Source organism: Herpailurus yagouaroundi, unplaced genomic scaffold (assembly GCF_014898765.1).
Source record: "Herpailurus yagouaroundi ecotype Mexico unplaced genomic scaffold, PumYag 184, whole genome shotgun sequence".
NCBI classification, from domain to species: Eukaryota; Metazoa; Chordata; class Mammalia; order Carnivora; family Felidae; genus Herpailurus; species Herpailurus yagouaroundi.
The window spans coordinates 39069180-39139083 of NW_024412415.1; the positions used below are offsets into that span (position 1 = coordinate 39069180).

General features: G+C 48.8%; 2 protein-coding genes across 9 annotated transcripts; both read left to right on the forward strand.

Annotated features, from left to right (window-relative positions):
- The first annotated feature begins 2588 nt into the window (after window positions 1-2588).
- On the forward strand, window positions 2589-23939 carry SCAMP5 (secretory carrier membrane protein 5). The gene is made up of 7 exons (XM_040493290.1): window positions 2589-2730; window positions 14782-14845; window positions 15661-15789; window positions 19048-19204; window positions 20353-20454; window positions 20882-20999; window positions 21264-23939. The coding sequence occupies exons 2-7, from the start codon at window positions 14839-14841 to the stop codon at window positions 21456-21458; spliced, it is 708 nt and encodes a 235-aa protein (XP_040349224.1). The 5' UTR covers window positions 2589-2730; window positions 14782-14838; the 3' UTR covers window positions 21459-23939.
- Window positions 23940-24753: 814 nt separating this feature from the next.
- On the forward strand, window positions 24754-49724 carry PPCDC (phosphopantothenoylcysteine decarboxylase). 8 transcript variants are annotated; one of them, XM_040493291.1, is made up of 6 exons: window positions 24861-24985; window positions 29510-29721; window positions 43780-43875; window positions 44752-44880; window positions 48566-48734; window positions 49151-49724. In XM_040493291.1, exons 2-6 carry the CDS (start codon window positions 29584-29586, stop codon window positions 49234-49236), a joined length of 618 nt encoding a protein of 205 aa, XP_040349225.1. In that variant the 5' UTR covers window positions 24861-24985; window positions 29510-29583; the 3' UTR covers window positions 49237-49724. The 8 variants fall into 8 exon arrangements, with proteins under 8 accessions (XP_040349232.1, XP_040349230.1, XP_040349225.1 ...); XM_040493292.1 differs by having other exon boundaries at window positions 24927-24995; XM_040493293.1 differs by lacking the exon at window positions 24861-24985 and adding an exon at window positions 25078-25098.
- The last annotated feature ends 20180 nt before the right edge of the window (window positions 49725-69904 follow it).

The window sequence follows — 69904 nt, forward strand, 5'->3', positions numbered from 1 at the left end:
TGTTTCTTAGATACATCCATTTTGTTTCCTTGGGCATATCACTTTACCTTTCTGAACCTCACTTTCCTCATATACAGATTGGGGATAATAGCACAACTTTATGGAATAGTCATGAGGCTTAGCATCTCATTTGGACATATTAAATGCTATTTATTTAGTAAAATGCATTTATTTAGTAAATTCTAGAGAAGTCCTCTTGTATTTTCAGATGTTTACTGGCCTGTAACGTATATATTATCCTATATTATCCCAGAGACCCTTTGTTGGACATGCCTCAGCAGCCATAGATGGGCAAGAAAAGACAAGCAGCCTGGAGCTGACCCTATGAGAGATTGGATTATTGCTCCCAGTTACTTTCCCCCTCCCTGCAATAGAATTAGACATCCTCACTGTTTTTCATGCCTTGCATCCTTTAGAGAGAGCATGTCTTTCTGTCTATCATGCATTAGCCATATGACAAGGTTTGGTGAGTGGCATGTGGCATTCACCATATTTGAGAAGAAGCTTTGTATATATTATTGCATGATTTGGCCCAGGCTTTCTCATTCCTGCCCTCAACCATCAGAAAGACATATTCCCAGTGTACACAGTATAAACAAACACTGTAACAGGCACTGTCCGTGTGTTACATGTGTCTACAGGTGTTAATTCATTTCATCATCACAGGAAACCTAAGATACAGGTCCTATTATCACCTGATAATATCACTGAACTAAGTTTCAGTAAGAATGAGTACCTTGATCAAACTAACACAGCTGGGAAAAGCCAGGTAGTCTGCTTTCTACGTCCATATTGTGAACCACTGCACTATGCTGTTTCTCATAGTAGGTGATCAACAAATAATTGTTGAATAAAAGTTTGTTTAAATGATTGTCATTACTGACAGCATTATTCCCTTCCATTTACCCACATTCTAAAGGTGCAATCTATTGGGACAAAAATGCGCTTATGACTTTAGACATGGATACTTTTCTTTCCTTAGTTGTTGGAGAAATTAAATGCCCTTCTGATTCTCCTGACTGGGAAAAAGTCATCTGTGGTCATCAGATGGGAACCCAAACATTTCTCCTGTAGGACCCACATGAACCACAAATATCTCCTGTAAATTCCATATGCGTCCCAGACATGTACTCTGTGAGCTCCAATGTGGACCTCAGACCTCTCTCCTAAAGGCTCATGGGAATCCCTATATCTTCCCTGAGGCTCACGTGGACTCCCAGAATCTCTCCTGTAGGAGGTTTGACAACCTCCTCAGGTTTCCATTCATCATCTTATTGGGTCCTCCCCACAGCTCTGTAAGTCAGTTAAAGCTTGCATTAAGCAGGGACAGAGAGCAGTGACCATGTGAGTGAACCAGGCACAGGACTAACAGCAGAACCCAGGGTCCTGCCCTGTAGCACATGACTTTTTCCTCCTTATTGGCCTGGTGGCTAGATTATGGTTCCTGCTCAACCCTGCATAGCCCCTGAGTCTCCCTCCCTTCTCTTTCCTCTCCCTCACTATTTCTTGTGTGCTTTTCTTCACTCCTACCCCCTTTCCATCCCAGCTGTGGGAGTGAGGCCCCACTCCCAGCAGGCTAGAGCTAGACAATGGGCCCTTATTCTGGGCAAAGAATCCCCGCAGTGTCTCCCACCCACTGAGGCCCCCTTCCAGGCCTAGGATAGTGTTAGTGGAGGGCACTGTGGAGGGCAGGAGCCATTTTCTGGCAGGACAGAGGGTGGCTCTGGCAGTAGAGATCCCACAGGAGGTTTACAATGTAAACACCATTTACAATAAAAGCTTATCTTTCACTCCCAGCCCCACCCCGTCTCTCCAAGTGGGTCTCTCAACTGTCATTAGTTCTGGGTTGTTAAATATTAACCCTGGTCTCTACTCTCTTTAGGTGTTCATCTCTGCCTATCACAGTCTCTTTGATTCTTTATTCTGTGTCTCTCTTTCTAAAGTTCTGTCTTTCTATTCCCTTGTGTAGCTTGCCTGTCCCTATTTCTTTCTCATTTCTTTCTCACTTCGTGTTCTCTCTTTCTCCTATCTTTCCATGTCTCATGTCTTTCCATGTTTCTATGTCTTTATGCTCGTGACTCTCCTCGTCTATGTCCATCTTTCCATGGATCTATGTGTTCATTCTCCTTATGTCTTGTCTCTGTCTCTTCATGTCTCATCTAAGATTTTCCATCCTCTGTCTTCTCTCTGTCACTTTGGGCCTGCGGATCTGAAGGACCGTCATCAGTTATCCTGCTCGCAAAGCTCTTTCTCTCTCCTCTTTTCTGGTACGTCCCAGCAGCCCCTGGGGTCAGCATGGGAGGTTATTCTTCCCAATTTACAGACTTGTAAGCTGAGGCTCTGGCTGCTGGTACCAGGCTCCCATCTTTGGTTCTTTTTCTCTACGTTCTAGTTCTCCATGTATTCTTGTTCTCTTTGTACCCACCAACCACCTGATCGGCCGTGCCTGGGAACTTAGCACCTCGGACAGTTCCTGTAAGGTGCGGGGGTGGCCAGGCCTTCCTTCTCGCGAGCGCGGGAGGAGCGGCCCTAGAGGTGCCGCGGGAGTCTCGCGAGAGCGGCTGCTGCTTCGGGCGAGGGTGGCGCGGGCGCGTGAGGAGCCGGCAGGAGGAGCGCGCGCGCGCTCCCCGCCCCCAGCCCCGGAGCGGCTCGCGGCAGGCTCCGCGCCGCATCGCTGGGTGAAGCGCAGAGCAGGGCGACGGCCTTTCGGCAGCCGAACGGCAGCGGCGGGTGAGTCCTGGGCCTGAAGGCCGGGAGACGGGATTTCCAGGGAAGCTGGGCGCAGGGCGAGATGCGGTCACCCACTATCCAGCTTTGTACCCCCTACCCTTCACCTTTGCATGCAGGGGCAGGCAGGCCGAGCTGCTAGAGAGGTGGGGAGTCGAGGTGACCTTCCCTGATTGGGGCAGGAGGAGAGCGCCCCAGGTGCTTCCAGGTCCCTCTAACCCCCACCATCCCCATTCCCAGCTCCCGCAGAGGGAACCTGGGTCTTGGGTGACGTCAGACCCCTGGATTCTGGAGCCTGGGCCTTGGGCCCTCCTTTCCCCCAGCCCCACCTGGTGTTCCCTGGAAACCGGCCTCTTCCCCCTGTCGGGGGGTGGGGGAGATGTTGCACATGGCCAAGGATGGGGGCGACTGGAGACGGGGTGACAGTGGCCTCCTTTGGGTCCTTTCTCACAAGAGGTCCCTGCAGATGGACCCAGGCTGTGTCCCCTGTCCCTCTCCCGACCTTTAGTCGGCGGGTCCGAACCGCCTAAGGGTTATGGGGGATGGGTACACTGGCTTGATTGAGCCTGGGCTCCACCAGGGTTTTGGGGTAGTGAGTTGGGGACGCAGGACGTAGCTCATTCCAATATTGGCAGGAGTTGGCTATGAGGGTGGGGGTGAGGCGTTTGGGAACCCATCCCAGCCCCTACCTCAGGGAGCTCCTGCTCTGGGGGTTGGGGAAACCAAGTAGAGATTTCTACTGAGAATTCATCACAATCTCTGGCGGTTCAAACCGGTAATGCCCCAGCTCCGGGATGGGGAAATCAGCTAGGGCCTGGCAGACTTTCCCAGGGACATAAGGAGAAAGGGAGGCGAGAGCCAGTGAATAGACTTCTGGGGGGAGGGGAGATTTGGATGGGGGAGAGTGAAGAAAGAGCATTCCCTGGGAGTGGTATGGGCAAAGCGGTAGGAACTAAGCACAGCTGTTGGGGAGGCCCCCCTGGGACCCCAGCCATGTGAAGGTGCCCACGGGGTGGCGGAAGTCTGGAGAATTTTGCAGCCTGTGCCCTACCTGTTCTACCTGCACAGGGGCAGGGCTCTGAAAGAGAAATGGTTCTTGTAGGAGCATGACTGACAGATTTTGTTTGGGGCTATACAAATCTTGTTAGTTTAAATTTAACCTGGGCTCACTTGGAGAGCCTGAAGGCAAAGTCCCTAGAGCTGAGAAAGGATGTCTCTGGTAATAGGTCACAGAAAGAGTTTTTGGTGTAGCAAACCTGTGGAGAGTTAGTGGGATCCTGGGAGGAGAGCTCTGGATAGGGGCCTTGGGCTCTGTAGCTGTTTCTTTCACTTTTTCCCTGGCTAATTGGCTACCTCTGAACAAGTTGGTTCCCCTCTTGGGTAGCTCTTAGCCAGCACTTTTCTCTGGGGAAGAAGTAATAGGACTAAATACTGTCCTCCCTTGAGGAAGGGACTTGTTTTAGTTTAGAGTGTCCCTCCCAGTTCTTCTAACTTTTCCTTTCCTGCTCCCTCCCTCCCCCCACCTCTTCCCCCTCCCCACAGCATTTCCTCTACTGACTCCACTTTGTTCCCTGCTGACAGCCTGGAATCTCTGAAAGTTTCCAGGAGGAAGTGTGGTAGAGCAGGGTTGACAGAGGTTGTGGGCTTAGCCTGACTGGGGGGAGGGCAGCAGGCACTCCACTCTCACCCCTTGGGAGGGTACTCAAATCTTAAGCAAGAACAGGGATTGACTGTGCTCTGTGCCCTGCCCTGTGCTGCATCCCTGTGCTGTGCTGTGCCGCATCCCTCCTGGAATACTCATCCATGAGGGAGTGAGGAAGAGATTGGATGAGAATGAGTGAGCACTTGCTGCCCAATATCAGATTCAGAATTTAAGCAGTGGATGTGCAGCAGGGATGTCTGGAAAGTCTTCCCAGAAGAGGTGGGATGTGAAAAAATAGTAGGACTTAGAGGAGGTGACAGGGTATGGGGCACTGGAGGCCAAGGAGGTGGCTGGACATGATCTTCTGCGTGAAACTAGGTTGTGTCAGAGGCAGGTCAGCCTATGGTGGAGAGGCAGAGGTGGTGGTTTGGGAAGTTTGTAGCTGATTGACACGAGGCCTTGAATGTCAGGCTCGGGATCAGCACGGGTACTGAAGAGTAATCACACGACAGTGATAGCAATGCCAGATGAGTGCTGTTTTCTGAGGATGATTCATAGTTCTGGGACTTCAGGGCTGGGGATGTGGGGTCTGGGGTGGGATAAGGGGACCAGAGGTAGAGCAAGAGGGGGGAACTGCCATCTTAGCAGATAGGCTCTGGACAGACGGGAAGAAAATGACCATTACTAAGCCAAGGATGAGAGACTCATGCTAGAGAGGAGGGAAGGCTGGTAAGCAGGAAGCCCTCGAACTAGCCCCAGGTCTCTAGCCTGATCTGAGGCCAGGCTTAACTCCCTTCTCTCTGCCATGGACCTCACTCTCTCCACTTCAAGATTTTCTGTCCTCCCAGCTTCATAGTAAGAAATGGAATAAATGACAGTCTGGGTTCTTTGGAACAAAATTCAGGTAGTGTTTGCTATCTTATTAATAACTAAGGAGGTGCTTCCTTAGACCTACATTTTTAGGAGGTATGTAGCACCCCTCTAGCTCTCTATCCAATATTATGAAAACCTCAGTTGAACAACAGATTGTTCCTTCTCCCATTTTGCAGTCTAAGAATTTTGGTTTGCAGAGACCAGTGACTGCAGGCTTTCTCTCTCTCTCTCTCTCTCTCTCTCTCTCTCTCTCTCTCTCTCACACACACACACACACACACACACACACACACATACACACATACAGGCTAGCCCTGAAATAAGGGCAGAGTAGCTTAGAGCCCTCCATTACTGTGACCCTAACCTTCCACAGCCCTCCCAATCCTAAATTCTCTGGATTAACAAAGGAAACAGTCTTGCTCTCTCCTCTGGCTTCTCCTGCACCGAGTCATCCAGAGTCTGCTACACTGACTTCTCTGTAACCATGGGCACACCTTTGGGTGACAGCCTGGGAGCAGGATGGGAGTCAGGCTGGAGCAGGGTTAGAGTCTCCTCCTTTGAGTCTCCCACAATCTGAGTTATTACCTGCCCCCTATGCACACACACCTCTCTTCTTTGTTTTCGTGGAGGACTTTAGTGCTGGACCACCGTCATTCACTCCATTGCCTCCTTCTACTACCCTTTCTACCAGCCACATTTGAGTCTGGTCATCATTGGCATGTGACTATCTCTGAAATCTTAAGCTTCAGTCTTCTTGAAGCACAGTTTAACTTCTATTTTATCTGCTTTGTGACCTCGAGGAGACCTCTAGTTTTCTGACATCTCCATTTTCTCTGTCCCACACCTTCCATGTCCTTCCAAGACCCCATGGCCCACTGGCCCGCGCTCTCAACGGCCATACAACTTTGCTAGTATGTCCCACTCTAACAGCAGACCCCTCAAATCTGGATTCTACACTCAGAATGTGGAAGTTTCTGGGGGCTGTCACATACCAGAGCAGTGTGGTTCTACTTCAGAGCATAGTCTACAGCCTCAGCTGTCCCTCCGTTACTTGTAGAAACCCTTCCCCTCTTCCCATCAGCTCCCCATTCCATTTCATGGGAGGAGTTTTCCAAACTGGACTACTCTCCTAAAACTCTACTCACAGAGAGGGTGGTTGGTTAGGTATGTGGGAGGTGAAGCCGCAACCATGTTTCCCCATTTCTTGAATTGGATTTCTCAAATCCTAGGGGAAGGAGGGCTCCTAGTCTAATGCTCCTACTCTATGCTATGGATGCTGGCCCTTTCTGTCTTCTGAGGTCCCACTGGCCATCCGCTATTTTTCCTTCTCTTGTATCTTCAGCCTCTCCACTGTTTTCCATAATGCCTTCCTCCCGCTTCTAAATATATATGCTCAAGTATTCTTTTTTTTTATATAAAATTTTTTTTCCAACGTTTATTTATTTTTAGGACAGAGAGAGACAGAGCATGAACGGGGGAGGGGCAGAGAGAGAGGGAGACACAGAATCGGAAACAGGCTCCAGGCTCTGAGCCATCAGCTCAGGGCCTGACGCGGGGCTCGAACTCCCGGACCGTGGGATCGTGACCTGGCTGAAGTCGGACGCTTAACCGACTGCGCCACCCAGGCGCCCCGCCCCATATGCTCAAGTATTCTATCTGGATAAACCTTTCTAACCCTATGTCCTCCTCCAGCTGCTGCTGTTGTAAACCTGTTGCTTTGTCCTCTACAAAAGTGATATGAGACCATTGTGGAAATTTTAGAAAATAAAGATAAAAAGAAAGAAAACCAACAACTTCAATTTCACTACCCAGAGATGACGGCTGTTCGTTCTTTGCTTTATGGTGTTTCAGTGTTGTCACTGATATTCTGTGTGTGTGTGTGTGTGTGTGTGTGTGTGTGTGTATTTAAAATTTCAGCCAAGGGTACCTGGGTGGCTCAGTTGGTTAAGTGCCTGACTTCGGCTCAGGTCATGATCTCACAGTTTGTGAGTTCAAGCCCTGCGTCGGGCTCTCTGCTGACCACTCAGAGCCTGGAGCCTGCTTCGGATTCTGTGTCTCCCTCTCTCTCTGCCCCTCCCAGCACTCACTCACTCTCTCTCTCTCTCTCTCAAAAATAAATAAAAAACATATATATATATATTTTAATTTCAGCTAAAAGTTTGGAAAAACTAGTCTGCTAGACTTGTTCCTTTCTCTTCCTCCTGTTTTCATTTCTTGGCAGCTGGCCTCTACCCCACCCACCACTTCCTGAAACTGTGGCCTCTGAATTGCCAAATCAGCCCATGTCACACCTGCTTCATGGCCGTGATAGCGTCAACCCAGTTGATCAGTCATTAAAAATATTGAGATAACCTGTATTCATTGATATGAAACATTTTCAAGAGATATTGTTGAGTGGAAAAAAACAGGTTATAAAACAGCATGTATAAAATGATCTCGTTTTGGTCATGTATGCTAATATATACATTAAAAACAAAACCCTAAAGGTCAAACTGTTAAAGGGGTGGCCTCTGAGAAGGTGGGTTTAGAAGAACTTTTATTTTCAACTTTATGCACTTTGTTTTTTTAAGATTAAAAACATTTCTTTTAGAGAGAGAGACAGAGAAAGAGAGAGAGAGTGAGAGAGCACGAGCAGGGGAGAGGGGTAGAGGGAAAGAGAGAGAATCTTGAGCAGGCTCCATGCTCAGTGCGGAGCCCAGCATGGGGCTCAATCCCACATCATGACCTGAGCCAGAGTCAAGAGCCAGATGCTCAACTGATTGAGCCACCCTGGCGCCGTGTGCACTTTGTTTTTTATAACTTGCAAATATTTTTATACATAGCTAAAAAGCAACATATTTTCATTTTATAAAAAAAAAAAAACAAAACAGTGAGGCTATACAAATATATTTTTACTTTTTATTTAAATTACAATTAGTTAACAATGAGACTTTCTCTCTCTCTCTCTCTCTGTCTCTAGTTCTCTGACACTAAGATTTTGTTTTTAAGTAATCACTGCACCCAACATGGGGTGGAACTGACAACTGTGAGATCAAGAGTTGCATGCTCTGCTGACTGAGCCAGCCAGGTGACCCCCCACCCCTATTTTTCTTTCTTTCTTTCTTTCTTTCTTTCTTTCTTTCTTTCTTTCTTTCTTTCTTTCTCTCTCTCTCTCTCTCTCTCTCTCTCTCTCTCTTTCTTTCTTTCTTTCTTTCTTTCTTTCTTTCTTTCTTTCTTAGTTTTATGCCCAATGTGGGGCTTGAACTCACAACCCTGAGATCAGGAGTCACATGCTGTACTGACTGAGCCAGCCAGGTGCCCCATCAGGCTATATACATATATATATATTTTACTATATATATATATTTTTTTTTTTAAATTTTTTTTTTAAATTTTTTTTTTTCTTCAACGTTTTTATTTTTATTTTTGGGACAGAGAGAGACAGAGCATGAACGGGGGAGGGGCAGAGAGAGAGGGAGACACAGAATCGGAAACAGGCTCCAGGCTTTGAGCCATCAGCCCAGAGCCCGACGCGGGGCTTGAACTCACGGACTGCGAGATCGTGACCTGGCTGAAGTCGGACGCTTAACCGACTGCGCCACCCAGGCGCCCCTACTATATATTTTTTAAGTTAATTTATTTTTGAGAGAGAGAGAGCTCCAGTGAGTGAGAGGCAGAGACACAGGGAGAGAGAGAGAATTCCATGTAGGCTCCACACTGTCCACGTAGAGCCTGAAGTGGGACCTGAGCTCACCTGAAGCGGGGCTCAAACTCATGAGCCATGAGATTGCAACCTGAGCCGAATTCGGACACTCAACTGACTGAACCTATTTATTTATTTTTGAGAGAGTCTCTATTTATTTATTTTTGAGAGAGAGAGAGAGAGAGAGAGAGAGAGAGAGAGAGAGAGAGAGAACATGAGTGGGGGAGGGCAGAGAGAGAGGGAGACAGAGGATCTGAAGTGGACTCAGTGCTGAGAACCCCCAGTGTGGGATTCAAATTCACGAATCATGACCTGAGATCATGACCTGAGCCAAAGTTGGACACTTAACCGACTGAACCACCAAGGTGCCCCAAGGCTATATATTTTAAAAGAAGAAGAGGAATGTAATATTTCAGTGGCTCACAAGGCTCCTGAGAATAAAGCCCAAATTCTGCCGGTGGTCTTCAAGGCCAGGATGACCTGGCCCCTCCTACCTTTCAGCACTATTTTTGCCTTTCCTTCCCTCCCTTCACTTTGAGCTTCATTCTTGCTCTACCCTTTCAATCCCTTGAATATGCATGCTGTTGCTCTCCTGACCTTCACCTGCTTTCCTATCCTCTCCTGGCCGACTCCTATTCATCCTTCAGGATTCAGCTCTGATATTGCTTCTTCTATGAAGCCCTCTGTGGCTCCTCCAGGACAGACCAGGGAGGTGCTCCTCTGTTCCCACAGCTTTTTGTACTTGTTCTTCCAGGGCATCTCTCAGGCTGTGTTGTAGTTGTCCATTGACTTAACTGGGTTCTCCAGCCTTACCTCTTCCTTCTCAACCCCATCCTGTCTCCTATACAATAAACAAAATTGAGGCAGATACAAGGAGGGGACTCTTACTGTCCTCTCCAGGGTCTCAAGCCTGTATGTGCTTGCATCATGTTCTCCTTCCCATCTGCTAGCTTTGGGGCTTGTCCCACCTCCTTGACCCCGTGCTTCTCCCCTTTTTAGGGGCTTGTTTTTCCGGTTAACCTCTGTGTCTGTTGTAAATGCAACCTTTCCCTTGATCTTTCACATCCCTAGCTTATTTCCATCTTGAACAATCATCAGCTGCAGCCCTCTCTGGATCCCATATCTCACCTATCTCTATTCTCTTCCTAGGCAGGCTTCTTCAAAGAGCTGTCTGTGTCTACTCTCAGTTTGCTAGTTTGTTCAGCTAGCTGTAATTTGGCTTCTACTGCCCACCCCACACATCTCCATGGCCATCAAAACAATTCTTGCAGGGTCACAGATGACTTGATGTTTTTGAGTGTTCTATGCACCTCAGTGTTCAGCTCTTTTCATGCCAGACTTCGCAGTGGCATCTGTCATATTTGTCCACTGTCTACTCTTGGCTTTGGAGACCCCATGCTCTCCTGGTTTTCCTCCTGCCTCAGTGGCTGCTCCTTCTCATTCTTTGCCAGCTCATCCTCTTCTGCCTTTTTTTGTTTTTTCCATTTATATTTTTGAACAGATAATACATTTACGTGATTTTTAATTCAGAAAGATGTCCCGGGGTCACTTGGGTGGCTCAATGGGTTAAGCGTCTGACTCTTGATTTTGGCTCAGATCATCATCACACAGTTTGTGAGTTCGAGCCCCATGTCGGGCCCTGTGCTGACGGCCTGGAGCCTGCTTTGGGATTCTTTCTTCCTGCCCTCCCCTGCTTGCACTCGCACACTCTCTCTCTCTCTTTAAATAAATAAATAAATAAAACTTAAAAAAAACTATTTCCATAATAATACTAAGATGTAATGATACCGAAACATGTATAAAAAACTTGTTTTTCCTGGGCTCTTACTTTCCCACATTACATATTCTCTCTCCAAACTCTTAACAGTGAGAACCCAGGTTCCAATGACATCAACCCCGGACATCATATGTCCTCTCTTAGGGTACACGTGACAAGGTTTCAGCATTGCTACACTATACCAACAGTAACAGTAAAGTTGCTTATACTTCAGGTTTCTTTCCAGTTATTTTTGTCCTTGAGATGTCTCCTTTTAAGAGAACACAGAGTGCTCTGATAAAGTTACTTGGCCAGTTCTTTTTTCTATGTGGTTGTTATCAATTTCCTGTACAGTTAGCTTCATTTGATTTTATTTCACTTTTAGAATTGCTTTTCTTTCTGGTGTACATTTTTGAATATGTAAGATATTATATGTACAAAGTATGTATAAATTTTTGCCCAGGGAAGTCTCACTACTCATCCTAGCTCTTCTATCACATTTTTTGGTGACCACTTTTTTTTTTTTTTTTTTTTTTTAGTGTCTGGTTTACTTTTCCTGTGCTTCTTTTGCAAAAATAAGCAAATTTGTATGTATATTCTTTCCCCTTCCCCCCCTTTTTGCACAAAAGATAGCATAGTATTTATACCTGTTTGTATTTTGCTTTTTTCATTTAACAGTATATCCTGGAAGTCATTCCACAGCAATTAATAGAGATCATCTCCATTCTTTTTACATCTATGTAGTACTCCATTGAATGATATACCATAGTTTATTCAAACAGTTGCATTTAGGTTACTTCCAACATTTTGCTATTGCAAAATAGTGTCACATTGAATGACATATGTATTTATTGTTTCTTATTTGTGGGTAAATAACCAGAGTAGGATTATTGGGTAAAAAGGAAAAAACATTTTTATTGTCCTCTCCCCTGCTTTTTTTTTTCTACTATGAAAGGTAGCATATTGTTTTGACTATGTCTATGTCTTTTGTTGTCTATTGTCTAGACTGTTTTATGTCTGTCATTTTTTCAATGACTAGTAATCCTGAAGATCTTCATGTTTTGTTTTGTTTTTTTAAATAGGTGTGGAGCCCATTGCAGAGCTTAAACTCACTAGCTTGACATCAAGACCTGAGCTGAGATCAAGAGTTGGATGCTTAACTGACTGAGCCACCCAGACACCCCTACATCACTATTTTTTTTTTAATAGCTGCAGAGAGGGGTTGCCTGGGTGGCTCAGTCTGCTGAGCATCTCTGACTTCAGCTCACATCATGATCTCAGTTTGTGAGTTCGAGCCCTGCATCGGGCTCTCTTCAGTCAGCGCAGAGCCCGCTTCAGATCCTCTCTCCCCCTCTCTTTCTGTCCTTCCCCCACTCACACTCTCTCTCTCTCAAAAATAAATAAACATTAGGAGCACGTGGGTGGCTCAGTCGGTTAGGTGTCTGACTTCGGCTCAGGTCATGATCTTGTGGCTCCTGAGTTCAAGCCCTGCGTTGGGCTCTGTGCTAACAGCTCAGAGCCTGGAGCCTGAGCTCCCCCACCCCCACCCCGCCCCGCCTCTGCTCCTCCCCAGCTCGTACTCTATCTCTCTCTCCCCAAAATAAATGAACATTAAAAAAAAAATAAAAAAAAAATAGCTGCAGAGGACTGCAGAACAGTCCATTGTATGACTGTACCATTTATTTAATCAGTCCTCTATTGATGTGTAGATTGTTTCCAATCTTTTGGTGTTACAAACAATGCTACAATGAATGCATCTGTATAAGGGTGTCATTTCTTGTGGCCTTCTATCATGCCTATCTTTTTCCCTTTTATAGTAGGTGTTGTTGGGTTTCTATATAGGTATTTGATTTAATATCACAAAGGGGCCATTAAAGATTATAACTGCCTGGGGCGCCTGGGTGGCTCAGTCAGTTGAGCTTCTGACTTTAGCTCAGGTCATGAACTTACAGTTCATGAGTTTGAGCCCTGCATCAGCCTCTGTTGACAGCCTGGAGCCTGCTTCAGATTCTGTGTCTCCCTCTCTCTCTGCCCCTACCCCACTCGCACTCTGTCTCTCTCTTATAAAAAAAAAAAAAAAAAAAAAAAGCATTAAATAAAAGATTATGGGGCGCCTAGGTACACAGTTGGTTAAGTGTCTGACTTCAGCTCAGGTCATGATCTCACCACTGGTGAGTTGGAGCCCCGCATTGGGCTTTGTGCTGACAACTCAGAGCCTGGAGCCTGCTTAGGATTCTGTGTCTCCCTCTCTCTCTGCCTCCACTCCCCCCGCCCCCCCATGCTCTTTCTCTGTCTCTCAAAAATAATAAATAAAAACATTTAAGAAAAAAAAAAGATTATAACTGCCCAAACCTTTAGTTGGATCCAGAGGAATTTGACTGGAACTCTACGAGGGTTTTGTTTTTTGTTTTTGTTCTTGTTTTTTATGCAAACTTTTAATTTCCTAACACATAGGAAAGTGCACAAATTGTAATCTCATGCTTGATGAATTTGCACAAAGTCAACACTATGTAACCGGCTCCCAGACCCAGTAGCAGACCATTACCAATACTTCAGCTTATGCTCCCTGCTCCCTCAATGGTAACACTATCTTGACTTTATTTATTTATTTATTTTTTGTTTCCCTGCCTCTTGACTTTTAACACCATAGATTCGTTTTGCTTATATATATATGTATATATATATGTATATATATATGTGTATATATATATATACATATATATATATATATATATATATATATATATATATATAATTGTTTATGTATTTTGAGAGAGAGAGAGTGCATGAGAGCAGGAGAATGAGAGCACGGGAAGGGCAGAGAGAGAGGGCGGGGGGAGAGAGAATCCCAAGCAGGCTCCGTGCTGCCAGCACAGAGCCCTACACGGGGCTTGATCCCATGAACCATGAGATCATGACCTGAGCTGAAATTAAGAGTCTAACATTCAACCAACTGAGACACCCAGCCTCCCCTTGTTTTGCCTATTTTTAAGCTTTATAGAACTCTCTACCCAACTTTTAAGTGTTGCATCACCTTGGTGCTTGGTCATAGACCATTTTCTGATTTTGAATATTCCCAATGCCCACAAGGCAGCCCTGGACTTAGCATGTCTGTAAGGCAGCAGCTTCTTGTATTTCTTGGGACCCTGTGCCTGTTCTTTTGGTTTCTGCCCATGATGGAGATCTCAGTTAATAGCCCCACCATCATGCAATCAGTGGTTTAAGCTGGCAGGAAGTCTTCTTGATGGTGTCACTCCCCCCACTCCCCAGAGCCACCTCTGAGCCCCTTCAAACTTGCCTCCTAAGGGCCTCAAGAATCATTCCCTGCTTCCTTCACCTCCCCTCCAGTCTCACTCCTGCTGCTTCCCATTTGTACTCTTTGCTTTGGCCAAGGTCACCCTCTTTCCCATAAAAGTGTGAGACTTCTTCCTGCATCAGAGTCTGTGCTTGCCTTCTGCTGTGCCTGGAAGGCTGCCTTGCTCTGGGCAACTCGTCTGTATTCTTCAGGTCTTTGCTCACTGCTTACATTGAATTTCCCTGACTTCCCACACTGGGTTAGATCACCTTGCTCTATATTGTGCATATTTTCATGGTGGCCACCCTTCCCTTTTAGCATAGGTACTCCACAGGTTATTGACTGTTTCATGCAGAGGGCAGGAACCACATCGTGCTGTCTCCCGGTGCCTAACATATTACAAATCCCCAGTAAGTGAACAACTGACGGAAGGCAAAGGCAGGAGAGTGGGGAGGCCAGCCTGTGACTGATGCCAGGTCTGCCATGTTCAGGGTCAAGGAATAGAATTTTCTCTTTCAGAGGTCTCTAGTCTCCTCAGGCCTTCTCTGTCATTTTGCCTTCCCTCATGGAATCCCCTCCCAGGTTTGTTTCTGAAGATAGACTTTATGCCTTCAAACAAAGGGCAGGAGTGCTTGGAAGGAGGGCTGGTGGCTCAGTGTGGGAGCTGTCTCCATTGGGTTCATCCCACTGTGGGGGTTACAGCCCAGTTCTTCCCTAAGGAGCTTCTAGCCCTACCAGGGCTGAGAGAGGGACTGGGTTGGGCCAGGCCTGATCTTCATCCTTCTCTGGCTTTTCTTTCCTTCCAGGTCAAGACAAAGAGGCGTGGGCAGGCCTCTGGGCCAGCTGGTGCCACCCGTGCCATCATGGCAGGTAAGGACAGGGTCATGTGGATAGGATATGCAGGTGAGCACAGGGTGGGTGGCCCCCTTCCTAGTTTCCTTATCCCTTTTAGTTTTTGGAGGTCAAGTTGTTTCTGTCCTCCTTTCTGTTCTCCCCAGGCTTTCCCTGGTCTCCCCCTGAGACTATCTATTTGAGACCCTCAACATGACATTGTTGAGCTCTCTGTCAGATCTCTGACCCTGGGGACCAGAGATTGAGCACCCTGATGCCTTGGTCCTGCTGGCCATCTGAGTGATAAGCAGCAAGGGTGGCTCAGTCCCTGTCCCCTCTGTCACTATTGCTCTTTAATACTCTGAGACCCTTTCCTTCTGATTTCTGAGTTGTTTGGTTTCCAAAGGCTCAAACACAGTGCCAGAGCTGGAGGGACCTTTAGAGACTATCTAGCTCAAGCCCTACCCGACTGGATAAACGGAGGTCCTGGGAGGGGTGGTAACTTGCTCCTGAACATGAATATTGGAGTGGACACGGGAACTCCTGTCTCCAGGCTTACCCATCCTGCTTCATCTGCCTGGAACTGGCTCCCCCACCATGGAGGCAGCTGTGCCCCTGATGGACAGTATTTATTGTTTCTCTTCTGAGAGACAGCAACACTGCCTCAGGGCCTTTGGTTATTTTGGGAACCTTGTAGCAGACTTGAGGAAGCAGGGATGGCTGTGTGGGGATAGCAAAGTAGCCTGTGACCACAGGGGCCGGGGGACAGCTGAAACCAGGGCAAGAGTGATCACACTGGGTCATCGGGGAGGGGGACGTTCAAGGTGATGCTATGTGATATGCTTCACCCACAGAGAAAGTGAACAACTTCCCACCATTGCCCAAATTCATCCCCTTGAAGCCATGTTTCTACCAAGACTTTGAGGCAGACATTCCTCCCCAGCATCTCAGCATGACCAAGCGCCTCTACTACCTCTGGATGTGTGAGTGCTGTAGGATGGGGGTGGGCCACGGGGGCGGGGTGGGGGAGGGAGGACGGCTGGTGCGTGCCAGACATCAAGGTGGGGTGCCTGCAGGCTTGGCTGTCCACCCTTGCAGCATCTGCATGGGCCACCTCCCAGCAGGTTCTGCTCATGGGTTGACTACCCATCTGGGCCCTGGTTTCCCTCATCCTCCCTGCCCCCCATCTAGGCCTCTCCTCCCTTCTCTCCCTACACTTCCCATTCACAGAGCATCTAGGTGAGGGGCTCTGTCTGTAGCATCATTTCTCTTTTTGCTCTCCCTTCCCCTTCCCACTGGAGTGGTTCTCCAGGCGGCTGCCAGGACCTCCGGATTCTGGATTCGGAGAGGAATCCTTGTCTCAAAGCCACATTTGTCTTGCTTTCTTTGGAAAACTGCTCAGAGAAAAGAGCACTGACTAGAAGTTGGGAGATACAAGATCAAATGGGGCTGATTGCCCTATTTCCTAAGCCACAGGTTCCTCACTTATAGGAAGAGGGTGTTGGCTCAGTGATCACTGTGGTTCCAAGGAGTTCTGTGTTGTGCGGTCTGTACTTCTCTAAGAATCTAGAGTTCTGATGTTCTACAATGTCGAGATCCAGAGTTTAAAGACTCCAGTTGCTGGTGGGCTGTGGCAGGTTGGTGGAAAAGTGTCATCCTAGGGGGATGGAACTTTGCTCTGCCCAGGCTGGTCAAAGGTACCTCTTAGGCAGGTACACTCAGGGCAGGCTGGTTTTCCTGTGCTGGGTACTGGCCTCAAGGTACCTTAGACCTGCAGTGTGACCACAGCAGGGTGTGTCAGGTGTGATGTTGCCTTGAGTCAGGCCTGCACTTAGCTGCTGACTTGGGGAGGTGATTGCTTGTGCCAGGAAGGTGGTAAAGAATGCTGTCTTTGCAGCAGGTCCTTCATGGAGTGATAGAAAGAGTGTGGGGACAGACAGACTCAGTTTCAAGCCCTGGCTTAGCCTTTGGGCAGAGAAGGAATCTTTCCCTGTGTAACATGAGAGGAGGAAGAGATGGGGCAGGTGTGAGAAGGTCTGTAGATGTTGGGAAGAGAATGAGGAGGTTGCCTCTGATGGCTTCTATTTCTTCCCATCAAATGTGATGTAGAAGTGAGGATGGGAGTTTTGAGGAAAGTGGGATTAGAATGATAGCATTTGTGGGCAGAGGGTGAGGACACTATCTGAAGACACATGACCCTGAAGACTTCTGGGCCATGCTCAGGGTCTGTTTGGGGTTGGCTGCTGTGAATTCATAGTCCTACCAGGCTTCTCCGTAGGCTCCTTCTTTTCTAGCAACATTCAGCTCAGATGCAGGTGGGCATTGTGTTCATCAAGGGTGACTGTGATCAGAAGACCAGGCAGGGGAGGGAATTAGAAAAAGTGTGATGAATTACGGAATCCAAGCTTGACAGAGAGAGAAGTGGAGATAGAAAAAAGCTGATGGTTGGAGAGAGAGTAGCCAAGTCAATGGATGTCTGTTCCAAAGAGGTAGTGGAATAATTGCAACAGAGGCACTAGATCCAGGGAGCTGGAGAGAGATGGGATCTGGGAAGAGAGATATAAACCAATATAAAAACAAGTTAATATCTGTTCTATGTAAAGAGCAAATAAAATCAGTAAGAACACCAAAGTTGTGGGGAATCGGGGGCAATACACAGAGATGGAGGAAATACAACTGAAGTGGACAGGAAGAAATGCTCCAGGGTGTTAGGAGGGGCCCTGAGATGGGTTTTCGTGCCCAGGTGACAGCATTGTCAGAGCAGACTTGGGGAGCACCCCACCTGACCCTGAGCTCTGGGAACTCTGCCCCTGAGAAAATCCAGGGGCTGGATTTAAGGGCTATAAATATCTTCCTAAGTCCTCACCAGGCACCTGCCAGATGCTATGCTCCCAAGGAAATGTATATAACCCTTGAGATGCTTAAGGGTTCTATTCAGAAACCAAGACCAGATGTCTCGTGTTTGAGGCCACGAGTGAGCCCGCCTGCTTTTGTTTATTCAGCAGATCTTTGCGGAGCCTTGAAGGGACTCAACTTAACGTTTGAGGAAGGGAGCACCCTGAGGTCAGAAGCCCTGTGTGTGAGGTTTCTGCTGGCTGTGACTCAGTGATGCTGTGATTCTGAGTTCATCTAGAGTATATGGACGCAGAGGAGAGGGAGCCTGGATTCTGCTCTTGCAGAGCAAGTGTGGTTGATGGGCTGGGATTTGTACTTGGGAAACCATGCATGAGAGCAGCCCAGGTCTGAAAGAGGTCAGAGGGATGGGACATGAATAAAGTTGGAGTAGTAAAGGAAGGCTTCTTGGAGGAAGTGGCATAATAGTTATCTAAGAAATGAATTAGATAGAGATTGAGATCCCAGCCACTGCTGCATGCCCTATTTTTTTTTTAATTTTTAATGTTTATTTATTTGAGAGAGAGAGAGAGAGAGCGAGCGAGCATGAGCAGGGGAGGGGCAGAGAGAGAGGGAGACAGAATCCAATGCAGGCTCCAGGCTCTGAGCTGTCAGCAGAGAGCCCAATGCGGGGCTCGAACCCACAAACTGTGAGATCATGACCTGAGCTGAAATCGGAGGCTTAACCGACTGAGCCACCCAGGCGCCCCAATGCATGCCCCATTTTAAGAGCAGGGTAGATGGTACAATGGCTTGAAGAGATGTTTCCACGAGGCCTTTTACTTTCCACTTTTTGGACCCCTTGCAAAAGAAGATGTAAGGGTTTCCTGTGCCTTGGGCTTGGTGATTGCTGTGAATATGGGAGGGCCAGCAGCTGAAGCCATTCTTATAAGAAGAGCATTTCTACCACCTGGAGACTTTGGGGGCCCTTTAACGGGGCTTGTTGGGCTGAGGCTCTGGGTTCCTGCTCTGGAGACTCTTTGTTCTCCGGATTTCTCAGATCTCTAGGAGTGGGTGTGGGGAGGGGAATGGAATTGGTCTAAGCTTCCAGTTTTCTTTCTTACAGTCTGTACTCCCTCTGTGTGTGTATGCATGTGTGTCTCGTGTATCTGTGTGTATTCACTGATGTGCGTTGTGGGTGTGAATCTCTGTAAATGTGGTTTTCATGCATGTTTGTGTGTATCTACCTCTCTGTGTATATGCTGTTTCCATGTGTTCGATTGTGGGTCTGTTGAGTTATGTGTGTGTGTATCCATGTCTGGGTGCTCACATATCTCTGCATGGGCCTGGGTGTCTGTGTGCGTGTCTGGTGTTTGTCTCTGTGCGTGCATGTACTCCTGGGTCTGCAGTGAACAGCGTCACGCTGGCCGTGAACCTGGTGGGCTGTCTCGCGTGGCTGATCGGAGGCGGGGGAGCCACCAACTTTGGCCTGGCCTTTCTCTGGCTCATCCTCTTCACACCCTGCTCCTACGTCTGCTGGTTTCGGCCCATTTACAAGGCCTTCAAGTAAGTTGTTGGTGCTGACCCCAGCTCCTAGCCCTGTCTCTTTGCCCATCTACCCTGTCTCTTCCCTACATATTTTCTCACTTTTTTTTTTGACCACCCCCTAGACTCACTTTCACTTCTGCACCCTCAGCTCAGACTGCCAGATAGGACTTGGGCTTCCTGAGAGCTCAGTGCTGGGAGTCAAGAGTCGTAGTTCCTTCCTTTCCCACCCCTTACTTACTTTCTCACTTCCTTGGGTGGGCACCACATAGATATCAGGCCTATTTTAGTTTTGCCTTCCCCAGGCAGCTGTATGTTAAGTTTTGCCAATGGGACCACCTGTCTTGGTGAAGCTGCCCGTCTTTGTGCCTGTGGGGCTAGCTGATTTGGCACCAGGTGGACTATCTGCCATGTGCTAATGGAACCAGTCATCCAGGTACTACTGACACTATGTGCTAATGATGTCATCCAACTCATTGGATGCTAAATGTGCTAAAGGGAACACCCGTTCATGTACAAGTGGGGCTAACTCTCTTGGTGCCAATGGGTGTCTACCTTGTGTAAAACAGACTTTCTGTCTTGGTGCTAATGGGACTATTCATCTATGTACCAACAAGGCTATCTGTCTTGGTGCCAGTGGAGTATCATTCTCAGTGCTAATGGGGCCTCAGATGTCTTTGCCAATCAGATCATCCAACTGTATACCAATTAGGCTACTATTTGGTGCCAGTAGGGTTCCATTCTTGTACCAACGAGACTTTCTCTCTCTGAGCTTATAGGAATGTCCATCCATGTGCCAGTGGAGCTAGATATCTTGGTGCCAGTAAAGCTGTCCATCCCCTTGACGATGGGGTTACTTATTCCTACCATGATCGACCCATCTATTTCTATGCCAATAGGGCCAACCATCCATGTACTGTGAGGGTCCATTTATGAGGAGATCTCTCCCTATGTAATGTTGCACGCACAAGATTAACACACGGAAACTTACACACGGAAACTTGCAAAGATCCTCGTAAACACTGTCCCATTTTTGCCTCTCAATTAAGGCCTTTGGGTCTCTTCTGTCCGTTGCATACTCATTTAAACTTGGAAGGGCTTGGGGGTCCTGAAGGCAGGGAAGCCCTGGCCCTCTTCCCAGGTGATGGGAGTCATCTCCTTTGGTGCAGGACTGACAGCTCCTTCAGCTTCATGGCATTCTTCTTTACCTTCATGGCCCAGCTGGTCATCAGCATCATCCAGGCTGTGGGCATCCCAGGCTGGGGAGTCTGGTAAGAGACCGGGGTGTCTGGGATTGACCCAGGGCTGGTATGGGTGGCACTTCGGGTGTGTCCATTGTTTACCTCTCTGTGTTAGCTGCCTAGCCTGTGAGAGGAATCAGGGTAGTATAGTTGTCATAGTGACATACCCATGGCATCAGGGGGGAAGGAGAACCTCGCAGTGGCTTTTGGGGGTGCTAAGGTGTGTCAGGCATCATGGGAGAACCCAAGGGAAAGAAGCCTTATGCCTGAGGAGCTTGTGTCCTGAGCCATGGGGAAGGATTCTTCTGAACCACTGACACAGGCCCTTTGGATGGTCTCTTTGCATCCAATGATATGGCCCCTCCTTGTGACATTGAGATGGCTCCTGGCTGTGGTGGGGTGGCTCCTGGCTACCCGTCACCACGCCGGCAGCCCCACAGCTGGCCTCTTTCTACAGCGGCTGGATCGCCACCATCTCCTTCTTCGGAACAAACGTTGGCTCAGCAGTGGTGATGCTCATTCCCACCATCATGTTCACGGTTGTGGCTGTGTTTTCCTTCATCGCTCTCAGCATGGTATGTGGTCACCTCAAGGTTGAGAGGGTGGCTTTGGGAAGGGGCTGCGATCTGTAACGACCCTCCTCCAAGTTACAGGAGGACCCAGAGGTCTTCCAAGGGACTCACTCTAGAACGGCTTGGTGGACTTTGCTCCTAGTACACAGGGCAGGTGTGGGAGGGAGGATTGGTTTTTACAGGGACTTGTCTCTGGTTTCCAGGTCTTTCCTGGAAGGTCTGCCCCTTCCCTTTGATTAACCCTTCCTTGTGCTCCTCCTCCTACAGGTTCATAAATTCTACCGGGGCAGTGGGGGGAGTTTCAGCAAAGCTCAGGAGGAGTGGACCACGGGGGCATGGAAGAACCCACACGTGCAGCAGGCGGCCCAGAATGCAGCCATGGGGGCGGCCCAGGGTGCCATGAATCAGCCGCAGACTCAGTATTCCGCCACCCCCAACTACACATACTCCAATGAGATGTGAGCCAGCCATGCCTACCAGGAGGGCAGGGCTGGGGGTCAGTGGGATGGGGACTCAAGCCACATCATCAGTTGTGGTGACCAAGCAGGGTTCCCCCCCTCCCTTTTCTCCTCCCCCACTTTGTACAAAGAATCAGAGTTATATATATATATACATATATATATATATGTATATGTCTCCCCCCTTTCCCCACCCCTCTGGATTTTGCTCTCAGAACTCTGAGAGCTGTGGGCTGCACGTGGAGCTGTCCCGTGCAGTGGTAGCTATGTCCATGTCCCCTTGTGAAATAGTACACAGTGGAGGTCTCTGTTGTTGTGGTGCTAGATGTATGTTTAGAACTCAACCAGCCCCCACCCTCCACCAGGGATCTGACCTTGGCCCAGGGATCCCTTATGGGCCAGGGAGGCATAGCAGAAAGCCTGGCCCCTCCCCAGGGTCATGAGCTGAAACTGTCTCCACTTTTGGTCTTACTGGGAAGCAACAGTATTTAGCGCTCATGGGGGTGGTAGGTAGGAGGGTGGGGATAGGCCAGGGATCTTCCTTTGCTCCTTCTGATCTGGTCTCCTCCACCTCCCACTTCTCCTCTCCTCTTTTCCTGGTGTCAGATTCCCTGTGGCTTCTTTTCTTGCCCAGGGTCTCTGTCTTTCCCATGTGGCTTTTCTTTGTCTTCCCCAAGGCTGAGTGTGCCAGTTGTGTCTGCTCCTGAGACTGAGCCCATTCCCAGATCAAGGAAGTAGACAGGAGCTGAGCTTTAGTGGTGACGTGGGAGGGCACGCAGCTGGAGATGCAGAGCTCACCTGGGAACCTGACTCCCAGGGAGTGGAAGTGCAGGGTCATCTCCTTGATTCTCAGAGTGTGGCCTACAGGGGAAGGCTCCTCTCTTCTCTGTCCTGCTTCTCCTCCTTCTCTTCCCAGAGTCCCCTTGAGCCCCTCTGCCTATGTCACTCTCCTCGTCCCATGCTAAGTGGCATCTGCTACCCATGAAGGCAGATTCCACTGTCTTCTCTGAAGAGCTGGGTGGTGTCCAGGTGATTTGGGGGTATAAAGGTGCAGCTGGAGCAGAGGGTATGCAAATAATAATTGGTCTTTGAGGGAGATCTGGCTGGCCCAAGCCCATTGGGCAGGTGCCAGGTGTCTCTGAAAGACCATTGGATTTCTGGGAGCTATAGCTGTTGTTTGGGTCTGGTAGAGGGGCAGGCTCAGAGGGCTGAGCCTGGATGGAAGATTGGAGGAGAAGGCAGGCAGGGCCCAGTGAGAGGAGAGGGTGTCTCTTCCCACCCCAGCTTGCTTTTGGTCACAGAGCACTTCTGGGCTCTTGAAGTCAGGGCCCAGGAAGAAGCACATGCTCAGTCCTATCCGCAAGCACAATGAATGGCTGGAATGGGATTTCAGGGTAGACCGGGTGGGAGGGAAAGCACTCCGGTTTGTTTTTTTTTTTTTTTCAAATCAAGATTACTTGCTCCTTTCTGCCTACTAGACTTGGTTTTTGGCCCTTCCTCACCCTGTCAGAACTCCTTTTCCCTTGCAGGGTGGTGATTTAAGTCTTGTGGGGCTGTTCTGTTCTAAGCATCGTGAAAATGTTGCTGGTGGAGGCCCTGGCTCTTTCTGAGGCCTGGAGGGGAGTGGACTCTCCGCAAAGGAGCAGCCACCTGTTTTCCATCCTCCCTTCTGCCTGGGCTGTTTAGCCTGAAAACCCAAACCCAGCTTGGTCACTCTGGGCTGGAACCCAGCACTTAGGCTTCCAGGTACCATCTGAGCTTTGAGCTCCGGGTACTTCATTTTCTGTAAGGGGAGCCAAGGGCTCTGGAAAGTTCTCTTCCTAATGGTCCTTTAGGCTTGGGCCAGAGTATGATTGGCTCTCTGCTCTACCATTTTCTCTCTGGAAGGCAGAGCCTTCTAGTCACAAGCCTCTAGTACCTAAAAAGAGACCCTAGGTCTAGGTTTTCTTCACTTTTCCTCTCCCCTACTCTAGACCTCTGGCTCCCTTTCTCTTGGTCTCTGGTAGCTCCAGGAGGGCTGTGGTGGTTCCCATTCCTGTTGGATGCCACCTGTGGTCGATTTGTTGTCCTACCTGCCCCTCTTCTTTCCTGGCCCAGACCTATATGGCTATGCCCTGGCTCTGCTCTTGGGAAGGCCTGCTACCTGGTTGTGGCCCAGCTTGTCCAGGCCCTGGGATGCTGCGTCTCCAGGCAACTATGCACTTTCCTAGGGTGGGAACCGGTATGAGAAGTGGGGGCTGGGCACGAATTTATCTCTGCTGGATGGTCTGTCTTGGGGGAGTGCTGGAGGAAGGCCCAGGTCAGTTCTGGGAATCCTCAGGTCTGGCCAGCCAGTGACCTGCTTTTGCATTTTGCTGGTGCCCGTTGCTCCTCCTTGTTTCTGGGGGACACAGACCATTGTCCAACTGGCAGTTGACCTGCCTGAGCTAATGTCTGTCTGTGGTAACTGAGTGAACCATAATAAAGGGGAACATTTGGCCCTGTGTGTCCTGCTGCGTCATGTGTCTTCATGTGGGCCTGTGTGGAGCCTCACTGTGGGCTGTGGGACATGGAGGTAGGGTGGGTCAAGTGGGTCTGTGGCCTGTCTTTCCCAGGGCCCAAAAGTCACACATCTGTTTGTGGTTCTTTCTCTGAGGCAGCCTTGAGTAGGCCTTGAAATTACCACAGAGGCCTCCTGCCTGTTAGAAGGAGGAGTTCTGAGTTGCCTGAGGAGGAAGTAGAAGCCTGGATTAACGGGTGAGGGGTGGTTTGGTCCAGATGGTTGCTGCAAGACAAGGGCAAGGGTAGAACACAGGGGGTCACCTCAAGTCTCACTGATGGGAGACTGGCAGCTGATTGAGCAGCCTCAACAAACAGGGCTTATGGGGGTCTGGGTGCCAGAGAATGAAGAAGGCAGTGAAGTGTACCCAATATGCTTTCTCATGTTGCTTCCCCTTTGCCAAGGCTGTGCCCTCCATTTGGTTTGCTGTGCTGGCACTTGAAGCTTCTGGTCATCCTTCAAGATTCACCTAGAGTACCTCCTCAGAGGGCTTCCCTGCCTCTGGTTGTTTAGCCCCTATGCTTCCCCATGGAGGATCTTATTCTGTAATTCCCTGTGTCCCTGCTTGTCTGGAGCAGGGACAGTTCTGATTTAGCCTTGTATCCTGTACACCTAGCACAGGAAAGTCTCGGCAAATGTTCAGTATTAAGTGCCACAAGGATGAACAGTGCGTATGTGTGGTATGAGGGTGTGGGGTGAGGTCAGACAGTTAGGCTTGGCCCAGGGCAGAGCACCAGCAGTATCAAAAACAGCTAGCACCAGCAGTATCAAAAACAGCTAGCGGACGTCCGCGGAAGGATTCCTTCGAATGGACTACAACTACCAGAAGGCAGAGAAGTAGACTACAACTCCCAGAAGGCGGCGCGAGCACGTAGACAGTCGGGTGCTCTCGTGAGACTACCTGCTAAGCGGAAACGGCGGGAGTGGCGGCTGAGATCTCGCGATATTTGGGGCTGCCCGAGACGCGCCTGGTGCCGGAGAGGAATCTCAGGGTACTTGGAGGTTGTGTCCTCTTGGCCGGGTGGTAGGGAGGTTCGAGGAGCTTTGCTTGATTGTGTATCTGCGACTGTTTGTGTGTGACCTTACTGTCCCTGCGCGCGTGCGTGTGAGTGTGAAGGATGTGGGTCTGCAGGTGTGTGTGTGTGACCTCAGTTTCCTATCTATGCCGGTGAAGCTCTGCTCGCCACTGTGGATTAGCCGCTATGTCTGCGTAGGGACTGTTGAACCTTTGGGACTGAATTTACCTATCTGCCCGTGGGGCCGGAGCATTAGGGACTTCTTTCTGGCTCGAGTCCGGAGTGGGGGGATTTGTATCTGTGCGTTTACCCCCCCTGCTTTTTGCTGCACTGCGATTGTTTAGTGCCGTTTAACTAAATGTATTTAGTGCCCTATCGGTTCCCCTTATTTTATTTTATTTTATTTTATTTTATTTTATTTTATTTTATTTTATTTTTTTATTTTTAGTGTTTATTTATTAGTTTTGAGAGAGAGGGAGACAATGTGAGTGGGTTAGGGGCAGAGAGAGAGGGAGACACAGAATCCGAAGCAGGCCCCAGGCTCCGAGCTGTCAGCACAGAGCCCGTTGGGGGGCTTGAACTCACGAGCTGTGAAATCATGACCTCACGAGATGTGAAATCATGTCCTGAGCTGAACTTGGGTGCTCAACCGACTGAACCACCCAGGCGCCTCTCAGTTCCCTTTATTTTAAAAGTTAGTAAAATAGGGGCGCCTGGGTGGCGCAGTCGGTTAAGCGTCCGACTTCAGCCAGGTCACGATCTCGCGGTCCGTGAGTTCGAGCCCCGCGTCGGGCTCTGGGCTGGTGGCTCGGAGCCTGGAGCCTGTTTCCGATTCTGTGTCTCCCTCTCTCTCTGCCCCTCCCCCTTTCATGCTCTGTCTCTCTCTGTCCCAAAAATAAATAAACGTTAAAAAAAAAAAAAAGTAAAATAGAAAATGCAGAGCCTTGGCATGTTGGAATTATATCCCCTAGATCCTCCTAAAATTGCTGAATGGTATTTAAAAATTAGAGTGAGGCTAAATTTTGCCAGAAGAAAACTTCCTACTGTCTTTAGAAGTGTTTAGAAGCCTGTACCAGAGGATAAGTAGGAGACATTCCTAAGTAGGGGAAGTGGTGAATGTCTGGGGAGCAGGGTTTTTCCCACACATCTCTTGTAGTGGCTGTAACCACCTTGCTCCTAGCGTGTGTGTGTGTGAATATGTTACATATGGTTTAATGTAATACAAATATATATAAAATATGTACAATGTAGCATATAATATATGTATATATCCCCAACACGTGGGCTTCAGGAGTGCCTAAATGGGATTTCAGAAGCTGCGGAGTCAAGCATCCCTGCCTCTAGTGAGCGAGAAGAGCAGTCTTAGCAGAATGCCAGCCCCTTGAGCTCTCTCTTGAGTTCCTTGCCTTACGTTGGAGCCAGGGATTTAAAGTGCCCTGTGGCCTTTTAATGTCTTTGGGTTTGGGAGCAGGGTGACATTTGGGGGAGCTAGAAGTTGTTCATTATTATGGGGGCAGAGAGTAGAGTGTGTTGACTGGTGGGGGAGAAGGCCAGAGCAGAAGCCAGCAGTGAGGGCATCCTGGCTCCCTTTCCCCCAACCCTCCATGTTTGGTTCTGCTTTGTCCTAGGCTCCAGCCCCTCACTGTTCCTGTGTTGAGCAGGGTTCTTACTCTCTGGCCCTTTTTTTAGCCCTGGTTCTGTGTGGCTCCACACATGCCCCTATTGTGACTGGCAGGTATTCCTGAAACCTTTACTTTGCCCTAATTACACTCAACAGAGGAGGCTTACACATCACAAGCTTGCCACAAGCCGAGGCTCTTTATTGTGGCCCTGTCTTTCTAAAGGGTAGATAGAGAACCTGCCATTTTTCTGGCTGTGGCTTACCTGCATGACTGATGTCCTGGGAGCTTGAGGCTCAGTAATCATAGGCTTCAGCCCTACAACCTCTCTGCCTGCCAACTCTTCCTGCTGCTCACCAGTTCCTATGAGTCCAGCAAAGCTCAGAAGAATCAAGCACTGTCAACAGCTACCTTGGCTGTGTAAATAGGTGGTTCCAACAGGAACTAACTAGAGTAATGGGCCTACTGGTTTGGGATTTGGTCTTTTTTGAGCGTAAACATAAAGAACTGCCAGCTATCACCCTTCACATAACTGTTGGGTTGAACCAATTTGACCTCGCCTTCAAACGGTTAAATTATCCACTTTCTATTCCTCAAGTACACCTGCCCCCCCCCCCCCCCCCCAACCTGCAACACGCACACACTTTTCTAGAAAGGTAGGTAGGCTTTGGCCCTTAGCAAAACTTGCTCAGCAGGCTAAGTAGTAAATCTCGGGCTATACCACCTAACTGTGAGGAAGTAGTTGAAGTCGCCAACATGCATTTGTGCCCTAAGTTTAGCTGATTACTTTCAGTAACATGTTCCTTGGGAATGATCATCAGCTTGATGTAGAGGACGTTAAGGGTCTGCCAAAACAAAGTTCAGTCTCTGGTTTGGCACCAGTTGGCTGGGGCAGGACAGTGTCAGGGTTTGAGATCTGGAAGGTAGGTTTCCCTGGAGAGTCAAGAAATGTGTTTCCATCACCTACTGAGGGTGCTAATCAGCATGCTGATTAGACCTGGGAAGGAGCTTGCAGATAAGCCCTCTAGACCTTGCCAGTTGCTAACAGGGCTCCCCAAGCCCTGGAGTAGACTCAGTTCTGCTCTGGGCAAGCATGGCCCTGGCTGAGGCCCTGATGTAGAGCAGAGATTGAAATTACTGGCAAATGGAACTTTGGAGGAGTCTTGCTCTAGGGAACTGGCCTGTGCTTAACCTGCTGATTAACCCCTGGGTCTGGGCCTCTGGGAGACCTTTCCAGTAGGAGTGGGATAATAGACCCAAATATGATCCTCAGCTCATGTGGGTGTGTGCTTGAGTCTCGAAGGCAAATACTGGGCAAAGAGACCCTAGGGAGCCAAGGGGTCGGTGGAGTGAAGAGGAAGACCCTTTGGGTGTGCAGTCACTGAGGTAGCCACTGTGTGACTCACAGATGCTTCTCCTTGGAGTTGGCCTTGGTGTCCCCTCTTGCTGCTGATTCTGCCCATTTTGAGTGCATCTGCCAGGACTCTGCTACAGAGAGTCCTCACTGCTGTCTTTTATACATTGACTCAAGTTTCAGCTGGAAGGAGATCACCTGGTCCTACCTCCATATTTTTCAGATGAACAGACAGGTCCACAGAGGGAAGTACCCAGAACTGAGCTCACGCACCAGCTCGGGAGCCCAACCATGGACAGGGCTTAGGGCTCCTGCTTCATCAGCCAGACTTCTGTGCCCCACCTTGCTTTAGAAGGTGCAGTTTATTATTCATCCAGCAGGTGCCTGGTGGTTGACAATTAGACGTGGTCACAGTGCAGGGAGCTTGCTGGTGGCAGCAGTGGTGGTGGAGAAGTATAGAGGAAGAGGCAAGGAAACAGATGAACAAATTGAATCACTGATCACCAGAAAGGTGCCTCCCAGAATAGGGCCCATCTCAGATGATTGCAGGTATGACACCTGTCTTCTCAACTCACTTCCCTGAAGGCAGTGGCATGTTTTCCACAATTCCTTTGCCCAGTGCTAGATTTCAGTGTCCCTCAGTGATTGTCCTGATGGAGCAGGTACGTTTTGCTGGCCCAGCTTGTAGAATATAGGTTTTGGTGTGTCCATCAGTCATATTATCGTGGGCACTGGTTTCTGGCAACATTTGAGGGCCAGAGGAAGAGACTAAGCAGCTGGTCTCGTGGGGGTGGCCAACATCCCTTTTATGCTTGTTTCTTCCTGGACTTGGATTTGTAGGGTTTGAGATACCGGGACAGTGACAGAGAGGCCAATCTCTCAACTGCCAGGAGCACCCAAGTCCTCTTGTTGCCTAGGGTTTTACCACCTCTCGGGCATCCCTGCACCTGTCCCATCCCGCTACTCCCTTCAGTCAGCCCAGCCTCCTCCAATCTCCGCGTCCTGGGCCCCCTCCACAGTCGGCGCCAGCACTGTTTTTCTAAAATGAAAACTCACCCTGGCCCTCACTGCCCTTGACCTAATTGTAACCTTACCTCCTGCTACCCCCAACCTCCCATCGCACTTCAGCCTCATTACTAAGCTTCTCCTTGTTCCCCAAACCTGCCGCCTTCCTTAGGCCTCTTCACCTTTGTGAGATGGTTCCTTCTTGCAAAGTTATTTTCTTCTGTCTCTGGAAAATGTACTCGTCCTTCAGGACTCAACCTGACTGTCATTTTTTTGGTCTCTGACTTTCTCAGACAGTTACTCCTGGACAGGCACTCCCCGGTATAGATGTTCTTCACAGCCCTGGGCTGTGTTACATGGTGACTGACTTGTGTCTGGTGAGGGTATCTGACCTCATTAACTTGTGTTTTCCCAGCAGCCAGGACTGCTGACCCCTCTGCAACCCCAGCATCTGGCCCTAGGTACTCTGTACATTTTGGTCGAATATATGAATGAAGTGGGTACCCCTTGTTCTGCTTTTAGATTTTAAATCCTGATAGAGCCCTCTGGAGGCCAGTCCTGGCAGTTTCCCAGGATTCGAAGCTATTAGACCCCACATGGAATCAAGTGCGTCATGTCCAGCAGATGCTGCACCCTTGGCGAAGAGACAGTTTCGTGTCCTCGTGGGTGTCACTGGGAGTGTTGCAGCCCTGAAGTTGCCTCTTCTGGTGTCTAGGCTTTTGGACATTCCTGGCGTGAGTATCCTTATTAGACGGGCATGGCAGCCTCTGGCCTGGGAGAGCTGCTGCTCCTGGAGCCAGCCCATTTTATGCAGTGCTTGGGGTTTTTGTTAATGGTGTTTGTGGAAGCCCTCTGTGTGCATTGGTGTGTAGGGGGTCCCTGAGACAGTCCAGTATAATCCGGAGCTAGATTAGCAGGTGTGGACAGAGCGTGAGGGGAGGAATGCTTTGCTAGTGGAGGGTTTGTGTTCCCATATGTTGACCCTGGTTCCCTGAGGTTCTGGCGGGGGAGGAGGCTGGCTGCAGAAATGTAGCACATTCATCGGGTCCCCTTGCTGCATTGGACTCCCCACCCCTGCTTCCACTCCGTCTCGAACACTGCAGCTCTGTTCTCCCTCTTTGTTAGACACCATGGCTGTCCTGTCAGTCCAAATGCACTGGAGCCTTAGGGGTACCCCATTGCCTGTGGCTCTGGTTTTAAACTGTTCCTTCATGTGTTCAGAGATGCCTAGGGGCCACCACAGTGTACTGGGGAGGGGTACCTCAATTTTGATTAGTTTTATGTTTTTCTATATATTGGGCTTCTGGGGCAGATTCTTCTGTGGGGAAAGTTCAAGGCTTTAGACCGTGTGAAAGCCAGCAGGTAAAAACCTCATTTCCTTGTCTAGTATCTAAGGTCCTACATTTTTCTGTTGAACGCCCACTGCCTATACTCCACCCTGATGGCCTTTGCTTTGGCCTGGCCCTGCCAGGCTGTGCTGCCCTCCTGCTCCTCTGCCTCTCTAAATTCTGCACAAATACTTCACAAGAAAGCCTTCCTGGCCTGCCTCAACCCCTGTGGCTTTGGTCTGTTCCTTTTCAGACTCATTTGATGAGGGGTGCCTGGATGGCCAGTTGATAGAGCACACAACTCTTGATCTCCAGGTTGTGAGTTCAAGCCCCAGGTTGGGCATAGAATTACTTAAAAATACATAAAATACTGGGGGTACCTGGGTGGCTCAGTTAAGCATCTGACTCTTGGTCTTGGCTCAGGTCATGATTTCATGGTTCGTGAGTTCGAGCCCTGTGTTGGGCTCTATGCTGACAGTGTGGAGCCTGCTTGAGATTCTGTCTCTGCCTCTCTCTGCCCCTTCCTGGGTTGCATGCTATCTCTCCCTCTCAAAACAAACAAACAAACAAACAAACAAACAAACAAACAAACTCATTTGATGCATTAAAGAAAAACCAGGGTGACTCCATCCATTAAACATCTATCCAACTCTTGGTCTCAGCTCAGGTCTTGATCTCAGGGTTGTGAGTTCAAGCCCCACATTGGGCTCCATGCTAGCCGTGATGCCTACTTAAAAAAACAAACCATGGAGTGCCTGGGTCACTCAGTCAGTTAAGGGTTCGACTTTGGCTTGGCTCATGAGCCCTGCGTCGGGCTCTATGCTGACAGCTCGGAGCCTGGAGCCTGCTTCAGATTCTGTGTCTCCCTCTCTCTCTGCCCCTCCTCCACTCATGCTCTGTTTCTCTCTCTCTCAAGAATAAATAAGCATTAAAAAAAAAATTTTTTTTTTAAAAACCCAGAGATGGGCAGTAGTTAGAGTGGTAAAAACAGATTTTGTTCAGAAAACCTATCACAATACGGGAAAAGAGGCCTCAGCATAGAACTAGGTTTTGATTACAAATACAAGGAAGAGTGGGGATTTATAGGCAAGGAGCCAGGTGGAGGGCAGTGGATGGGAAATTACTAAGAGGAAACATCAGGAATAAGGAGGGGTTCTGGCTACACTGCCCTGACAGGATTCTTGGTGCAGGCAAGCCAGGGTGATGAATCACTGGGGGGGGGGGGGGGGGGGGGTTGTTGAGGGATGAAGAGCCTGATGAGCTGTCCAGGCTGGTTAGACATTGAGGGTGGGGGATTCTGGCTAAACCCACTTAATGGGAATCTTGCTCTTAAGGACCAGGCCCCAAGATGGCCCTAGTCAAAAAAGGGACACATAGGAGCCTGACTAGAGTTTGACCATATCTTGACCAAGATATGGGATCATTGGTTGCCTTTGATATTGTTCATGTTGTTGCCCATTGCTTTTGTGTGTACACTGCTGGGGCCCAGGCTGTGCTTTTTCCTTGTATCTGCCCCATAGCTTAACGTGTGACACAGGTGCATGTACCCAGTGTGTCCAGCAGGGGGCAGTGCTCACCTGCAGATGACCATGTCAGCACGGAAGGCAGGGGTGAGAAATCTTTCATTTTTTTTCTTCTTACTTTCCACAAACTTCTACCCAGAAAGTCACCCCCTCACTCCACCCCTCATGCGGAACAAGCAGTGAAAGGCAGCCAGGGATGCCAGCCAGGTCAGAAGGGGGAAGGGAGGTGAGTCTCATGGATGCTCTGAGGCCAGGTGCTGGTACTGCCCAGAGCACCACCTGTGGCCTCCCCCACCCAGACACATGCCCAGCACCTTTGGTACAGCTGACTAGCTACACCCGGAATGGGGGGGAGGCCTGGGGCCTGGAAAGGGTTGTTGCAGCGGTGACAGCCTCTGCCCCCTCCGGAGGGAGGGAGCCATACAGTTCCCTTTTCCCATAGCCCCAGAGCAAGTGAATTTCCGGACTGGGGGTGAGTGGGGGCAGGGCGTCCTATCCCAGGAAACAGATGGGCAGCCTCGGAGCGGAGGGAAGTGGCAACTCCACAGCTTCCTGTCATCCCACACAGCCAGCATTTACAGGGGTGTGAGGAAAGGGTTGCCTGAAGTGGGGAGGCTCTCCAGTCCACCCCAGGCCTTCTGGCCTGGCCCACTGTGGGGACAAGCCTTGCGTGGAGCAGGAACTTTGCTCTCCCTCTCTGGCTGGAGTTGAAGCTGAAAGTCAGGCAGCAAGAAGGGCACTGACCTAGGAGAGAGGACTCCATGACTTGGCCTCTTGGAGCCTGCCTTTCTCATTTATGTTTTGTTTTGTTTTTTAACATTTATTCCTTTTTGAGAGACAGAGTGTGAGTGAGGGAGGCGCAGAGAGAGAGGGAGACGCAGAATCCAAAGCAGGCTCCAGGCTCTGAGCTGTCAGCACAGAGCCCAACGTGCAGCTCGAACTCATGGACCTCGAGGTCATGACCTGAGCTGAAGTTGGACGCTTAATTGAGCCACCCAGGTGGCCCCTGCCTTTCTCATTTAAAATAAAGCTGATTGGGGGTACCTGGGTGGCTCAGTCAGTTAAGTGCCCAACTTCAGCTGAGGTCATGATCTTGTGGTTCATGAGTTCGAGCCCCACATCGGGCTCTGTGCTGACCGCTTAGAGTCTGGAGCCTGCTTCGGATTCTGTGTCTGCCTCTCTGCCCCTTCCCCGCTCGCACTCTCTCTCTGTCTCTCAAAAATAAATATTAAATTAAAATAAAGCTGATTAGTGGGGAACCTGGGTGGCTCAGTTGGTTAAGGGTTACGCATCTGACTCTTAAACATCTGACTCTTGATTTCAGCTCAGTTCTTGATCTCGAAGTTCATGGGTTTGAGCTCCACACTGTGCAGAACCTGCCTGGGATTCTTTCTCTCCCTCTCTCTCTGCCCCTCCCCTGCTGGTGCTCGCTCTCTCTCTCAAAAAATAAACTTTAAATAAAAAATAAAGCTGATTGCTGCCACCCATCCCCTCAGGCTTTTGTAAAGGCTTCAAGAAGGGATAGAAATAAAAGTTTCTCATCTTGTGCCAATAACTGGGTGCAGCTTCTGGCACATGGACGCACTTACGAGTGTGTGTTTCCTCTCCTTCACCCTTTTCTTTCCCCTTGCTGTCATGTCCTTTGGGCCAGGCACGTGGTGGGGTTGTTGGGTTGGTGAGAGACAGCCCATGTGGGAAGAGCCGTGGGAGCCACAGTCCATCTGCTCCTGTGGAGGGGCCTGCCACCTTCTCACCTCTTCCTGCAGATAGAACAGCTCTCCAGAGAGCCTGGGTTTGCTTGGTGGAGTCCTTGTGAGGTTTTGGTAACCAAAGGGGGATCCTTGCTTGCCTCGTGTTGGCCTTGATGCAGTGGCTTTCCCCCTCGTCCTACCCCCCCCCCCGCACTCCCCTTACTCCCTGATGGTACTGATCTCCCCTTTGCCATCTTTCTGGGTCACCCCCAGGAGCAGTCTTTGTCACTTGGAAAGGTCCTTCTCAGCCCTTTGCCTACATCGTGAATTCATATGCTTGGGTCTTTTCTGAGCTCCTTGGGCATCGCTAGAGTTTGACCAGCAAACAAGCAGCTGAAGTGTGGGGTGCAGGGAGCTGAGTGAGTCTGCAGACATGGCTCATAATTATAGGTACACTTAATTTAATTGTGCTTTGTACATAACTGAGTTTTCTTACAAATTGAAAATTTGTGCCAACCCTGCATCGAGCAAGTCTACTGGTGCCATTTTTCCAACAGCATTTGCTCACTTTATGTCACATTTTGGTAATTCTTATAATATTTCAAACTTTTCCATTATTTGTTATGGTGATCTGTGATCAGTGATTACAACTTGCTGAAGGTTCAGAGGAGTTAGCCTTTTTTAGCAATAAGATGCTTTTTTTTTTTTTAATTTTTTTTTTCAACGTTTTTATTTATTTTTGGGACAGAGAGAGACAGAGCATGAACGGGGGAGGGGCAGAGAGAGAGGGAGACACAGAATCGGAAACAGGCTCCAGGCTCTGAGCCATCAGCCCAGAGCCTGACGCGGGGCTCAAACTCACGGACCGTGAGATCGTGACCTGGCTGAAGTCGGACGCTTAACCGACTGCGCCACCCAGGCGCCCCAGCAATATGATGCTTTTTAAAAATTTACTTTTGAGACAGAGAGAGAGACTGGGGGAGGGGCAGAGAGAGGGAGACAGAGAATCCAAAGCAGGTTCCAGGCTCAGCTGTCAGCACAGGGCCTGATGCGGGGCTCAAACTCACGAGCTGTGAGATCAAGACCTGAGCTGAAGTTGGACACTTAACTGACCAAGCCACCCAGGTGCCCCAGCAATAGGGTACTTTTAATTAAGGTATTGTTAGAAGTGGGTGAGAGAGAATAAAGTATCCTCCAGACTGAGAAGGCACTTTGAGCTACTCCATACCGTTTATAGAGATTTATTCAGGGTAAGGAGGGCAGGCAGGTTGGGCAGATGATGACCGAGGCGCTATGCAGCTATTCTCTGCAAAGTCTGGACCTTAATCCACAGCTTCTATAGAGTGCAGGTCATTGTGGTGAGGTCAGAGTAGTTTTCTAATGTGGTGCCCTCTGTGCGCAGATCTTCTGTGGTGGTTTTCTAAAGTGATGCCCTCTGGGGCGCCTGGGTGGCTCAGTGGGTTAAGCGTCCAACTTTTGGTTTTGGCTTAGGTCATGGTCTTGTGGCTCGTGGGTTCAAGCTCCGCATCGGGCTATGTGCTGACAGTGCAGAGCCTGCTTGGGATTCTCTTTTTCTCCCTCTGTCTCTGCGCCTCCCTGCCTCTCTCTCTCTAAATAAACTAAAAAAAAAAAAAGCTTTAAAGTGATGCCCTCTGTGTGCCTGTCATATGTATGTTACCTCAAGTGGCTCCCTCTGTCCAAACAAACCTTCCTGCATTCTGGTCAGGGCATACATACACGCATCTGCGGGGAGGTCATTGCACAGGATGAACAAGATGGAGAGTCCAATATGGAGTCGGTGTTGTCAGCACTCCTACAGCACAATCCTGCAGATATGCACGTTGCTTTTTCAGACATAATGCTCTTACACATGTAAGAGACTACAGTGTAAACCTGACTTTTATATGTCCTGGGAAACCGAAGAAAGTTTTACTGTGATATTTGCTTTATTGCAGTGGTCTGGAACCAGACCCACCATATCCCAAGGTATGCCTCTACTCCTGATTCACCAGTGTGCCCAGGCATGGCTAGAGCCAGACCAGGGAGATTGTGAGGGGGTGCTGGAGAGGGGTGGATTTGGCCTCATGACCCATATACCAGCATTCAGGAAGAATGGTCCTTGCAAAGAAGCCTTGGAGCCTTTATATGATCGGGGAAGTTGGATAGTGGGGGTCAGCTGTACCTCAAGAGAGGCAGCTGAGCAAAAGGATTCTGGGCAACTTAGGTCTTCATATGTTCCTATTTTTCTCAGCCCTGCAATGAAGGGGTTGGGGGGGAGTACTAAAATGATTTGTCTCCAAGGCCTCTTCTGGCACTAGTGGTGGAAGGTTCTAGATGTGAGGGCAGAAAGGAATAGGACCTGAAGGCAGTCTGGGAGAAGGTCCTGGGATTCAGGAGCTTCAGGGCGCTTTTGCAGTTCCATAATTGTCATGTTAATTGGGCTGCAGTTCTGTCTGAGCACCCTTCTCACTTGGGAGAAGACAGACACCTCTTTAGCTTTTGCCAGGGCAGAAGTCAGCAGGGCTGGAGCCGGAAGGGGATTTCTAAATTTTTTTTTTTTTAGTATTTTTTTAAGTTTATTTATTTTGAAAGACCACATGCAAGCAGGGAAGGGGCAGAGAGAGAGAGAGGGAGAGAGAGAATCCCAAGCAGGCTCCACAGCATCAGTGCAGGGCCCAACACGGGGCTCGAACTCACGAACCATGAGATCATGACCTGAGAGAGTCAGACACTCAATTGACTGGCCACCAGGCACCTCTGGCAGGGGATTTCTAAAGGTGGAGAGAGTCTGCCATTTGGGGAGGTGGCAGGCCTTGGGCTTAGAGAAGGTTACGTTTCTAGAATGCCTGTCAGGACATTCAGGGCTGTCAAGGGTGAGGGGAAGAAATTCCCACTCACATGCAGGATGAACTGAATTCTGCTTCTCTGGAGGACCATTTGACAGTGTCTGGAGAGGTCAAAAGAGTTCATAGCTCTTGATTCACCTGTAGGATTGAATCCTATAGTGTGCCAAAATTCACCATATGTAGGAGGATGTTCATTGTAGCATTGTTTATAATTTTAAAATAAAAATAAAAGTGGAAACAAAACATCCAAGGAGAGAGAGAGAGCTTTGGTGCAGCCTCACAGTGGATGACAGGCGCCCTTCAGAACCATGGCTGGATCTCTGTGTTGATGTGGGACTGTCCTCAAGATAGAAATGAAATGAGTTTGGTACAGGAGTTAGCAAACCATGGGCCACAGGCCAAATCTGGACTCATTACCTGCTTTTGTATGGTTTGTGAGCCGGGAATGGTTTTTATATTTTCCAGTGGTTAAAAAATTTTTTAAGGGGCGCCTGGGTGGCGCAGTTGGTTAAGCGTCCGACTTCAGCCAGGTCACGATCTCGCGGTCCGTGAGTTCGAGCCCCGCGTCGGGCTCTGGGCTGATGGCTCAGAGCCTGGAGCCTGCTTCTGATTCTGTGTCTCCCTCTCTCTCTGCCCCTCCCCCGTTCATGCTCTGTCTCTCTCTGTCCCAAAAATAAATAAAAAACGTTGAAAAAAGAAAAAAAAAAAAAAGAATATTTTGAGAGCACAAAATTACGTGAAATTCAAATTTCTGTGTCCTTAACGTTTTATTGGAACACAGCCACACATTTGTTTAAGTGTTGCCCGTGACTGCAGTCTTGCTACTACAGAGTTGAGTAGTTGTGACAAAACCGAAAATAGTATCTGGCCCTTTATAGAAAAAAGTTTGCTGACCGCTGGCGTATTGTCTGGTTCCTTTTATATGTTCACATATCTGAGTTACTGCCTACAGATTTTCCTCTGGAGGTAGTTACCTTTGTGCAGAAAAGGGGGCAGGAAAGGAGACTCACATTTGGTATCATTGTGTTCAATCTTAATTTTCTAACCTCTGTGTATATTTATTTTTAAAGTCAGTGGGACTCTTAGTGGGAATATTATGGAACATTCTTTGTAACTGTATGCTTTTTTTTTTTTTTTTTCTTTAAATGCTCGCTGAGGAAAGGAAGCAGGAGAAACAGGACCTGGTTTGAGGTTTTCCTTTCTTTCTGGGCAGGGCCCACCTGCCTGCTCTGTGGTAGTGTTGTGGAAAGGGGTGTGTTCAATAGCAGCGGTCTGAGGCGCTTATCTGGGCTTCTGCTGGTTTGGCCAGCCCCTTCCGTCCTTGGCCCGCTCCTCCAGGGAGTCAGCTCTGCAGTCTGCCTCTCAAGTTCTGTTCTTGAGAATTTTCTGTAGTTGGGGAAGGGCACAGAGGGATTGGCAGCCTGGTCTCACTTGAATGGCAGGAAGGGCTGGTGAGACCAGAACACCAGCTCCCCCAGGAGGCCCACAGGGAGGCCCAGGAGAGAATGGCTTCCCCCCCCCCACCCCCAGAGCCTGGTGGGAAAGGGCAAGGGCCACAAGAGGGCTGGGACAGCATAGTGAGCTGGATGGGCCCCTGAAGGCCATGTGGTTTAAATGGCTCATGGCTCAGAAGGGGAAACCGAGGCCAGAGAGGAAGGGGATTCGCCCAAGACCACCTCCCCCCACCTGGCCCCCATGTATATAGTAGACTCAGTAAATGTTTGACAAGTCAAGGCATCATTATGAGCTGGAACATTATAAGTTGGGACACCCACTCAGCCAACCGGAACACTCTGGGGTATTTGTTAATGAGGCCGCCACTGCCACAGCTCCCCACCCTATGTGCTAACTGCTCTGGGCACCAAGGGTCCTTTTCCTAGAGTATACCCTCCCACCCCCGCCCCCATGCTCAGATTTGGGTCAGCTTTTTGGCTGCTCTCCAGGCCCTGGGCACTGCCAGTGTCAACATCGGTCAGCTCAGTGTCAGAGTCTCTGCTGTGTGTGTCAGCCCAGAGGCCTGAGCCACCAAATCTTGCAGGTTAAATCATGGCAGGTGCTTCCACTTTAGAATCCTTAGAGCCTCCTGTGGAGCCATCATCACACGCCCTACTAGAAACACCTGCTCTTTTGGGGCCACTCAGCTGGGGGTTCCCACTGGGTCTCTCCTTTACTTCTATATGCCAGAGCTGTGCTATCTAATACAGTAACCACTAGCCACATTCAAATTTAAATTTAAATTATTAAAATTAAATAAAACCAAAACTTTAGTTCCTCAGTCACTCTAGCCACACCTCAAATGTTCAGTAGCCACATGTGGCCAGAGACTGCCATAGGGGACAGCACAGGTATGACATGTTTCTATCGCTGCAGAGTTCTGTTGAATAATCCTGCAGCGTGGTCATTCTCAACTGGGGCAGTTTGGCCTCCCAGGGGACATTGGACTAGGTTCAGAAACATCTTTGGTTGTCTGAACTTGGGGAGGGGGTGCTGCTGGCTCCTGGTTATAGGTAGAGGCCAGAGATGGGATTGGAGGGGAAAAGTCAGGCCATGGGATTTGTCTCAACCTATGGCCGTGACAGTGCTGCTTCCCAAGATCCTTTGGTAGTCTGCCCCAGAGGCAGCCTGGGCCAGACTCGGGGCCTAAAAGTCAAAGTGGAGGTTTCATCCCAAAATCTGTTTCCATTTCCCCTCTCTGACTCTCCAGGAACCCCAGATGGGATTGCTAACATACCTTCAGCAGAGAAAAGGAAACTAGACTTGCCAACTGGTTTCAGGAAGGAACTCTGTAAATGCCAGGCAAAATGCAGACAGCTTATATAATAAAGTCTGGCCAAACCTCAATCGCATCACACAAAGAAGTTCAGGTTTTAAATATTAGATATAAAAACTCTTGGCAGGGGTCTCACTAGGGGACCAAGCACAGAGCTGCCTTTCAGGAACTCTCTAATGTGGGGGAGATTGTTTTCATCCCAGCCCTACTTCTACCAGGACCCAGGGAGGGTGTAAGAGAAAAGAGGGTTCCTGCCCCTCCAGGGCTCCTTGGCATTTGCTAGGAGAAAGGTCAGGGTGAATGAGTGAGTAGTCTGAGTTATTTAGTATTTCAGAAGGTAACCCAACATGTCCTTTTTTTTTTTTTTTTTTTCTTTTAAAGTGTGTGCAAACCCAGGACCTAGCCTTTCGCTCCTAGGACATTTGGCAGAGTAAATGAAAATGAAAGAACAAAGCCCATGGGGTTGATGAATCAGATCAAGTGACATCCTTCTAAAACCAGAAAAACTGGCCTGGGCCTGCTGGACAGCCTGGGGGTCAGGGTCACTGCCAAGGAGAGGTAGCTGCTTCAGTGGGGTCAGGGGACGGGCAAGGAGAAGGTTGGCTCATCACATTCTCTTCATTTGAGGTAAAGACGTTGACCCCGGGACGCTCCCTAACAATGACTATGTAACCTGGGAGGGTAGCCAGAGAAGGAATTGATTTAGAGACTGGGGGAGGAGCTCAGAGGAATAATTCATGCTGGGGCCCAGAGTGGGAGGCTTACCTGGCCCCCTGGTCAGAACTCCCTAGGGGCCAGGGAAGGCAGGGCTCAAACTGTGAGTGGGGATGTAGGCGTAGCTGAGAGGGAGGAGGGAGCCCCAGAACAGGGCCATTACCAAATTGGGAACGTTTCTGAAGGCTGGCCTTTGGCACAGTCCTCACTTGAGAACTGGCAGGCAGTTTGGGAGTTAGGGAAAGTAGGGGAACTAGATCTTCAGGAAGCTGCTTTCTGTATTTCAGGATAGAGGATGAACTGGAATATTCCTTTTTTTTTTTAAACATTTTTTTAAGTTTATTTATTTATTTTGAGAGAGAGGGGAGGGGAGGGGCAGAGAGAGAATCCCAAGCAGGCTCTGTACTGTCACAGTGCAGAGTCTGATGTGGGGCTTGAGCCCACAAACCATGAGATCATGACCTGAGCCGAAATCAAGCATTGGTTACTTAACCGAATAAGCCACCCAGTTGCCCCAGAAAGAATCCGTTTTTGATTCTTTCCCATCATCTCTCACCCCCACCTTGTGGACCTTGTGGAAGAGCTTCTCTCTTGACCTTATGTTCAGGATTTGGATTCATGTCTCAGCGGGGCTCCTGATGGTGGTGCTAAGAGGACTGAGATCTTAGGAACTCTCTGTGGGCCTCCTCTGGAAAGTGGGATTTACCAGGGAAGCGTGACGGACCAGAAAAGTAGCTGTGCACTTATAGGCTGGGGTTTGTGGTTTAGCAGCAACAGGGGTGAGAAGAACTCTTTTGAGTTTGCTGATTGTAAACTCCGTATATGTCAGCAGGAGGATGTTGCTTCCAGAAGAGCTGATGTGGGCTCAGGCTCCGTAGGCAGACACTCAGTGGGTACCAGGGACTTTTACTCCAGGTCGCCTGAGCCTCACCAAACACCAGGCAGGCAGAAGAGCTGTCTCCCACCTCTGAGTTCTTCAGTTCTGGGAAGTTTCCTTTAATTTCTTTCATAATTTTCTCACCTCCATTTTCCAGAAAGAAAGTTCCAGTTTCTTTCTGGAACTCAGATTTTGGACCTCTTGAATTGATCCTCTGACTTTCTCATCTATTTTTCTAACATTACCCATCTTTTTTTTTTATCTTTTCTGTTCAGCTTTCTGGAAGATTTCTTCTAAACTTATATTGAGTTTTTCATTTTCCTGTTTATAATTTTAATTTCCAAGGATTTTTTTTGTTGTTGTTCCCTGAATGTTCATAAAAAAACATTAGCATCTGATCTCATCTGATCTTCCAGAGTGTTGACATGTCTTAACTGCTGGTTTCTGGGTTTTTTTTTCTGTTTGTTTGTTTTCATTTTCATTTTTTAATTTTTTGGTCCTCTTTTCATTCTTGGTTTATATCATTAAAAAAATCCCTTTACTTTTATTTAGTTGGGCTTTTGGGAGGGAGCAAAGTTGAATCCACATTATTTAACTGAAAGTTTATTCTTTTATTTAACATTTATGTATCCTTTTTTAAGATTTTATTTTTTATTTTTTAATTAAAAAATGTTTATTTACTTATTTTGAGAGAGAAAGAGAGAATCCTAAGTAGTCTCCACACTGTCAGTGCAGAGCCTGATGTGGGTCTCAATCTCGTGAACCATGAGATCATGACCTGAGCCAAAATCAAGAGTCGGATGCTTAACTGACTGAAGCACCCAGGAGCCCCGATTCTTTTTTTAATTTTTAAAAATGTTTTATTTATTTATTTTGAGAGAGAGCACGAGTAGGGAGGGGCAGAGGGAGAGACAGAATCCCAAACAGGCTCTGTGCTGTCAGTGCAGAACCCGACATGGGGCCCGAACTCCAGAACTGGGAGATCATGACCTGAGCTGAAATCAAATCGGCATGCTTTACCAACTGAGCCAGCCAGGCACCCCAATATATCCTTTTGTTTTAAATGTGTCTTTTTTGATGTGATTGATTAATTTTAAAACTCCAATATGAGAGTCTGCATTTTGATCAGAGAACTTAGCTTATTATATATTACTATTCTATTAGGGCTAAACTTCTGCCATCTTATTTAATGCTTTCTACTTGTCACGTGTCCTCTGCTTCTTGTTTTCTCTTTCCTCTCCTTTATCATATAGATTGAGCTTTCTTCTGCTGGTTTGAAAGTTGCCTATTCTTCTTCTGGTTACCTCTGACTTACCATTCCCATAACTTACCTTGTCACTGTCTTGTGTCTTGAGAGTCTCAGCACCATTCTGCCTCCCTCTGCTCTCCCTATCTGTGCTGGGCCCATGGGCTGAGCTCTGTGGACAGATGGCAGCCCTGTTCATCTGGCATTTTTTTTTTTTTTTTAAGTAGGCTTCATGCCCAGCGTGGAGCCCAGCGTGGGGCTTGAACTCACAACCCCGAGATCAAGACCCGAGCTGAGGTCAAGAGTCAGATGCTTAACTGACTCAGCCACCCAGGTGCCCCACTGCCATCTTGTTCAGAGCTGTCCTAGAAAGGGCTCCAGTGCTCAGTGGGAGTTTGGTTTAAATGACCTTTAAAAAGGTCACCGAGGTTTTGTGCAGGTTCTGGGGATGCTAGGTTCTAAGGGGAGTGAGAGAGAACGGACACGCCTGAGAGCTCTCCAGCAGAGCTAGGAGCGGCAGACCTTCTGAAGTTGTGCACTCTGTCTCTCTGAGACTTCTGCTGCCTGCTGCCGGCTTTGCTCTTACATGCTATGTAGAATGCTGTCGCTTGGTAGGCAGGAAGCATGAGGGGGGCCTCAGTGACACGGTAGGGAGGGTTGGGGGACCGGAGTTGGCACGGGCACGTCCCATTCCGAGAGGTGGCCGTTACACGATACCTGCAGTACCACCATTATCAAGTAGGAATGTGGGCTGGGCCGTGCCAGAGCTTTTAGTTTTCAAGAGAAGCCAGGAAATTGGATTTTCTATGTGAAATCTCCCGATTTGTATATATTGGCTCAAAAATGTTTATAACCTCATGCAGGCCAAATAGCATGTCTGTAGGCTGGATCTGGCCTGCATGCCATACGTGATTCCTGTTCTAGTCAGCTGATGATCCTGCCCTTGTCACCCTTGACTCTTCTCTCTCCTGGATAAATGTCCCCCAGAGATACCTCCTTCGCCTCCCAGCCGCTTCTGAGCCCCTTTACTGTGCCGTCTTAGTTTAACATCTCATTTTACAAATGATGGCAACTGGTCTAGCGCTGTCCACACTACGTGTGCTGTTTCTCACAACCGTTTGTTCTGAGCACCTTAGCCACCCCCCACCCCTTGTTTGCTTTATTAATTACTTGTGAATGAGTAGTGTGGAGGTGAACTTCATCTTTGCCCCATGAGTGAAGGGCACACTTCCAGGTTTGGTTTTCCTGGAGTCTGTCTGCAACCAGCGCCCACGAGGCCTGGTTCCTAGAAGTAGAGAAGGGACCGACCGCCTATTTTCTCTCTGGGGCTTGGAAGCAGCCACTGCAAGCCAGGCCCCAGCTCCCTGGTACCTTGGCCTGCAGAGGGCAGGGTTGCGGTGTGGATTAGAGCTCAGGACCTGTGAGCCTCTTTGAAGTGGCCCCTCCTGCCTTCTGCGGCCTTCTTGCCCTGCATTCCTTCCCGGCTGCCTCTGTCTTTCTGCCTGAGTGGCAGGAGCCTGCAGCTTTATATGCACTGGGCAGTTGGTGACTCATTCCTCGGCAGCCCCTCAAATAGGGAAGTGAAACAGCCACATCTGGTGGGGCCTGACCTTTGGGTGACAGCGGAAGTAGCTATGCAAACATGGGGCTCCCTGCCGAGGAGGGAGAAGTCTCCACAGCCAGGCCCTGAAGAAAGCACTTGCCTGGCCTGGCCCCGTGTGGCATCCAGGCCTGTGGCTCTGGTAACAGTTTTCTTTCCCTCTCTCTCCCCGCCTCTATTTTTTTTCTTGGTGACAGCTGGAAGTAGCAGTGGTCACCACCGAGAGAGCCAAACATTTCTACAGCCCCCAGGACATTCCTGTCACTCTCTACAGCGACGCTGATGAATGGGAGGTCAGTGTTGGGGGCCCCAGGGCTGAGTTCCATCGTGTTTCCACCAACGGGACAGGAGTGTCCTCCTTGCAGTTCATAGTCCTGGTGGCCAGAGCAGACAGGCTGGGCTCAAGTCAGTGGTCAGGGCCCTCTGGGCAGAGGCGATGAGGAAAACATCTGTCTAGCTTCTGGCCTGCGGGAGGCCTGAAGTCTCCTCCCACCCCAGGCAGAGCTCAGCTTTGGCCCTGTGCCTGAGGTGGAGTGTCCTTGTACTTATCTGGGCTGATGAAACCACAGAGGAGCTCTGTTTCCCACCACCCTTGTCCACGTGGCTCCCGGTGTCAGGCCTGTCGAGAGCGCCTCACTTCCCACGGCCACTGGGCTCTGCTTCTCCTCTCCCGCAGAGGGGCGGGCACCGGCCGATTCACCAGACGTCGAGTGTGGGCCTCACAGGGGTGCCCTGCCAGGCATTTTTAAACATTCTCAGCCTAGAACATTTCTGGCTGGCCTGTCTTCTCCACCCCACCCCCTCCATTCTCACCGCCCCAGAGCCCTTCCACTGGCTTGGACAACCCAAGCATCCGCCTCAAGCAGACAGGCCAGGAGTTCCCTGCCAGATGTCAGTTCTCTTGAAAACCAAACCATAAAGGGAATAGCTTGGAGAGACAAGGGGCGTTTGTTTCCTCAGGCCTGGTTTCTCTCAGGCGGTTGGCTCCACAGCCGGTGCTCACCAGCTTAGCTATGAGAGGAACAGCAGTGGACTCGGGCCGGGGTGCTCAGGTGGTCTTCCTCGGTTTCTGACTTAGTGCACCTGGCCTGCGTTGCCCCCCCACGGCGTCCTCCCTCCATGCTGAGAGAGTAGCTAGCTCTGTGACCCCATTTCCTTCCCTCTGCCAGATGTGGAAGTGCCGATCCGACCCCGTTCTCCACATTGACCTGCGGAGGTGGGCAGATCTCATGCTGGTGGCTCCTCTTGATGCCAACACCCTGGGGAAGGTGGCCAGTGGTATATGTGACAACTTGCTTGTGAGTGATTCTGCTTTCTTCCTCCCTGGGCCTCACTCCCAGTTTGCTGAGCTGCAGGACTGCCTTTGTATGGGATTCTTGCCTTGGAATTCTTTATGGTGGGCTGGTTTGCCCCCTGGACCCCCTGCCCTCCACCTGGTCTCACCTGTGTTCTGGCAAGTGGGCACATGGATGGACTCAGCTTGTATGTATTCTCTGAGGGCATCCACCTCTCACCTGCCCCTTGACACTTTGTCCTTCGTTCACGGGCTACCCTCCACATGCTCGTCCGTTGGTCTCCCTGCCTGGCCCCATTGCCTGTCCCCCTTAGCTCTGCCTTCTCCCCAGGATCTGGACATCCACATGTGCAATCTGATAAGAGTGTTTACTTCCTCATGGATCTCTTGTGCACACTTATCTCTCCTGTAGCATTGGCCGCAGAAATGCGGTTTTCCTGTATGTTCTGGAAAACTTAGAGAGGAAGAGAGGAGCAAGGGTGAGAGGTGCCAGCCGGTGGATGGTGGAGGAGAGGAACAGAAGTCCAGCTACACAAAGTGGGGATTGTCTTAGGCCTAAGGGACCTCCAGGGAACTGTTGTCCTTAAAGGCCTTGTTTATGTGATCATCCTGGGAGGAGCTAGGTGTGTGATCTCTCTCCCCTCCTCCCTCTCCATTGTTACCCACTTCCCTTGTGCACTGAGCTTTTCCCTATCATGAGCCGGCCCGTGCTGAGGGACCCACAGGACACTTGGAGCTCTCAGTCTGGAAGGAGAGGGTTTTTGGTTACCCGTACAGGTGAGAAGGGAATGTGCTCTGGTGTGTGGTACAGCCTTAAATGACCCCAATCGGTCCTTTGACAGTGGAGTCACCACTTTGCACAGTTCTAGGCATATAGTAAGTGTTCAGTGAATACTGTATGTATGAGGTAATTATTCTACTTTGGCAAAGAGCAAAGAGTTTTTCAGAGTTTAATGTGATAAGCTGGGCCAAAGTTTTTGGTGGTCAGACAGGAACTTAGTCTCCTTGTATGCTTGTTGATGGGTGCATAAGGCACTTCTCGAAGAATCTGCTAGTGACTGAAGCATCATTTGAATAAGAGCACAGGATGACCAGAAGAAGAGCAACACACAGGTTGTGTGGCAAGGAGCAGGGGTAGGGGAGTAGAGAGAGGGGCGAGCCTAGGGGCAGTGTTGTCAGGAAGGCTTCCCAGTGGGGCTGGTGCATGGCTGACCGGGCAGTAGGAGCAGGTGAGGCTCTTGGCCACTTTCATCTCAGTGGGTCTGGGCTGTGTGTGACCTCTGGGCTTCCCACTGGCTGGCCAGCACTAGCTGGTGGGATGAAACACACTGGCCTCTGGGAGTCATGCCCTGGGCTGGGCTGGCTCTCCGAGGGCTCCTTTCTGCCTCTCCAAAGTGCTGCTTCCTTTTTTTTTTTTTTCATCAGAGCTGCCCCTACTCCCTGAAGTCTTGGGGGTTCCCTCCTCCCGAGTTGGCTGAGCAATGTAATATGTTCCCCCAGGAATTTTTTTTTTTTTTTTTTTTTTTTTTTTTTTGCAAAAAATTTTTTTTGAACAAACAAAAAATTCTTGCAATTAGAAAAAAAATTAAGTTTAAATTGTCATCATCCTTGCTCTGTGGCTCTGTCCTCACTCAGAAGATATTTTGTCCTTTTATCCCTGAAAAGATCACCCTGCTGCCCCCTTCCTTCAGACCTTGTCCCTTTTCCAGGACCCAGAACTTGTGGGGCCTTTAGAGCAGCATGCTACCTGTGACCTGTGCACCAGGCCTCTAGGCCCTTGGCCTGGGTGCTGTGCCTCTCCATCCGCCTTCTCACCCGCGTGGGCCCCGGCCCCTTCTGTGTGCTAAATAGCCCAGCAGAGGGGCACCTAGCTGGCTCAGTCTGCAGAGCATGCAACTTTTGATCTTAGGGTCGAGTTTGAGCCCCACGTTGGGTATAGGGATTACTTAAAAAAAAATTGTTTTTTTTTTAATATCTAAGCAGATCTAGAAACAGGAGGTGACTTCCCTGGGTCACCAGTGAACTGGGAGCTGGCCTCCTGATCAGAATCTAGGCCTTCTCTCCACCCAGGTGGGTTCTCAGGGGCAGAGCCTGAGGTACTGAACACAGCACTGGCCAAACAGATGTGACTGTAGGAACTGACACCTCCTTTCATCCCTCCTTTTGCCAGAAGGTTCAGAGGAGCTGTGGTTTGTCCAGGAAGCACTGAGCTTCGAGATGAGGTGGGAAAGCTAGAGAGGCATGAGACCCGGACATACTGGTTTCTTCTCTGTTGGTGTGCTTTGCTTTGAAGACACTCAGAAACCCCAGCCCAGCCCCCACTGTACTTGACACTCAGGGGGCTCTTCTAGGTATGTTCGTGACTTTTGCAGAAGCGGCAGGTGGCACGGGGCCAAGAGGAAGTGTGACTGAAACTGTCCACTCAGCCCAGTTGCCAAATTGGGAGGACTTGGTGGGAAACAGACACTGGTGTCTGGGACTACACAGGCAGCCAGATCCTGAGGCTGTGTGCTGTCCCACTTCCTTCCTATCCCCAGGAGGGGGCAGGGGCACTGAGAGGGGTAGGCATCAGCTCTGGCCTGTTCACGGCATTGTCTTCTGGACTCCCCCATCTTTTACCAGATGGGTTGCGCTTCAGGGAAGGGCTGTGTTGACCACTGTCTCCCCAAGGGGCCCACAGCTGGAAAGGAGGTGCTGGAGCAGTGAGGGCCCAGGGGAGCACGCTCTTGCGGGCCGCAAAGCTTATTTCTCTCCCAGGCAGCACCTGGTCCAGGGAGCCTGTGCCTGTAGTAATCACAGGAGCTACTGTTTCTGGAGCCCGTACTTGAGGCCAGGCCCTGTGTGAAGAGCCTCAAGCATGTTCACCTTCTCTGCTCACAACCATCCAGTGAGCTTTTGCAGAGAGGAAGCTAAGACTCCTGAGGTTAAATTATTCATCCAGGTTCTCACGGCTAGCAGTAATCGTACATAGCACAGCCAAGATTTGAACCAAGGTCTGTGTGATTCTGCAACTCACTGAGCCGGTGGGTCCCTCTCACAGCTGCTCTGGCATGCACGTGGCGGGATGGCCTCGGCGGAGGATCACACTGGGTGGCGTGCAAACCTTCATGCCCCGGATCATTGTCTCCGTGGGACTGTGGGGAGTGCAGCTTCCCCATCTGGGAAACAGGACAGCACCTTCTTTGCAGGGTTGTGGTGAGGGTGCAGGGGATAATACATATGAGAGAGTTTTTGTCACGTGGCAGGTATTCTCATTGCCCAACTCTAGTCAGCCTCGAAGTAGAGCCTGTGTTGGGGTAGGTGAGCCACACCTGATGAGTGGTCTGAGCCTTCGCTTTGGGAGGTAACTGTGAAGCTTGACTTCTGCTCACCTGGCTGCTTTCTGTCTGTGGTGTGTGTCCCACAGTGGAGAAGCCTTGTGGTTTGGCTCAGAGGCACCTTTCTGCATAGGAGTGGAGGTCTGCGTGGGGGTGGCTGGGCCATTGCGAGTGTTGGAGGGCCTCCTGTGTGTCAGGCCCTGTGCCAGCACCTGTGGAGAGGGGGAGAGGGTGAGGAGATTCGAGGTAGGGGGATACAGACAAGTGTCACCCGGTCATCCCAAGCTGGCTGCGACCCAGAGGATGGTGGGTAGGATTTGGGAGTCCAGAGCAGCAGGCACCCACCTGCCCCACTCCGGCCCTTCTTCACAGACCTGTGTCATCCGGGCCTGGGACTGCCGAAAGCCCCTGCTCTTCTGCCCGGCGATGAACACCGTCATGTGGGAGCATCCCGTCACCACGCAGCAGGTGGGCCTGCTCAAGGCCTTCGGCTATGTGGAGATTCCTTGTGTGGCCAAGAAGTTGGTGTGTGGAGATGAAGGTGGGCATCTGGCCAGGCTCACAGCCCAGGGTCGCAGAAGGGCTCAGCTCTGGGGTCACACCCCAGTGTGTTGTGACCTTGGGTAAAACCATTCTGTGAGCTCAGCTTTCTCATCTGGGAAATGGAAGTCCTAGTTCCTCTCGGAGTTGGTAAGATTAAACGAGGTAGTGTTTGTAAAGGGCCTGCGTTGTCCCTGGCACGCAGCCCATATACAGTCATGATGCTCCCGTAACTGTTACTGGGTCCTGTCCTGGGGGTGCCTTGGAAGGGATTTGATGGGTCTGGCTCATGTAGAGGTGGCTCTGGCCTTCAAGGCTTTGGGCTTTGGGTGGAACACTCGGGGGGGCATTGAGCAGGGTGGGTGGGGGATGGGCCCTGCCTCAGTCTGCAGGCCATAGCAGAACTTTGCTCTCTAGGTCTAGGGGCCATGGCTGAGGTGGGCACCATTGTGGACAAGGTGAAAGAAGTCCTCTTCTGTCATGGCGGCTCTCAGCAGAGCTGAACGTGGGATTTCTGTTGTTTGTATCCTTCTGTACCCTGCGTGTTTTCAGGCCAAGTCTATGAAGAAGATGGACATCGGCAAAATACGGTGAAGACTTCTGGGTTTACTGAGTAGGGGTGTAGCCTGGGCCTGCTCCAGAGCCTCCCCAGGGGCCTCACTTGCCTCAGGTTAAATTAGACCAAAGGCCCAGATCCCAACTTCTTTCCAACTAAGAGATGGCTGCATTCTGGGCCCCTCCCCACCTTCTCCTGGGATAGGCATAGCAAGCTGCTGCTGTGTGGCCCTGTGCTCTGGGAAGGGGACTGAGGGAGGACTGAGAAACCTTGATTCTGCATCGTGCAGGGGAGCCGCTTCAGCTCCTTGGTGGGGTGCCCAGCTGCCATGCAGAGAGTCAGGGAAGCCTGTAAGTTGGCAAGATGCCGAGTTTCTCCACAGACCATGCTGTGAGATCGGGGGTACTGGGGAATAAAGAAGAGTGACTTTTAGGAGACTGTGTCCTTCCTTTACCTGTGGCCTCGGAGATCAGGGGCATTGCTTGGGGTGGCTGGGGGAGGGTCTGGGCTGACGACTGACTGGCCAATATCATATGGTGGTTAAGGGCAGAGGGCTCTGAAGCCAGACAGACCCTAGTTCAAATCCCAGCTCTGCCATGTGCTAGCAGTGGACCTTGGCTCAAGGCTCAGCCCTTCTGACCCTCGCTTTCCTCATCTGTATTATCCTACCCTCATGAAGTTTTTGAGAGGATTAAATGAGATAATGTGTGCAAGATACCCGGCCCCCCCCCCCCCCCTTACATAGTAAATGTCAAAGGGAAGTTAAAGCTAGGTATGCATTCAGGCCAATGAGTTTTTCTAACATTGACTGAAATAGACCCTCTCATTTTGGGAAAAATAAAATCCCCAGCCCTAGGCCGAGATGGCCTTTTATGCAAATAACAGGCACACAGACAGCAGGGTTGGAACCCACCTTGGAATCCAGGCCCCTTGCTTCCTGATGTCCTCATCAGCTTTGCTGCACCTAGGACTGGGAACCTGGGTGTCTCTGCCTCCCCTCCAACCCCACCCAGTGGAACCTGTGATTATGGGAAGTAGACTCCAGAGAGAAGCATGTTCTGCCCTAGAAAACCCCACCACCCTGTCTTTGACCTAATTGCTGTTTGGTGGCTGCAGTGGGGAGGGGCTTGTTTGCCTGTTTGGAGCTGAGGTTGGGTCTGATTCCTGCTTTCCAGCCCACGGGTGAGTCGGCACTCCATGCATGCTCTTGGACCACTGATGGTGGGAGGTACCTCTGAGGGGCACCAGGAAGCCTGCTGGCTGGGACCAAGACCTCCAGTAGCCTCCAAGAGCCTTTATCTCTACAGTGCTTGACTTAATCAAAGTGGCCCTTTGGGATGAAATTGCCTTACGGCAATAAAGAAAATATAACTAAAGTGGTAGCACCACAAACCAACCTCTTGACAGGTTTGAAGGTTGAGGTATGGGGAGGGCCTAGATAATTGAAATCCAGAGACAATCCCAAAGTTCCATTTAAATGGTTTCCAACTCCCCTCCTCATGTCCACATTGCCCTGTCTTTTCCTCAGCAATGTGCTAATGAGTGGTGAGGCTCTCCAATATTAACAGAAACTGCTACCATTTACTGAGTGCTTATTGTGTGCAAGGCTTTGTGCTGGGCATTTTAGGAAGACCTGCTACATAATGCCTGTTTTATTTTTTATTTTAAGTTTGTTTCGAGAGTGCACATGTGAACACACACACACACACACACACACACACACACACACATGCACGAGCAGGGGAGGGGCAGAGAGAGAGGGAGAGAGAGAATCCCAAGCTGGCTCCATGCCATCAGTGCAGAGCATGAAAATGGTGCTCGATCCCCCAAACCCTGAGATCATGACCTGAGCCCCAAAAAGCAGTCGGATGCTCAACAGACTGAGCCACTCAGGTGCCCCCACAACGCCTGTTTTAAAAGGCCACAGGAGCAGAGAGGTTGATAGGCCTCTACCTAATATGTCTGCAAACGGCTGTGACTCCTCAGAGCAGGACTGAGCCTTGTTGGCTGGAAGGGAAGAGATGTCCCCATGGACGTGGGCCAGCCAGCAAGAGGTTCTGTCCTGGGGTCCACTTCTTCCATCACTGCAGTCCTGATCCCTGTTGCCCATTTTGAATGAGGGTCTGGATGAATGGGCCTTGGCTAGAGCTGAAGAGCCCAGGTGTCCCCTGAGCCCCTAAGGTTGGAGTTAAGAGGAGAGGGCAGTTAGCATCCAGACTGCATTTAGCTGGCCCCAGCTGCAGAGGAGTGCTGAGGTGGGAGTAGTGGCCACAGCTTTCCCCACCAAGAGTCAAAGCTCTTAAAGTTGTCAGCATTTAAGTTCAAAGTGTTTCTCAGAGACGGCGCTAGTTTCTCTGATTATTTTTATAGAATTCTGGAAGCTTGACAGAACAGAATACTTGGGTCTAAAAGTCACACTCTTGTTTGGCACCCTGGAGCCTCTCTAGGCTCCTGTGGCTACTGCCGGGTGAGAGGCAGAAGTTTCCAGGCCAGGGCCCAGCCTCTACACTGGTCTGTCTCTAGCTCTTCTGATGCCTCCCCCTCCACCCCCCACTGACTCCTGGGAAGTACACAGTTTGGCCCTCCATGATCTGGCCCCTGCCTACCTTTCCAGCTTCACCCCTATTACATGCCACCATGCAAGGCTCCCTGTCTTCTAGCCAGACTGGACAGCCTTGACTGAGCCCTGTAGCTTCTTACCTTTGCACTTGCTGCCACTTTTACTGGAAGGCCATTCTTCACCCAGCTAACTCCTATTCATGCCTCTGATACACCTGGGTGCCACCTCTTTTGGAAAGTCGTCCTTGGCCAACTCAGGCTAGATTAAATGGTCCTTATTCAGGCCCTATTATTATCCACTGAAATTGGGATCTGGAGGGCAGGAGTTGTCCTATTCCTCACAAAGCCTGGTAAGTCATTCCAAGCTTCTTATACTGACAAAATAAAAAAAGGTGTGTGTGTGGGGGGGAGGGGGAGTCTGTTCCTTTCTGAGAAAGACATACAACCTAGGAGCCATAAAAGCAAAGGCTGATAAATTTGCCTACAGAAAAATAAACAATTCTGCCTAGCAATAGCCCATAGGCAAGGTCAAAAGGCAAACAAATGGGAAATTATCTTCAGGTCATATAACAAAGGACTAATTCCCTTAGTATATAAAAAGTCATACATTGATTAGAAAAAGACCAAGAATGGGGTGCCTGGGTAGCTCAGTCGGTTAAGCATCTGACTCCTGATTTCGGCTCAGGTCATGTTCTCATGGTTTGTGGGATTGAGCCCTGTGTAGGGCTCTATGCTGACAGTGCGGAATCTGCTTGGGATTCTCTCTCCACTCTAAATACATATATACATACATACATACATACATACATACATACATACATACATACATACAAGAGACCAAGAATATAAAAGAAGTGAGCAGAGGATAAAAAATAGAGTCCATGTGTGTATGCGTGTGTGCGTGTGCGTGTATGCGACACATGGCTCTTAAATATTAAATGCTACTCATAGGGCTGCCTGGGTGGCTCAGTTGGTTAAAGGTCAGACTCTTGATTACACTCAGGTCATGATCTCACGGTTTGTGAGTTCAAGCGTCATGTCAAACTCTGTGCTGACAGCTCAGAGCCCGGAGCCTGCTTTGGATCCTGTGTCTCCCTGTCTCTCTGCCCCTCCCCTGCTCTCTCTCTGTCTCTCTGTCTCTCTCAAAAATAAATAAACATTAAAAAAAAGAAGAAGCTCAACCACATGCATGGGAGAGGGGTGCAAACCAAATGGAGACTGCATTGCAAGGGAGGTTCTAGTAGATCAGTGAGGGCAAGGGCACTGGCACCCTGCTGCATTGCTAGTAGGAGTGCAGATTTGGTACAACCTTGTTGGAGAACAATCTGGAAATATCTATCAAAATTACATATGTACTTTACCCTTCGACCCAGCAATTCTACTCCCAGGGATTTGTCCCACAGACACATTATGTCTGAATAAGGCTATTCATTGCAGCGTTGTATGTGGCAGTAAAAGGCTGGGAACACCCTCGCTATCTCAACAACTGGAGCTTTGGTTACATAAATTAGAACTGTTCCTACACTGGACATTACGCAGCTACAAGGTAAGTGTGAGGGAGCTCTCTAGGCGTGGATGGGGGATGCTGTCTGAGATACACTGCTAAGCAGAAAATGCAAGACGCAGAACAGTGTCATTGCACGCTAGCTTGTGTATTTAAAAAAAAAGTGAAGGGCGAGAAGGAGGATATATTTCTATTGGCTTGTCGATGCATCAAACACCTATTGAAAAATGAACAGGAAACCAGCCCAATTGTTTGCCTGTTGGCCGCAGAGCTGGGTGGTTGAGAAATGTGGGAGGCTGACTTCATTCTAAGTTGTGAGGCAGATGAATGTATTATCTACCAAGACAGTGGTAAATACACATTTTTAAAAGGGTTCCTTCTGTCCTTTAGCCAGAAGTTCCTAAAAATGACTTGGCAGGGAGCTAATGCAAAAGACTTGGCAGGGGCGTCTGGAGATTTCCATCAAGGCGTTTGGAGTAGAAACGGATCTGTTTTTCTTGTCGTGAGCTAATAGACGACAACTTTTGAATACTGGGTGCTACTTACAAGCCTTTGAGGCCCCTGATCTCAAGGAGCTTATGGGAAGAAGATCTAAGGCCTTAAAACAATCAAATGACAGAATCAAACACCTGACTGTGTGGTACAAAGTGTGATGTTCAGAATCAAGAAGTAGTTAGGGCAGGCCCTTTTGGAGGGCGGGGAACTCAGGCCCATGTGTACTGGAGGACCAGTGAAGTTAAAAGTGGGTGTGAAACTGGGGTACCTGGGTGGCTCAGTCGGTTAAGCGTCCAACTTCAGCTCGGGTCACGATCTCGTGTTTGGTGAGTTCAACCCTACATTAGGCTCTCTGCTGTCAATGCAGAGCCCGCTTCCGATCCTGTCTTCCTTTCTCTCTGCCCCTCCCCAGCTTGTGCGTGCACGCGCGCTCTCTTGCTCGCTTGTTCTAAAATAAATATTAAAAAAAAAGAAAAAAAGTGGATGTGAAGGGTGAATACATGCTGCCATATGCTTCATGTGGGGTACCTGGATAGGCACGTAGGCTTTGTGTGTGGTGGGACATCGGGAACTTCAGCAGGGGAGCAGGACGAATGGGGAGTGTGGCAAAGATCAGCTGTGTGATTCATGGGACAGAATGGAGGACTGAGACCCTGGAGTCAGGGAAGAAGCCAGATGCAAAGCCAGGGAAGCAAGGCTGCGCTGAAGGCCTTGGTCAGACCTGTGGTTCTGGAAAGGAAATGGAGTGCAAAAGTGAGTGATGATGTGAAGAAAAGTCAGCATGATTAGAAAGTATAAGAACCACTGTCCTTGTGGCGAGGCTGCGGGGGTTACTTAATAGCAATTATGTGTGTGTGTTACTGTAAGATTTATTAACAGTCCCCAGTGCCACCCACTAAAAGGAATTTTGCTTTGCCTGCCACTGTTTTTTCTTTTGGGATAATTTAGTCTGCCCTCATGGTTCCTGGGCATTTTGTGTGTAGAACTGGAAAAAGCAGACTGAGCTAGAGAACTGGGGAGATGGGAAGAAAGGGAAGGGAGGGAGTCTTACTTTTGGGGTTGTGTCTCCTTTGTGTGGTACATTCTGGTACTGGGTAAATGGGGACAGAAATTAAAGCCAGGAGCAGAAACTTGAGTAACTCCAAAATAGCTGAGAGAGACTCTCGTGAAAGGCCATGCAGTCTGGCCGGGAGTTGGGGTACAGTTTATATGTTAGCTTGATAGTTTTTGAGCTGCTAGGGGGCACAAGAACCTGGAGGTGGGGAAAAAAGGGATTTTTTTGAGGGATGTTGCTGAGTGATGAGGTTTTTTGGGGTGACACTGGGGTTCATGGGGTCCAGAGCCAAGGACCAAGAAACAATTCTTGAAGATGTCTTTGGTGCAAAAAGGTGATTTTATTAGAGCACCGGGACAGGACCCATGGGCAGAAAGAGCTGCCCTGGGACCATGAGCAGAGACTGGTTTTATATTATGGGGTTGGGGGAAGTAAAGTCCAGGGCAAGTTTCCAGTGAGGTTTCCATATGCTGGAGAAGACTCCCACTCCCAGGATACTGGAGGTCTAGCTATTGTCAAGCTAAGGTAGTTTTCCCTCTAGCAAAGCATTAGCATTAGGACTGTAGGGAGGTCCTGGGGAAACCTTTTACTCTGCCTGCCTCAAGTATTTGTCAATGGGTTGCAGGTTATAAGGAAATTTAGTTCTATCTGGCATTTCCTTCTGCCTTTATTTCCCACATCACTCTGGAGGGGTGATGTTGGGACTCCAGGAACCGGAGTCTATAAGTTTCTGAAGATTAGGCTATTGATAAGATTGCCTTTTTCTTGTAATTTACTAAGATATTTGTAAATAGATGGAGACTCAAGTCTTGCAGAACTATGATCTCTATCAGTTAGCCATTTGTTTTTCCCCTTTCCTTTGTTCTTGGGCAGCCAGGAGTGCCCGAGGAATATCACACATATCCCACCTGGGGGTGGGAAGGGGGTGTTTGCAGCCTGTGAGCTTGCCTTACGCTCCTGCATTGGGCACACTTAAAGGTTCTTCAAGAGACCCATGTAAGGATTGAGGATTGGGGTTCCTTTTCTTTTTTTAATGTTTATTTTTGAGAGCGAGAGGGAAAAATGTGAGTGGGGGAAGGGGCAGAGAGGGGGACAGAGATCCAAAGTAGTCTGTGCTGACAGCAGTGAGCCCAATGTGGGGCTCGAACCCATGAACCGTGAGATCATGACCCGAACTGAAGTCAGACGCTTAACTGACTGAGCACCCAGGCGCCCCAGGATTGGGGTTCCTCTTAAATTCCTCTGCCAGTGTGTGCTTCTCCAAATGTGACTCTGCGCAGGACTGAGCCACCTGGAGCCCTGGATTATATTCAGGTTGTGCATATGTGTTATGTGTTGATCTCATTTCACCCTCCTAACACAACAACAGCTTCAGGATGGAGTCAACTAATATATTTAATTCCGTCTTATAGATGGGGAAGTGAGGGTCCCCCACCCAGTTTCTCTTTCTGCCCTACAGCCACCTCCACTCTGGCTGTCGCCTCAGAACCAGAGCTCCACCTCATTAGCATTTACCTCGCTGGGGTCCTTTGAAACACTCCTTCTACCACACACCACTACTACCCCCAGATACCTGTTTTTCGTAGCCTCAATTTAGTAGCTGCCTCATTAGCTTTGTCCTCCTATGGCTTCCTTCATACATGCATTGTGGTTTCTAGGGCAGCACAAAAATCTGAAATGTCACGCAAATGCCTCTGAACAAAGAGGCCTGGAATCAGATCCCAGTGACTGACAGGTTGTTTATACCAAGAGCTTCCTGGTGGAACCGAATATTCTACAACGTTCAAGGCAGGTTTGGTGCTACCTGGAGCATGGCAAGGATCAGGCTGGAGGAACTGTCAGTTGTCTAATAGCAAAGGAATGTCAGGAGTGGGTGGGTGTGAGGGCAAGAGGCATGGGAGATTTGGGCTTCGGGGCCTTTGGAGGATATGCTGCTAATCCAGCTATGATCTGAGAGTATGTCATTTCCTTGCTGCAACAGGCTGGTCTCATGGTGGCTTTATCTGCTGAAAGTACATGGTTACCCTTTGCCTGTTGGCCCAGATAGCAGGTCCATGGGGATTGGAGGCCCAACAAATTCCCTTTTGGGCCTCTGGATTCCTGGAAGAGCAGAGAGAGTTCAAAGGTGCCTTCACTCCATGTGGGCCAGGTGGGTGAGGGCTGAGGGTTTCCAGCTGTAGCGGCGGGCTTGGAAGCAGCCGACGTGGGTAGAAACACATGGATGCATGCAGGAAGGGGAAGCTGGGATGCCCCTCAGAGTCTGCAGTGGAGCGTGGGTGGGGGTGGGGGTGAAGATCATTTCTGGCTCCCAAGAAAGAGCACAGCTTGGGAGCTCATATGTCACTTTGATGGGGTTTCAGAGTGATGGTGGGGTCCGGAGCCAACAGCCAAGAAAGAATTCTTGAGACGTCTCTGGTGCAAAAAAGGTGATCTTATTAAAGCACGGGACAGGACTTGTGGGCAGAAAGAGCTGACCTGGGGTTGTGAAGAGTGACTGGTTATATACTATGGAGGTGGGGGAGGTAAAGTCCAGAGGAAGTTTCTTAAAGGGATTTCCATATGCTAAAGAAGACTCGCAGGTTACTGGAGGCCTAGCTATTGTCAAGCTTAGGTTGTTTGTTCCTCTAGCAGAGGATTAAGAAGGTAGGGAGTTCCTGGAGATTAGGCTATTGATAAGATTGCCCTTTTCTTCTAATATGACTAAGATATTTATTTGTAAACTGGTGGAGACTCTATCAGTTTAACCATTTGTTTTCTGTCCTTTCCTTTGTTCTTGGGCAGCCAGGACAGACTTAGGAATGTCACACTTACCCCATCTGAGGGGGGCGGGGTATGTTTGTAGGGGCGCGTCAGCTTGCCTTAAGCTCCCTCATCAACTTTGAACACTCTCTCTCTCTCTCTCTCTCTCCTTTTTTTTTTTTTTAAACGTTTATTCATTTTTGAGAGACAGAGACAGAGCATTAGCGGGGAAGAAGCAGAGAGAGAGAAAGGGAGACACAATCTGAAGCAGGCTCCAGGCTCTGAGCTGTCAGCACAGAGCCTGACGAGGGGCTCGAACTCACGAACTGCAAGATCATGACCTGAGTCGAAGTGGGACACTCAACCGACTGAGCCACCCAGGCGCCCTAGTCACTCTCTCTTTTTAATGTTTTATTTGTTTTTGACAGAGAGAGAGCACACAAGTGGGAGGGGGCAGAGAGAGAGAGGGGAACAGATGATCTGAAGTGAGCTCTGCATTGACAAGCAGAGAGCCCGATGTGGGGCTCAAACCCAGAACCGTGAGATCATGACCTGAGCCGAAGTTGGAGGCTCAACCGACTGAGTCCCCCAGGTGTCCCTAACAATCACTCTCTTGATGGGAGAAGTTGAGCTCTGGAGCTCCACTCTTGTGGGAAAATTGGCATGATGGGAACGAGGGAGAGACCATGGAAGGGAAATCTTGCTTCTCTGGCACCTGGCATGTGCTTTGTATACCTTATCTCATTTAATCCTCCTAACCATCCTTCAACGTAGGCATTGTTATCCCATTAAAATAAAGAAGCCGAGGGGGGCGCCTGGGTGGCGCAGTCGGTTAAGCGTCCGACTTCAGCCAGGTCACGATCTCGCGGTCCGTGAGTTCGAGCCCCGCGTCAGGCTCTGGGCTGATGGCTCGGAGCCTGGAGCCTGTTTCCGATTCTGTGTCTCCCTCTCTCTCTGCCCCTCCCCCGTTCATGCTCTGTCTCTCTCTGTCCCAAAAATAAATAAACGTTGAAAAAAAATTTTTAAAATAAAGAAGCCGAGGGGTGCCTGGGTGGCTCAGTCGGTTGGGCGTCCGACTTCAGCTCAGGTCATGATCTCACAGCTCATGAATTCAAGCCCCATGTTGGGCTCTGTGCTGACAGCTCAGAGCCTGGAGCCTGCTTCGGATTCTGTGTCTCCCTCTCTCTCTGCTCCTAACCCACTCACATCCTGTCTCTGTGTCTCTCAAAAATAAATAAACATTAAAAAAAAAAAAAAGAAGCCGAGGCTCAGAGAGATGGGTGCAAAAGTTGTCCTAACTACAAACCAAGCCATGGCCTCCTGGAGAGTACTCTCATGGGAGGGCACCAGAGGGAAGTGATAGGCACCATTTCTAATGTAATCCTCATGGCAATCCCTAAGGTGGAAATTGTCCCCATTTGGCAGATGAGCAAACTGAGGCTTAACTTCCTACAGCTTTGAAGTGGGGAAGCACTGGCCAGCTCCAAGCCCTGGCTGTCTGCCAGGCCCAGAGCCTTTGGAAGATGACCAGAGGAAGAGGCCAACTGGAGAAACAGCTGGAAAGCTTGGGTCTTGGAGTGTGACAGACTGTGTGGCAGGCAGTCTACGTGTGGCCTCTTCCAGGACTGGCCTACGGGCAGTGGCTGGGGAAGGTGAGTGAGTGTGTGGTAGGAGGCTGGGGTAGGGTGGAGGTCCCAAAGGCTTCTGCAGCCTTTCCTGATCTTCCCGGACCTCCAGGGGGGCAGTGGCCAAGGCATGGAATTTCTAGGGGAAAAAAATCTTCACTGAGTTGCCCCCTTCCTACAATCGGTGAACAGGAACGCTAAGAAATCTCATGGCATACTTCCTGGAGCCAGGAATGTCCCCTCTGGTCTAAAGATCCTGCCGTGGCTCCGGCTCAGTCCTTCTGGGGCTCCCGGAGAGACTGTGGTAGTCTGGGATGCCGGCATACTCTAGGTTATGGGCAGAGAGTGAGTAAGACCATGCATGCCTGGAGGGGTTGTGAGCCTCCGAGTTACTTCCTCCTACATTCACCAGCCAGTCTGGCCTTCCAGGAGTGGGGTCAGCGGCAGACACGGAGGGCCTGCCCCAAAGGTCAGGTGGCTTTTGCAGACCCTTCGACATACTACATCCCAGGTAGATGGGCAGGGTTGGCCGCTGGGCATCCAGCCCAGCAGACCACACCACCTGGGTGCACCCACGCCCTGGTGGGTTGCAGGCTGGCAGGGAGGGGAAGTCTTTTCCTTCAGGGGTGACTGGTCTGTGGGTGGCGTCTCCACAAGTACAGTAGCCTGAGGCCTCTGTAAGCCAATGTTGTGTCATCAAAGGCTGATCATCTTTCTTCATTCCTTCATTCACTTAAAAAAGAATGAATGGACTTTAATTTTTAGAGCAACTTTAGGTTCACAGCAAAATTGAGTGGAAAGTATAGTGAGTTCTTACATATCCCAACCCCAACACATGCACAGCCTCCTTGTGTTCATTCATTTTTCGAACTCTGTGTCCAGACACTGTCCTGGGGCAAGGTCCAGGCTTGTTCTTAGGGCACTTCCTTCTTAGTGAAGTAGACAGAAGAGCAGATAGACCAGCCCAGGGAGGGGGTAAGGGACGGAGGTAAGCGATCCTAGGGTGCTCTGCAGGACAACCCACCCAGCCTGCAGACGTGGTCTGAGAAACGAGGAGCTCTATAAGGAGACTGCCTGGGCTGAATTCTAAAAGAGAGGTAGGCGTTAGCAAAGAGGACGGGGAGAGCAGGAGTAGGGTGCAGTGTGTGCAAAGGCCCGGGGCTAGCTGGCCCATCTGATACAGACAGGTTCTAGGTCTGGCTTTGAGTTTGGATGTGGTAGCTGGAGGCAGGAGGAATCCCATCCTGCAGAGCCTAAAACTAAGGGGTTTAGTTGAAGAAGGAAGGGTTCAGATGGGCCAGAGCAGGCAGGAGGAGCTTACTGGCGTGGGCTAGGCCAGCAACGGCCCTTAAAAGAGTCTGGGAAAACCCAGGTACTGGATTGTGCAATTTGTGGCTTTAAATGTGTCCTGGAGATGCTTCAGAGGTTTTCATTGGTGCCTCACATGCAAGCTCCTTGAGGACAGGGTCATTTTTCTAATGGCCCAGGGGCTGATGCCCCCTTCCCTTCTGCCCAGAAATAACTTTGACCACTCAGTCTTATCTCACAGGGAAGCAGGTAAGACCCACCTGGCACAAGTCTGTGCCTAGAAGGGCCTCTTAGATGAGGTCAGGTTTTTTCCATTTACTTATCCCTGGTGCTTATTGTAGGAAAATGGCAGGAAGAAAGGAAAACCCCCTCCTTTTAAAAATATTTATTTATTTATTTTGGGGAGGAGGGGCAGAGAAAGAGAGAAGGAGAGAGAGAGAATCCCAAGCAGGCTCTGAGCTGTCAGCGCAGCTGACATGAGATCATACCGAGGTCAAAATCAAGAGTCCGGTGGTCAAGCGACTGAGCCACCCAGTCATCCCACAGGAAAACTCTTTCTTTCTTTCTTTCTCTCTTTCTTTCTTTCTTTCTTTCTTTCTTTCTTTCTTTCTTTCTTTCTCTCTTTCTTTCTTTCTTTTTTTGAAGTTTATTTATTTATTCTGAGAGAGAGCAAGTGTGAGTGGTGGAGGGGCACAGAGAGAGAATCAGAAGCATGCCCCCCCCCAACCATGTGGGGCTCGATCTCACAAACCGGGAGATCATGACCTGAACTGAAATCAAGAATCCATTGCTTAACCGACTGAGCCACTCAGGTGCCCCAGGAAAACTCCTTTCTAATAGTGTGAGCCAAGAAGGCACAGAGAGGGCAAGGACTTGGACCCCTCTCCCCAGCAAGCCTGAGGCACAGCCAGAGTCACCTGGCCCCCTAGAGTCCCCTGTGAGGGGCATCACCAGGCCTGGAGTAGACGAGGGTGCCCCGTGCAGCCGGCGCTCAGAGCCTCAGCTTGCTTGGTCAGAAAATGGGGACAGTGAAGTGTACCCTTTCCTTGTGATTCTGGAAGAGGGATGAGGATAGAGGGGCTCTGAGGCCATCTGAGAGTGAAGATAGTCCCAAACTAGATTAGAGAATTCCCAGAGCAATTCTCCTACGAGGGACAACCTCTTCCCCACCCCCACCGTTTTGGGCCTGCAGCGGAGGAGCCCTGCACAGGTGATGAGGACATACCTGTTGGAGGTCCTAGGCTGTGAGCACGCCTTTCTCACCGCCTGGAAAAGAGAGTCGTTATGTTCTGAGTACTGTGTGTCAGGTTCTTTGTGTACATGATTGTATTTCACCTGTCATCCTGTGCGGTAGACACTGTTAGCATTCCCATTTTACCGGTGAGTGAACTGAGGCCTGGAGAGGTGAAGTGACTCACCAAAGGCATAATCTTGGTAAGGGCAGTGCTGGAGTACGGGCCCACGTGGGCCTGTGTCTCAAGCCCACATTCCACATTGCGGCGTCTTGCTCTGTCTTGGCAGGATGGAGTGGTGTGGCAAACCGTCCGTTCATTCATTCCCTTGATCCCTCTTTATTGTACATATACCTCAGGCCAGGCACTGTGTTCAGTGTTGGGGGTACAGTGAGGGGCAGAAGCAGATAGGCACCCTGCCCTCAGGGGCTAGCTAGCTAGATTAGGGGAGAGACAGACTTTATCAGATAAGGAAGAGGAAACACTCTGATAAGCACCCTGGAAGAAAAGTACAGAATGCTATGGGAGTGGTAACTGTGGGGCCTAATTTAGTGAGGGCGAGAGGGGGGCTTTGGGGAAGATTTCTGGGGGAAAGGAGCAGAAGAAATATGAGTGACCAGGAGTTAGTTGGAGAAGATGAGCCAGAAAATTCCAGACCGAGGCTACTACATGTGCAAAGGTAGGAAGGGGAGGGCTAGCTGGGGGAACTGAAAGAAGAATCTTAAATAGGGCATAGGATAATGGGTGAAGGTGGATAGGATGGGCAGAAGCCCAGTGGGGCCGGGTTTGGAGGGGCACAGCAAGTATCTGTGCGAAACCAAGGCAGGTGCCTGTGAAATGACAGTTTCCTCTCTTTGCCACGAGGTAAATGAGAACACACAACAATGCATGTATCTTCCCCAGAAGTTTGGGCTGCATTAATAGTGCCATAGCATACAGATCAAAGGAGGTGATTGTTTCTCCTCCTGGCCCAGGCTGCACCTGAAGGGTTGTGATTCTTTCAGAGTCCTCACCACCCAATATCTGCAGAAGAGCCAACAAACTGAACCGGTGCACAAGAATGCTGGATGAGCAGAGAAGAGCAGCCCCAGGGGACAGGAGTATGTGTTAGACTCCAAGGAATCTACTGGAGACAAAGTTCAATCCCATAGAGAGAGAAACACCCTGGGACTTCGGGCTTATGAAAAACGGAGCGAGCTGCTGTGAGGTGCTGAGCCTTCTGCTCTGGGGGATCAGAGATGTGGAGAGGGACACTGCTTAGCTTAATGGGCAGTCTAGATTCAGCCCTCGGCACTGATTCAGCACATCCTGTTTGCCCTCTCTCTTCCACCTCTGAGTTGGAGACTCACCCACACATGTCCCCAGAATACAGGGTCTTGGGCCAAGATGGTGGTGGGCTGACCTTGGCTAGCCTAGAGTGGGCTCTGGGTTTGTTCTGTTTAGATTGCTTTCAGGAAACCAGGCATTGGGAATGGGGATGGTCTCTGGGTTGTGGGCTGGCTGCTGGTGGTCCTCATTTGAAATCATTAACCAGGGCACCTCTTCCAAAATCTGAGTGTTTTCTGGTACCCTGGACATTCCAGCTGTCCATCATATGGTCCCCATTCAGTCAGAATCTAAAAGAAGCCAGCAAATCTGTCCCTTACTTCCCCATCAACTGTGTGCATACTGAGACTTTCCAAAACTCCTGTTTCTCTAAAGAGAGGGCTGCTGTGGCTTTTGTACCCCAGAACGCTCACTCTTGATCCTCTCTGTCTTTGCCATTCTGTTAGTCCCCAGGCCTTTGTCTTCTTTCTTGACAAGGGCTCCATCCTGTGCTCTTAGCTCCTTCCTACTGCTGCCAGACCTGTTCTTCCCCATGGCACTGCCTCCTGCCTTCTGTTCCCCACTTGTCTACTCTCTGCTGAGTTCTGGGGTTGGGGCCAGTTACAATTTTTTTGTAACTGAAATGTATATATCTTAACTGTGCAGCTTGATGATTTTTACATGTGCATACACCTGTGTGACTACCACCTAGATCAAGCTAGAGAACATTTCCAGGTCCATCCTTTTTTTTTTTTTTAATTTTTTAATTGTTTTAAATGTTTACTTTTGAGAGAGAGAGAGAGAGAGAGAGCATGGGAGAGGGGCAGAGAGAGAGGGGTACAGAGGATCTGAACTGGGCTCCATGCTGACAGCAGAGAGCCCGATGCAGGGCTCAAAATCACAAATTGTGAGATCATGACCTGAGCTGAAGTCAGACACACTCAACCGAGTGAGCCACCCAGGCGCCCCTCAGGTCTATCCTTTTAAAATAGATCCGTCCTCTAGGCTCCTACTGCATTATTATCGGACACTTAGCAAGTGTTGCCCTTTATTCCAACTAGCTGGAGGACAGGGATACATCCTGTTTACTGTTTTTGCCTTATCCTACCTAGCAGAGCAATGCCCATAGGAGGTGCCCCTTGAGGTCCATTAGATGGAAGGGTGTAGAGTTCGCCAAGTATAACTCAGAATATGTGCCCAGTATGTGTCCCTCAGAAATGTGGGAGAGGTGACAGAGATGAAGGATGGGGTCACTGGAGTGCAGGAGAATCCCTGAGCACCGACTGTGCTGGTTCCACTCAAGCGACCCACCACCTCCAGGGTGAGGTACACAGGTCTGGAGGCACATATTCTCAACAGAGGGCTCAGATGTGTGGAACTCCTTGCATGGAATGCCCTTCCCAGAAGGCACTGTTTATGACATGGGCGCTAGCCAAGCTCCCAACCTGGGCCCAGAGACCTCTGGTTTGAGCACTAGCCATGGTTGGTTCAGAGACCTGAAGGAATAGGGCCAGACCCAACTCAGAGGAGACTTTGAATGGCTGGTGCAGAATGTTCTGAGGGTGGTTAGAGGGCATGGATTCTCACTAGGAAGCAAAACCTTCCCTGCTGGGTGTCCTTCCCTGGGAGGGCCTGTCCCTTCCCTTCTCTTAGCTCACAACCTTGCTCGGGACATGGTACCCTCAAGAAAACAGAACCTCGGCCTCGGCTTGAGCAGCAAAATGGGAATGGCAGGAAGAAGTTGGGGGGAAGTGGGAAGGCAGGGAAGCATGTGTATGTGGCACGGGAAGTCCAACAGCTGTTCCGGAGAACCGTGTCTTCTCCAGGCTGTTGAGACTTGAAGATGTGCTCTTTGCTCTAAGACATGACTCTCCAGTTCTTTGGGGAGCAGTTGCCAGTTGTCACTGAGGATCTTCCCCTTGGGTGGGCTCTACACCCCTCAGAGTATATTGTTCCTGTTTCCTCTCATCTTTTTTGCTTATTTTTATTTTTTTATTTTAAAATATTTTTTTAAAGTTTTTTATTTATTTTGAGAGAGAGAGCATGGGAGAGGCAGAGGGATAGGGAGAGAAAATCCCAAGCAGTCTCTGCACTGTCAGCACAGAGCCCAGTGGGGCTCACACTCACAAACTGCGAGATCACGACCTGAGGTGAAATCAAGAGTCAGATGCTTAACCTGTTGAGCCACCCAGGCTCCCCTCCTCTCATCCTTTTGACTGTAGTAAATATGGGTCTCACATAAGGCTTGGGGACATTGGGTGAATCTTTGCTTTTACACCATATCTGTTGTTTCAGGGCTCAGTGCAGGGCTTGCATCCCAGGTCCACCTGATACCAAAATTTGTCTAGTTAACCACTCTTCTTAAGACAGCATGATGGCAAGCTCTTATGATTAGGAATGGCCTGTTCCTCCATAATTGGCAGAGACATGGTCATGACAATATGTCAGATAGGAAAGGAGGGAGAGAAGGAGAAGTGCACATCAATGCTCAATGGAGACAATAAGGGTTAACTAAAGTACCTTACATTGGGTTACTAATGGGAACGTCTGGGATCTGCAAGGGTGTATTATTATCCTTATTCTACTAAAAGAGAAACTGATTCTCAGGGGATTTACCCAATCAGATTCAAGAAGCAGGGAGGTGTGGAGGTGAGGTTTGAGTCAGGTGTGACTAGCTGCCAAGCTGGCTCTTTTTCTCTTCCATGGAAAGTGATGTCCAGGTGCCATGAACATGACTTCAGGTTGGGATGTCTGTCTCCAAAACAAAGAGCCAATCCCCAGGCATTTGAGGGAAGCTTCCAGCATGTAAGAGAGTCCAAGACAACACAAAGAAAGAACTCAGAAACGAAGATCTCAGAATGAAGATGCTGCAAAGAACAGAAGAAAACCTCAAAGAAACTATCACTGATAATCCCAGAGAGAATGGGAAAAGTATTGCACCCTGAAACAAGAACAAGATGCCACCAGAAGGGGAACAATGAGAGAACAAGTACATTTCAGTGACAGAAAAGGTAGTCAAGGAAACCTTTCAGAGAGTTAAACAGAAAGAAACATAGATAATAGAATAAAAGAGATAAGAAAATTAGATCTATTTGAGATTCACCATCTATCTGACTGATTCCAATTCCTGAAAGAGAGAATAGGGACAACTGTCAGGGGAGAAGATATATAGATATAGATGATATAGATATAGATATGGATATAGATATAGACATAGACATAGATATAGATATAGACATAGATATAGATAGATCTAGATAGGTATGAGATATATATAAGATACATATTTGCTGCTCATATAGATATATATGATATATGATCATATATATGATCTTATATCCTATATTTATATCTATATATATCTGGGTCTACCTACAACTAAAACCCACAACAAACATTTCCACATTGAGTCCACTGACTATCCAGCACAGTAAATGAAAACAAAACAAAGCTAAACCTCTCACCAAGGCTTGTTATTGTGAAATCTTAGAACACCAGGATTTAAGAGATCTTAGGGAGATGATTTCTGGAATGGTGACAAGAAGAGCTCCACAGATCTTCTCTCTAATAAAACAATGATAACCAATGAAATTTAATTAAAAATTTCTCTCAAAAGTATTCTGAAGACATACAGCAAATAAAGAAACATTTATTTAAGAAAATCTAAAACTTGGTAAGAAGAATAGGAGATTGTGGCATCTGAGCTATGACTTGCTTCCTCCCTCTCTCCTTGCAGCTCATTGTAACAGAAGCATCACTCTAGGAGAGTACAGCCAAGAACACAGGGTTCTTGTTACCTTGGCTCCCACTTGAGGGCTACTGTATCTCTGGGGGTGACATACTACCAGCATTTCCCATTTTCTTCACCCCTGTGTTGCAGAAGTTCTATTTCAGGAAAGAGTAGCTAAGAGGACTTTCTTTCTCAACCCATCCCCAACTCATAGGGTGAGAAAACTATCCCAAACATGGCGGGCTGAGACTATGAGGGCCCAGATCTTCTTCACCCTGGTTCACCCATGGAGTGGAGTTTCCACACTGAGAGAGGCTAGTTTTCTAAACTAGCTCTGCTAATTAGGCTACTGCTCCAACCCAGCACCCTTGTAAAGTAGGGGAGTCACTCCAAGACACACACTTCAGAGGTTTGGTACAGAGAGAGAGAGAGAGAGAGAGGCCTTAAGAACAGAACCCTGAAGCTTTCCCCGAGGGAACTGATTTTATTTCAAATAGAGGATGGGGAAATTCAAGCCTGCGGATGCTCTCACAAACAATGGAGATATTGGTGGTAAGCAATGAAGAGAAAGCTGGTACCTCCATGAGAAAAACAAGCTACACCATTTAACCAGTTAGAAGTTTATCAGAGAGAAGAAGGGAAAGAGACAGCTGAGAAGAGCCCTTCTGGGTTCAGAACAGAGCTCGAAGTCTAGCCTCAAAGACTGCCCCTGCAAAGGGCTTAATTTAATTGGATTAGATTGTGAAGCAATTTATGACCAAGGGCATTGTTGAAAACAATACAGTAATCAGCAATTAGTGGAGACTAATAGATAGGTGTGATACTTAACAGAAAGTCAAGGAAAGAGACAAAGCCCTCTCAAAACCACTGTCATCCCGAGGTGACAGTGCACATGTCCAACGTTGTGTCTTTTAGGAGTGGCATCAGAGACTGCACACTGCAAAAGAAATACTTTTCAAAATAGTCCAGCCAGATCACTAAATAAATAAGCAAACAGCAAGAGCAAACTGTGTCGGGGTTGAGGCTAGTATCCAATTGCTGCAATATATTATCTAAAGTGTTAATATATTTTTATATTACAAATACACATTTATAATATAGTAAATAAATACAATATAATTTTCAACAAAAAAGTATGATGCATGCAAAGAAACAGGAATGTGACCAATACACAAGAAAAAAAAAGAGCAAATGACAAAGCTGCCTCTTGGTCCCAATGTCAGATATAGCATGCAAAGACTTTACAGGTGTAATTCTAAATATGTTCAACGAACCAAAGGAAACCATGCATACAGAAGTAAAAGAAAATATGATGATACTATCTCATCAAATAGATAGCATCCATAAAGAGATAGACATTATATGAAAGAATCTAATAGAAACTCTGAAGTTGAAAAATATAAGAACTGAAATGAAAAAATCCACTAGAGAAGCTCAAAGCAGATTTAAGCTGGCAGAAGAAAGAATCAGCAAACTTGAAGATAGATGGTATAGAATATGCAATCTGAAGAAAAGAAAGAAAAAAGATTTAAGAATAATGAACACAGCTTTAGAGAAAAGTGGGATACTGTTTAGTGCACCAACATAAGCATAATAGGAGTACCAGAAAGAGAGGAGAAAGAGAAAAGAACATAAAAAATATTTGAAGAAATAACGGCTGAAAACTTCCCAAATTTGATGAAAAACATTAATCGACACATCTAAGATGCTTAATGAACTCCAAGTAGGATAAACACGAAGAGATACACACACACACACACACATTCACACACACACGCACGCACATGCACACACACAGACACACACACATTATAGTAACTTTTGAAAGTTAGAGACAAAGAAAATCTTGAAAACAGCAAAGAGAAAAATGACTTGTCATGTCCAAGGAAACCCTAATAAAAATAAGAGCTACGTTCTCATCGAAACACTGGAGGCCAGAAGGTAGAGGGATGACATACTCAAAATGCCGATAGAAAAAAAAAAAAAACTGTCAACCCAGAATCCTATATTCAGCAAAACTAGCTTTCAAAAATGAAAGTGAAATAAAGACATTCCCAAATATGAGAGAATTTGTTACCAGCAGACCTATCTTATAAGATATACTAAAGGAAGTTCTTCAGACTGAAAGCAAGTGAACCCAGAAAGGAATTCAAAACCATATGAAAAATCAGAATGCTGGTAAATGTAATTATGTAATTATAAAACAGTGTAAGTATATTTCTTCTTCTTTCTTCTCTTAACTTATTTAAAAGGCAGTTGTATAGAACAGTGTCTACAATTGTATTGTTCGGTCTATAACATATAGACATGAAATAAATTTGACAATAACAACAGAAAGGAGGTGGGTGGAAACAGCTCTATTGGAGTAAGGAAATGACAACAAATTTTAACTTGGATCCACAGGAACAAAGGAAGAGATCAAAACTGGTAAGTAACAAACTCTATAAATACACACCTGTTCTTCTCTCAGCTTCTTTCCAAAACATACAACTATATAAATGTAATAATCTCAACAATATACTGTTGAATTTGTAACATATAGACATTTATAAACATAATTTATAAACATATCAACATGTATAATAACAATATATAATAATAATAATAATAGCACAAGGAAAAGAGAACAAAGCTGTATAGGAGTAATGTTCTTATATCTCACTGGAATTAAGTTAGAATAAATTTGAACTACATTCTGATAAGTGAAGATGTATATGGGGGCTCCTGGGTGGCTGAGTTGGTTAAGTGTCCAACCCTAGATTTTGGCTCAGGTCATGATCTCATGGTTCATGAGACTGAGCCCCACGTAGGGCTCTTTGCTGACTGCATGGAGTCAGCTTGGGGTTCTCCCTTTCCCTCTCTTTCTCTCTGCTCCTCCCCCACTCCTGCATGCTCTTTTTATCTTCCCCCTTCTCCCCCCCTCAAAATAAATAAGTAAACATGTGAAAAAAAAGAGTAGAGGGGCACTTGGGTGGCTCAGTTCGTTGAGTGTCTGACTTCAGCTCAGGTCATGATCTCGCAGTTCATAAGTTTGAGCCCTGCATTGGGCTTGCTGCTGTCAGTG

Excerpts from the sequence above, each read along its gene's own strand:
- SCAMP5 (XM_040493290.1), top strand. Across the intron at positions 19,205-20,352 it reads CCCATTTACAAGGCCTTCAA|GACTGACAGCTCCTTCAGCT; the intron begins GTAAGTTGTTGG and ends CCTTTGGTGCAG. Across the intron at positions 21,000-21,263 it reads CCTTCATCGCTCTCAGCATG|GTTCATAAATTCTACCGGGG; the intron begins GTATGTGGTCAC and ends CTCCTCCTACAG.
- PPCDC (XM_040493291.1), top strand. The coding sequence starts at position 29,584 with ATGGAATCAAGTGCGTCATGTCCAGCAGATGCTGCACCCTTGGCGAAG. Across the intron at positions 29,722-43,779 it reads GGCTTTTGGACATTCCTGGC|CTGGAAGTAGCAGTGGTCAC; the intron begins GTGAGTATCCTT and ends TCTTGGTGACAG. Across the intron at positions 44,881-48,565 it reads GTATATGTGACAACTTGCTT|ACCTGTGTCATCCGGGCCTG; the intron begins GTGAGTGATTCT and ends CCTTCTTCACAG.